The sequence below is a fragment of the Dipodomys spectabilis genome, unplaced genomic scaffold (assembly GCF_019054845.1).
Source record: "Dipodomys spectabilis isolate Male_0828 unplaced genomic scaffold, ASM1905484v1 ptg000219l, whole genome shotgun sequence".
Classification (NCBI taxonomy): domain Eukaryota; kingdom Metazoa; phylum Chordata; class Mammalia; order Rodentia; family Heteromyidae; genus Dipodomys; species Dipodomys spectabilis.
Window position 1 is genome coordinate 3,388,253 of NW_024870896.1, and position 72,089 is coordinate 3,460,341.

The window sequence follows — 72,089 nt, forward strand, 5'->3', positions numbered from 1 at the left end:
GAGAAAGTTCAAGAATGAATTGATAAAAAGCAGATAGTTCTTGGTAGTACCAATCTTAAAAAGAATCATTTCAAGGACTAAAAATTGATAGATAACCAGAACTGGGGTATTAGCTCAGTGGTAGATTGCTCCTCTAGCACACATGAGGTCGAGTGCATCCGTAGCACTGAAAAACCAAATTAACAAAAGTTAACAAAGTTAATTTGAGTTTTCAGGGTTAATTTGATTCTTATGGGACAGCTTAAATTTATGTAAGTGTCAGCCATTCGTATTACTAAGAATCCAAGGCACTCTTATGTGAGTGAGTTCAAATGGAGCAGTGATGTATTGGTGGGAAGTGATCTGCTCAGCTGGGTAGGATTGACTGAATGTATTCATACCTGGGCCTAGTGCAGGTCTAGAATGAAGCAAGAACTCATAAATGATTACCTGAAAGAGCGTGCTATGTGAGTAGACATCACTAGACACACACTGCTCATTAGAACATTGCTCAATCTATTCCACTTTGTTTTCCTCTGTGTCTCTATTTTCTGGGACCTCCACCTCTCACTCACTGTGCATGAGTATGAGATGTGGGAGGGGAAGTTGGGAGAGGGAGAACTTGTTTGTTGAGGTTATCCACAAGTCCTTTTTGTTATGAAAGCTCATTTACCATCTTTATTAGGTCCATTAAAATATATCTGGGGCTCAAATTGGAAAAGCAAGCACTGAAAGCCCACAATATTTTTCTTCCATTGAATTTCATCTTGAAGGACAACAGACGGAAGGCATGAAATGTAACATTATTTTTAAAGATAAGACCCTGAAAAAAGTTACGTGCAGTGAATATCTGATTTTATTTGAGTTATAATAGTCCATTAGAGCTGTTTGCCCTGAACTTATACAAACCTCAGTTCTTTTTTGTTTGTTGGTGGTGGTGATAGACGTGGGGCTTGACCTCGGGGACTAGGAACTGTCCCTGCACTCTTTTACTCATGACTAGCACTCTACCACTTTGAGTCACAGCTCCACTTCCGGTTTTCTGGTGATTAATCGAAAATACAGAGTCTCACAGAGTTGCCTGCCTGGGCTGGCTTTGAACCATGATCCTCAGATCTCAGCCTTCCGAGTAGTTAGGATTATAGGTGTGAGCCACGGACACCTGACCAAAAGCTGAATTCTTACTGAGGATGGTCACGTATACCTATAGTCCCAGCAACACTGCAGGCTGGGGCAGGAGGATCACTTTAGTTTAGGACTTCACACCCCGTCTGGCTACATAGCTTGACCCTCAGCTAAAAAAAACCCCAAAAAACTCAGAGAAGCTTTTATTTGACTGGGTGCTCTGGACTCACACACCTGTAATCCTCGCTTCCCAGGAGGCTTAGATGTGAAGATCAAAGCTAGTCAGGGCAGAAAAGTCCCTGAGATTCTTGTTTCTGGTTAGTGAAAAAGCCAGGAGAGATGTGGGCCAGTTGGTAGAGTGCCAGCCTTGTGTGGAAAAAGCCAAGTAAATTCAATCCCCAATATACTCTCTCTCTCTCTCTTTCTCTCTCTCTCTCTCTCTCTCTCTGTCTCTGTCTCTCTCTCTCTCTCTCACACACACACACACACACACAAGCTCTTGTTTCTATAATAGTATTATAGATTATAAGGTAATAGATCATAGTTCCTATAGGAGAGAGATTTGCTTATAGGTCCAATTACTATGAATTCTTGCTACTGTAACCGAAACTTGAGGACCTGTTGTGGCCGCAATTCCTCCTCCTCTTCCTTTTCTGTTGGCACATGGCCTCGGACACCCTGCGTTTGATATTCTCATCTGACAGAGGCTCTGACAGTGGCTGCTTAGAGACCTGAGGCTTTGGAGAGACCCCTGTAACATGCTTTTGCTAAGAACTCTGCTTAGTTTCCTAAAGAAGAATTAAGCTTAGATAAGTCAATGCTGTCAATTTTTTTTTTTTCCTGTTTGACTGTCTTTCTTTTCTTCCCTTCCAAATCACTAGCTGAGCCAAAGGTCATTTGAAGAGCTGCTTTTGAGAAAAGCCTTTGTTTTGAAAAACAGTCACAGCTAAAACCCTGCAGCCTCTTTGAGTCTCTTGGCCTTTGATGGTCAAATGGGCTGGCAGGCAGGTGGTGTTTGGCAGCTGGCTGTGTAGGTTTTGATCTGCTGTTAGAAGTGCAGCCGGCTTTTTGTTGCGCAAGGGTGGAACAGTTTGATTGCTGTTTGGTGAGGTGGTTTCATGGCCGTCTTGCCCTGTTACTTTCCTTTGATATACTGTTAGAAATTAAGAGAAGGAGGGCTCTTTCTCAAGGGAAACAGGAGCTGTGTGTGTGGATGAGGCAGAGCTGTCTGCATGTCTTGTTCTTTTCTTCCCCTGTCCCTGGTACAAATGCATCTTCTTGGGTGACTTGTTCTATAGGAGAAGCAGATTTAACTAAGGAAATGCAAATCACTCTGCAGGTGCTACTTACTGCAAGGGTCCATGCCTTTATCTCTGCTGTGTGCCTTCTAGTGTCTCCATCATTAAATGTGCAGAATAGCAATGGTAACCACCTCCCAGACAGTGTAACTGTAAGGGAAAACATAAAAAGCATTTATGCAGAGCCCTGTAAGGTGAATAAATAGGTGCTATTCTCTACTTCAGTCCTTTGCAATCACCTTGGGGTCCAGGAAGAAAGAAAAGAGTCACTAATAAGTATCTTTTGTTGTTAAGACAAGAAAAGGAGTAAATGTCTTTTATTGTAGGAGTCTATCCAGAGGAACTTAGAAGGGTTGAGGAGAATGGAGTGTTCCAGCCTTCATTTGCCACCATGGAATGCTAGTCGCTCACATCATCAGCTAAGTTAGTTCATGCATTCCAGGGACGGTTTCACTTTCAACGCAGTGTGCTACAGAGATGTGCAGGTGGATCTCTGATGGAAAATCCACAGGCGTGGGGAAACTAGATTAGCTTCGAGTTTGATCATGAGGCAGTTTGCCACCCCTGACGTCCGTCTGTCCATCACTCCTGACACAATATTATACACGTGGCCTTGGGGAGGGGCGATAGTGCCAGATACTACAAGAGATTGCCAGAGAAACTATGGAGAATGTGACTGGCAGCTCAGTTCTTCCCACAAATTTAGCACGCAGGCACTCAACTCATCTGGGGATTGGTTCTTAACATTAGGAAGGCACAGATTCCCAGGTACAGCCTCAGTAACGGAGGGGGGGCGGTTGGTGTGTGTGTGGTGGCTCCTGAGATGGGTCCCAGTGCTGGTGTACTGCAGTGTGTATCAACTCTGTCATGTTTTGCAGTATCCTGTCTGTGGGTCACCCTGCCAAGATGTCCTATTCTACTTCTCCAGGAATCATTTCATGACTCAGTAATTTGTCAGAGACCCATAACAAGGTAGAGTGCATCCCACAGGTGGCCCTTTAAAGCTTGGCAGAGACATACGCTCACCTTCCTGTCCCACTGCTGATCTACACATGGACTTGCACTATGCATTCTCCTTTGCCATAACCAGTTGTCACATCTTACAAGCTTCCTTATAGTTAATAAGCTAAATCCCTTCACGTGTCCCTTCTGTGAATGTTGAGGGTCAAGATTTTGCCACTGTTACTAGATAAACACCCCCACCCCCCAACTCACAGTATCAACTCTATTCCAGGACCGCCCTGATGTAAGTGTACTTAAATCTGTCTTTTTAGTGATCAATAAAAGATGGAGAGAGGTTTCCCCTTGCTAATCAACAGCTCTGATTCTGAGTCACGCTCCAGCAGCATTCAGGCACCTGGCCACTGTCAGACTCAAGGCACACTTGTGACTTGCAAGAGGAGGAAGGAGAGGGCGATGATCAGAGTATAATTAAGATGCCCAAATAAACCCTGCTTCACAAATACTGGAGCGTGCGTGACTGGGTCTGCATTCAGTTTTGAAATACACATAATTAAAAAAAATAAGATTAAGGAAAAACAACTCATAGTTTGGATTGAGTTTCACTTAATCACGTTTCCTTTGCTTTCCAGGGCTGAATTCACCACCATGCCAAGGGGAGTGATGATAACACCTCCAAATCTTTACCAGCTCCCTGGCTGAGTCACACACACGGAGATCTTCCTAGTGAGGAGGATCCTCGGTTCCTTGTAGTTGCTGGAGCTCCTGTGGACGGTGGCCTATGAGGTAAAGCAAGGTCTCAGGGCCTGATCTTTGCATCTGAACCACCAGCATCCGTGCTCAGCCCCCTTCTTGAGAGCTGGGTACCTCCTCTCCTCCATGGATGTGTATGATGTGGAAAGTTCTGGTCTCATGGCCTTGAATACGCAGAGAAGCATGGTGTGTGCATCTGAGGGACACTGCACAAGTCCCAGTCAAGGAAGACAAGTAGAGGATCCTTGCTATGGTCTGGATGAGTGTTGTCCAAGGGTCCGTGTGAGAGCGGCATTATTTGCGGGTGGTACCTTTAAGAGATGGGAGGTTTGTAGGTCATCAGAATGTGGTTTGTTGGTTTGTTTTTGTTTTTGGTGCCTGTCTTTTTTGTTACTATATTTGTATTGTCTTAAGTACAGCACAAAGAAGTTACCATTCAGCAAATGAGTTTATAAGTACAATGAATCTTGATCAGTGTCTCCCCATTCATCATTCTCCCCCATCCCTCCCAGACCCATCCCTCCCCTCAATTTTCTTCATTCCATAGAATATACATTGGAGATTATGACTGCCTTCTTCCCCTTCTTCTTTTCTTTTTTATTATCTTTAAGTAGTTGTACAAAGAAGTTCCCATTCTACAAAAGTTTATGAGTACAAGGTGTCTGACAGCATTGTCACTCATCGCTCCTAACCCATCCCTTCTCGCTTTTCTTTTTTTTAAATTGTGATTAGGTGATTACATAAATTTCACACATTTCACAGTATTGTGGAATAGTGATACTTAGTTAAAGTCACAAACGCATTTTAACCTTCACAAGGCAAATTGTCATTATCATGGTCTATAAAGTTTGTGAATTCTATGAGCTTTGACAATACAATTACTCCTTCCACATCAGGTGATATGTACATTTCTTTCCTTTTGCTTAGGGTAAGCTGTTCCTTCTTTCCCTCTCATTCCTCCCTTCCCATTGCTGTCTTTGGGTTGTTTAGTTCATTTTCATCTATGTCCAGTTGGTGCCTGTCTTGAGTCTTGCAATCAGGGCCTGGGTGCCATCCTAAGCTTTTTAGCTCAAGACTAGCATTCTACCACTAGAGCCACAGCTCTACTTCAGTTTTTTGGTGGTTAAGTGAAGATGAAATTCTCGCAGAAGTTTCTTCCCGGGCTGCTTTGAACAACAATCCTCAAACTTCAGTCTGGATTGTACTCGTGAAGGGTCTATGGGAACCTGTTTTCTTCTGTTCTCTCTCTACTTCCTGGCTCAAGATGTGGCCATTTGTTCTGGACACATGATCTTGCCATGCTCATCTGTCACCCTCATCAGAGTTAAAACAAGAAGTTACTAAAGTTTTAACTCTCTAAAACTAGGAGTTAAAGAAACCTTTTCTCTTTAGAAGTCGGTTGCGTTAGGCATTTCGCTGCAGTAATGTGAAGCTGACTAGCAGATACCTAGGTTCTGGTCTGAACCTCAGGAGGTTGGATACGGTTTCCTTATCCAAGCATGGATAAGGAAAGCTCAGCATCAGAAGGCAGGGGGATCAACTGTGCTCAGTGACACATTCTCAAAGGTGTTGGAGGAGAGACTTCTGACCAATGGGGCTATTGGATTGACTCACTGTGCGATGTATGTTGATTAAGACATCATTCAAAGAGCACATTGAAACCAGCGCATGTTGACATATAGAGCACCCAGGAAATGAAAAACAAAATGAAAAAGAGAAGCAACTCATTTTTCTAAGTGTGAGAACCCACGAAAATGTTGCTATGCCCTATGAACTTTGATTCCACTTGCTATGGCGGGATGTGTACTGGTAGATTTTCAGGTGCCTTTCATTTCATACACAGCAGGAGCAGGTGCAGGAGGAGCAGCTGAGCATGTGTGTGTGGGGGTACTGCTGGGTTTTAGTGCAGGCCCCTTACAGCTCCTCTTGGTGAAGGTTCCAAAGAGGATGCTCCAGGATAGAGGCAGTGGGAGGCACCCCCAGAAGGTCAGGCTGAGATCCTGCCAGCCTGTAAACAGCTTCCCCTGCCCTGGGTGGAAGGAGTATACTGATCTTTATGCCTGCATTCTTCACCCTATAAACAAACATGAGCCCTGGGCCTGTCCCAGGCCTTGTGGTTGAAAGGTGCTGCATTACTGAGCTTTAGGACGCACAGTGGCTTAGAGAGGCACATCTGGAGGCTTGAAAGGCCAGGGAGAGGGCAGCACTGGTTACTCAGAGCCAAAAGATGTCCCCTTGCATTGGCCCTGAATTCCAGGAGAATAGACAGCTACCTCTCAATTCTGTGGCATGGTGGCTCTTCAGCAACTCTGTCTCAAGAGAGGTGAGAAGATGCCTAGAATTAGCAACCCAGAGCCCTAGGAAAAGCTGGAATTCCAGCCCCAATCTCCACCAATCTTAGGCCATCTGTCTGTACCAATTAAGCCATGTGTCTTCTTGGATACTGACTGCTAGGAATACACATGGTTGGAGCTGGGCACTGGTGCCTCACACCTATAATTCTAGCCAATCAGAAGGCTTCGATCTGAGGATTGCAGAAAAATCAGGAAGTTTGTGAGATTCTTACCTCCAATTAACTAGAAAAAAAAAACTGGAAATGAAACTGTGGCTCAAGTGATTGAACATCAACTTTGAGTGAAAAAGCCAAGTTAGAGTGTGAGGCTGAGTTTAAATCCTAGAAATGGACACACACACACACACACACACACACACACACACACACACACACACACACACACACACACAGATGTTTCTGCAGGTCACCTCCCCCTGGGATGCAGTGATATATGCTGAAAGTTGGTTCTGGCTTCATTACACATCCTGTTTGGTGAGTGTGTTGTACACACAGCGTTAGAATGGAAGCTTCTCAGCAAGAGTCCCACCCTTCATATTGTGACTGAGGCTGGGAACAGGCGCATCCCCTCTGCTAGCTGTCGAGGGGCCTCTCTGTGCGTCTGTGGACAGTGTCCATTCAGAAACCAGCCTCTCCCCACCCTTACCAACAGCCATGAGAATGTGGGAAGAAGTGGCCTGAGTGATGATCACAGGATCCTTGGTAAAGTGAGCTTTGCAAAGTCATTTGAGACATTTTTCTATCCCATCTCTGTTAGAGCTCTCTGCTTCAAGTGGAGTCGGGATGTATGGCAGAGATGAATTCAGTAGTTCAGTGAAGAAAGGGATCATGTAACAATGATTACTGTGTACCATGTACCATGTACCAAGTACAGGGTACCAAGAACATGGGGGCACATCCTGTTGGTGGTTTGTTTGTATCCTATATTGTTTAGTTATTTATTTTGTGCTGGTACTGGGGCTTGAACTCAGGGCTGAGTATTGTACCTTAGCTTTTTTTACTCAAGCCTGCTGTTCTACCAATTGACCTGTTTCCGGCTTCTTGGGGTTAATTGGAGATAAGAGTCTCTTGGAAACCAGGAACTCATTTGGCTTACACCTGTGATTCGAACTACTTAGAAGACAGAGATCTCTGTGGGTCGAGGTTCAAAGCCAGCCAGGGCTAGAAAGCTCGTGAAACTTTCTCTCCAATTAACCAACAAAAAAAGCCAGAATTGCTAGCTCTGTGCAAAAAAAAGGTCAGGGACAGCACCCATTCCCTCAACTTAAGTCTGTATGCTGTCACAGAGAGAGGGGAGAGAGAGAGAGAGAGAAAGAAAGAGAGAGAGAGATTCTTAGGTTTGTCTGTCGAGATTGGCTTCAAAATGGGATCCTCAGATCTCAGTCTCCTGAGTAGCTAGGATGACAGACAAGCCACCAGTGCCCAGCGTGGAGTTTTTTGCATGGTACCTATTTATACATTGTGACCAGAACTAACACCATGGTTCTGATGAGGGCTGCTGAAGCACCTCTTGTAAGCCTTCCACCCAGACGTGTGCTGGCCCCAGTAGTCATGAGAGCCATGTTCTGGTCAGTGTGGAACTCCAGATACGATGATGGTCCCCTAAGGTTGCCATGGACCTGGAAAAACCCTACGGCCTAGAGACACTGTAGTCTTCTTTAACATTGTAGCTCAATGCATTATTTCCATGTCTATTGTGCTGCCGTGTAAACAAACCACAGTGACGCCAGTCAAGTAAATGAGAGCATGTCCAGTTACGTTCATAACACTCAACACTTCCTAACCATTATCTTAGATTATATTCTTCCATTCATTATCATCATCTTAACATTAAATGATGAAGAGCCTCAGAGGACCCTTCAGAGAGTACTTCAGAAGAAGGTATCATTACGGGAAGTGACAGCTCCATTCTGTCTTCAACAGAAAAACAGGTATATAAAGATAAAAGAATGCAGCTGGGTGCCAGTGGCTCACACCTGTAATCCTAGCTACTCAGAAGGCTGAGATCTGAGGATCACAGTTCAAAGCCAGCCGGGTCAGAAAAGTCCGTGAGACTCTTATCTGCAATAAACCCCTAGAAAACCGGAAGTGGCGCTGTGGCTCAAGTGGTAGAGCGCTCGCCTTCAGCTGAAGAGCACAGGGACAGCGCCCAGGCCCAGAGTTCAAGCCCCACAACCGAACCAAAAAAAAAAAAAGATAAAAGAATAGAAAAATTCTTTAGTACAGATATAAAGGAAATGCATTCACAGTTATACGATACCTTTGTATCTTGCCCTAAGAGCTATCAGAACAGAGCTCAAACAAAAAATTAAAAGTTTGTAAAGTGAAGCTTACAGTATCAAGATGATTATTGCTTTTAGTTTTTTTCTTTTGAGCTAGGTCTTGCTCTGTAGTGCTGCCTACCTCAGATTCATGATCCTCCTACCTCTGCTTCTAGAATTATATGCCACGCCTGAAAATATTTGTAATACACTGAGCTCCCAAGTGAACAGTGTTTCTAAAGTCCATATCAGCATAGTAGTGGACAGTGAAGGCTAACTCACATACAGCAACTTCCAGAACTGTGAGCTCTAATTGTTATGCCTTATACAGACCACATTTTACTTTTATACCCTGTTTAGTTGTATATGGTGTGTTGCACACTGTTTTTTTTTCCTTCAAGGTTACTGCTCTACCACTTGAGTAACAGTTCTACTTTCTCACCTTTTGGTGGGTAATTGGAGTTGAGTCGCATGGACTTTTCTGCCCCGGCTGGCACAGAACCCTGATCCTCAAATCTTAGCCTCCGAGTAACTAGGATTACAGGCATGAGCCACTGGTACCCAGCTCGCTCTCGCTGTCTTTCACTCTCTCTCTCTCTCTCTCTCTCTCTCTCAATTTCTTTTTCTTTCTCTCTCTCCCTCCCTTTCTCCCTCCCTCCCCCCTACCCCCTCTTCCCTCCTCTCTCTCCCTCTCCCTATCTTTCTCCCTCCCTCCCACACCTCGTGTGACATACTGGTGGTATTGTAACAATGAGATGTACAAAACACTATGTTGAAAACGAACTTTCCAACTTGGGTGGGGTTGGGGGAGGTGGGTGAGGGTGGTAGTTATGGAGATGGGAGGGAAGGGATGGGATGATAGGGGAAAAACAAAGGAGGAGGCAAGAATGCTGGATAGGAAATGTACTCATTACTTTGCTCATGTAACTGTAACCCCTCTGTATAGTATTCTTGCAATAAACATACAAAATACAAAAGCATACAAAAATACAAAAAAAATACAAAAAATAAATTAGAGCTTCCCATTTGCTAAGCAAGTCCTCCACCATTCTTGGTCCGGTGCAGCCTAAACTTCGGACTGTGATCCTCCTATTTCTATTCCTGGCATAGCTGACATGCACACACCACTATGCTCAGTATTTTCTGCTGTAGATGTGGTCTCACAACCTATTTTTGTCTTTTCAGGCCTGGAAGTATAATGTTTCTAATCTTATGTATTCCTGTATACCTATCAGAACATGCACAGGACACTGTTGCAAATACTTCTTGATTCTCCCATCTGCAAGTGTGTGCATTAGCTCCAGATGACACCACACAGGGGCTTCAAGGGCAAAGTGATCTTAGGTCATAAACACCTAACAGTGCCCTAGGATAAAGATGTCAGCAAAGTGTGTAGGAAGCACATGGCAAAGTCGGAAAGGCAAAATGATTTGTGCAGGATGAGAGGAACGGTGTCAGGGAAGGCATGGACCTGACGTAAGAATGGCTCCTGGAAGCTGAGACCATGCCAGTGCCAGGCCTTGCAGATTAGGATTGGACAAACAAGGTGTGATGCTAAGTGTGTCTACATATACAAATGGAGATTACGGAAGGGATGGGATAGGGTGGGATTTTTCTTGTGTGAGGAAGCAGTAAAAGGTCATTGGGCCCTGAGAGGTGACCCTGCCTCCTTCACAATGGAATAGAACACGGAACCCTGATAGCAGGCAACTGTACCCGACAGTTGGCTCAAGCCAGCTCACTTGGCCTGCGACTTGGGAACGAGAAAGATGTACTTGTGTTGTATTCGCAGGACGCGAGACTCCGGTCTCAGGCAAGAGAGCTATGGGTGCCTCAGCCAAAGCTGTAGACACTGGATCAGTGGCAAGCCACGAAGCCAACATCTCAGGGATTTTTCCTACAGGAAATCAAGGAATACACGAGGCAACTCAGGCAAGGTATACTCATGATAGAAAACCCACTTAACCCCAACCTGGCCCACACTAGAACATTCTTATGTGCTTTTGCCTATACTGAGATAATGCTTTCTGTATAGTTTTCAATCCATTCGATCACAATTGTTCATTTTGAACTGTGTTCTCATTTCCATGGTTTTCTTTCATTCTTTTTACCACCTTAGTTTGACATTGAGTCAGCCCTGACCCTGAATGTGCCATCCAATATATGGAGCCCGGAGGCAGGCCTTCTGGACACGTTAGTGATGAACCTGGTCCCTGCCTACCAGAAAGGCGACCTCTTCTATGTTGGAACCTTCCTCCACAATTATAGACAGTGGGGGACAATGGAGCAAGTGCTGGATATTGTGTTTAAAAAGTGAGTGTTCCCTTTCCAACCCAGGGTTTCTCAGCCCCTCCTGGCCGAGTTGGGGAATACTTGACACCTCTCTGAACCTGTTCATTTCACGGGGGTCTTCTAATGGAGCTTGGCATGAGACAAAGAATTGCACACCCTGGCTAGTTTCTTAGTAGTGGCCTGCCCAGGACATTTCCCTCAGAAACTACTGGAGACTCAGAAATCAGGCCTCTGACTATGGGCAGGTGCCTGTGGCACCCAACTTCTTCCCTCCCCTAGGTGAGGTTCTAGGAAATCACATTTCCCATTAGTACATAAGGTTTCAGTAGCATTAGGAAGCCTGTGAAGTAATGTAGACAGAGGAAAGGCTGGAGGAGGCGGTGGACGGGAGCCTGGATCACTTCTGATCCCTCATGGAGGGATTATGTTGGCTATAACCCCTGAAGCATTTATGTTCTTGTGTGTGCCAGTCCTGCAACCAGAACTCAGGGCCTGATGCTGTCCCATTGGTGCTCAGGACTAGCACTCCACCATTTGAACTGCAGGGTCAATTCTGGCCTTTTGAGAATTAGTGTGTTTAGACTTTTACAGTAGAGTACTGTCTTCACACTGTGATTGTGAGATTTCATGCTCCTGATCAGCCAGGATTAGAAGCATGAGCCACTGGCACATTTACCTTGGACAGACGCATATCAGCCTGCTAGCAGAATTTTCACTGAATTGTATAGCCATGTCTCAATGATGTGTCAGACTTCCTTTCCATCTAGGGATGAGCCAGTCGCATAGAACCAAAGAGCTGACTTCCTCCTCTCCTCTCATAGGTACAGATTCCTGGGCCTTAACTATGAGGAAGAACAACAAATAAAGAGGTAAGTGGCCTGTGGCACTGTGAAAAGGCACCTTCTTTCAAAATGGATATTTTTGAGGCTTCTGATTCCAAGTGCAGTTGTCTCGTTTGCACACGAATTCAGATTTGAGCAAAGGGGCAGAGGCTTGGGACTTGAATGGAGGGCAGAGGACACAGCTGTGGTGTGTTTGTGGATTCTGTTGGAAAACAACCTTCTTGTTACCTATCATAATGAGGATTTTGGAGTGTTATCTTTCAGACTCTTCTAGAAGTGGGTTGTGAAGATCAACCTGCTCTCAGGATTCCCTCTTCCCAACATGCCAGTCTGCATAGAGGGGTCTTTGCAGAAAGGGGCTATGGAGGTTCAGGATGGGGAGGGCGGGCTCTCACTCTTCTTGTCACCAATCTGCCCACAGCACCCTTTGTTCCATCTTCACTATGTGGATGGACTGCTACCCTGCTGATTTCCGTGAGCGTCAGAACCGAGACACCGTCAAAGATCTGACCCATTATGCCATGCTCTACATGCCCTCCTCGGACCTGGCCCTCCGCCTGCACACTCTTCTTCATGAGCTGGAGAAGCCCATGAAAAATGAGAACAAGAACAAAAGGAAGAAGTCCCTGTGTAGTCAGCTCAGAGCTTGTGAGTAGGGATGGAGCCCTGGACTCTAGGGGTGGTCCTAACTGGCTGAGAGCGCTTACCACCACCCAGGTTGGCACAATGTCCTTTTCTGATATTCTCGGCCAGGCAGTGTTTGTGATACTTGTGAAAATACTTGGGCTTAGCCACTCATGGGAAACACCCTACCTTCTCATCAGTGTTCAGTCCAAAGTAAACTGCAACTTCCTCCATTAGATCCTCATGGAAGTTTACTTCCACCTTAACAGCCAGAGTCCACTCTCAAAATCCTTGACCTATTTCTGTTCTCAGGTTTTGGCCGCCATAGAGCAGCTTCTCCTGACCTCCAGAGAAAGAAGCCATCGGTGATGTCAGGGGCGGTGAGGGATGGAGACCTGAAGCCATCACTGGACTCCACAAAGCATGTGCATGTAGAGGGGTTGGATGCATTTGCAGCGACGCCCAAAGGGGTTGTGAGTCCTGTGGATATGCCACTGGGTCTGAACCCCACAGGGGACACAGATGCACCTGTAGGGACCCCAAAGGAAGTCGGCCCAGATCAGCCCCAAACCAGTCAGATCAGCACTCCTCCTGGTGGGCTGGATAGTGTATCACATGCAGGGTTAATGGAAAATGTCCCCAGCCTGTGTATAGGGGAACCAATTGGTGAGGTCCAAATGTTAGATGCAGCTCCCGAAAGTGCATCCGTCCTCACAGAATATGTGGACAAATCTGTCCTGCTGCAGGAGAACCAATCTCCAACTGAGAAACTAGAATCTGCCCCTCCCTGTACTCCAGGAGAAAATCCTGTCTTTTGGGAGGAGGTAGAACCTTTTGAGGATTTTGAGGTGGAATTTAGGCCTGAAGGCAACTTCGAGGCGGACCGAGACTTAGAGCTTCCCTCCCCTCTCCCTGGGGACATCTCTATTTTTCTTTTTGTTCTGATAGTTATAAAATGTTATTTCTATTTATTCTTCTACGTTTATTAAAATGTCTGTGTTTATGTTGTACCATTCATGAATCCTAAATACCGTGTTTTTTTCAACCTACAATCTGATACCCCAGACACATGGGTCTTGAGTGGGGGCAAAACACAGAGTGACCTGGAGCTGTCCAAGAGAACCCACTGGATATACAGGAAACTGTTCAATGCACAGGGAGTGCAAGGAACCCAGCCCATGCCTGCATGTCGTGATCGGGCCACTACTAAAGCTCTAGGACAGAGCAAACTAAATGCCCTTGGAAGATTTTCTCTCTATTGAGACAAAAGCCAGACTAAATATAATGTATGGGGGACTTTGTTCCAACAATGAGTTCAAGTCTGTATGCACACCCATTGTGCTTTGTGCACATATGTAAGAAAGTTTCACCTCAAAATGACATAAAAAATCTACTTTGAGGGAAAAGTATTTGAACAAATACATAGGAAATATGTACACTGAAAAGTAAAAGCCATCATCCATAGAAGAAATAAGACTTACCCAGATGGATAGAGACATGGCAGGTGTCATGGCCCTTCTCAATAATTCTAGCTTCTAGAGTGCACTATCATTCCTCAGGTGGAGGTTCAAAGCAGCCCTTATAGACAAATCTGAAAGACACTTACCCAATGAGCCAGGAAAAGTCAAGAACTCATGGCTCCAGTTGTGTGTTTAAGCATTGAACAAAAAATAAGCTCAAGGCTCTGAGTTAAAATTCCACTACTGGCACAAAAGATGAAGACATCTAAGACTTAAAATTTGGACGATGGTAGTTTTTTTGTTTTTGTTTTTGGTCACTGCTGGGGTTTGAACTCTTGGATTGGATGCTGTCCCTGAGCTCTTCAGCTCAAGGCAAGCACTCGACCATTGGAGGCATAGCGCCACTTCTTCCGGTTTGCTAATGGTGTATTCGAGATGAGTCTCACAGACTGTCCTTCCTGGGCTGGCTGTGAACCAAGATCCTTAGATCTCAGCCTCCTGAGTAGCTAGGATTACAGGTATGAGCCACTGCCACCTGGCATGCAATGGTAGTTTTTTTTTTCTTTTTGCTTATGTAGTGCTGAGGAATCGAACCCAGGGCCTCATGAATGCAAGGCAAGAGCTCTACCACTGAGCCACCTTCCCAGCCCGTAGTTTTAAACTAAGGAAAAGACCAGACTAAAGCTACCAGCATAACTACGTTTATTGTAGCATTATTTACCATAGCTATTATATGGAACCAACCAGATGGCCCTCAGTAGATGAACGGATTAAGAAAATGTATATGCCTCCATCAGAAAGAATGACATTGCCCCATTTGTTAGGAAATGGAACGACTTAGAAAAAATTATATTAAGTGAACTAACCCAGTCCCAGAGAAACATAGGTGCCATGGTTTCCCTTATTTTCAATAACTAGTAATGTTTGAGGCATGAAGAAACACATAAAGTGATATTAGGTGAAAGAACTCCAAGATAAGGACTGAAATGTTTTCCTTTCTTGCTATTGTTTCTAACATATTTATAAGATATTTCTTTGTTGTTTTGTAAGTCCCTTCCCCACGATACAAGCCCTGTTTTCACTGAATTTGATATTGGCATAATTTGTGGAAGGGAAGGGAAAAACAAATTGTTGAAATAGGGATATAGGTGGACCCATTGCAACAATGAGATGTACAAGACATTATGTCGAAGAACGAACTTTACAACTTTGGCGCGGGGGTCGGGGGCTAGGGGAGGACGGGTTGGGGGGGAAGATGGGAAGGTATGGTAAGGGAAAACAAAGGAGGAGGCAACAATGCTCGATAAGAAATGTGCTTATTGTTTTGATTTGCATTTCTTTTATGGCTAGGTTGAACATTTCTTCATGTGTCTATTGGCCATCCTTCTTTCCTCTTCAGAGAAGTTTCTCTTTAAGTCTTTAGCCCACTTATTTATTGGGCAGTTGTTTCTTTGAAGATTTGATATTGAGGAATTTAATTTTTTGAGTTCCAGGTATGTTTTAGATATGAGACCCTTGTCCGTTGTATGGGAAGTGAAGATCTTCTCCCAATTCCTGGGCTTTCTACTGATGTTGCTAGCTATGTCCTTTGCCATGCAGAAGCTCTGCAATTTCATGCAATCCCATTTGTCCAACCTTTGATTTGTTGTGTTTCTGGGTCTCTATTAAGAAAATTTCGGCCTGTGACAAGGAGACCTAGGGTTTCTCCTATTCTATCCTGTAATGTTTTCCAGTTGTCTGCTTTGACTCCGAGGTCTTTGATCCATTTGGAGCTGATTCTGGTGCAGGGTGATATATAAGGATCTAGCTTTAGTTTTCTACAAGTGATTAACCACTTTTGCTAGCACCATTTACTGAGGAGGCTGTCTTTCTTCCCTTCGATTTTTTTAGCTCCCTTATGGAAGATTAGATGGCTATATGTCTATAGGTTCATTTCTATGTTTTCAATTCTATTCCATTGGTCCTGAGGTCTGTTCTTGTGCCAGTACCAAGCTGTTTTGATTACTATGGCTTTGGAGTAGAGGTTGAAATTTGGTATTGATATTGCTCCAGCACTGTTCTTCCTGATGAGTATTTTTTTTTATTCAGAGTTGTTTTGTTTAAAAACGAACTTTACAACTTTGGCCAGGAGAGGGGGCATCTTGGAGGTTGGGGCAGTGGTGGGGAGATGGGAAGGGATAGGAAGGGGAAACAAAGGAGGAGGCAACAATGCTTGATAAGAAATGTACTCATTACCTTGCCCATGTAATTGTATCCCCTCTGTACGGTACTTACACAATTAAAAAAATGATATATATAGAAATGGGAATATTACATATTAGTTTAGCAATAGCCAGACTATTCCTTTAGGTACATATATCAAATAGAGAAAAGAAATGAAGTTTCCTCTCACACACTAGCTCCTGACCATTAATTTAGTCAAATAGGCAGAATGCTGGGTTTGAGTGATTCATTGCTCTTAATACTAGAAAGTCATAATACCTCTAATTAACCCTCAAGAAGCAGGAACTGGGGCCTGGCTCAAGTGGCAGAACACCAACCACCAGTAGAAACAACTGAAGTGAGAGCATGAAATTCATGACCCACTACCTGCATAAGAAAACAGCCAAGAAGCCTGCAGACACCAGCTGCATGCCAAGTCTGAGTCTTTTCTCTATGGGGAACAGGACATGTTGTTGTATTATTGTTTTTCTATCTCCACATACTTCACCCTGGATACTACAAAGAGCCACCCTGGATACTACAAAGAGCCACTGTTGACAATTTGTGAAACTCCCTTTTGTGAAACACACTGGAAAGTTAATCCCATGTATCCCAAGGAGCAGTGATGTTTGCAAAGCTCAATAGGTAGGGTGTTAGCCTTGAACACAAAAGCTCAGTGCTAGTGCTAAGGCACTGTGTTTGAAACCCAGTGCCAACATACAAAAGAAGCTATGCAGTTGACACACTTCTCAATGGCTCAATGATTTTTGAGTATGTTTAAAGGTAGGGTTTATTCCTTTTTACTTAAAAGAAATTCCTTTTAGTCATTTTAAGTTCAGGGTTTGATGGTTCCATTCTGCCTTTTTTTTTCTACAAAAATGCTCTGCAGATAAGGACCATTCAGAATCTATTTGCTAAAGCGGGGCAGAATTTTTCTTAATGAATCTAAAGGTTTTCTATTTATGCAAACGGTTTAGTTGTGGGTGTTCCATGTGTTCATTATTGAAAACATATTCAGTGATGGTTCTGAAAAGATGATACAGCTGACCATGTAGATGGTATGGAGATATTATTGGCCTAAATGTAGAATAAACAATGGGTGAGTGGGGTATGGCTGTTCAGGTTCTATGGGAGCATGTGAAATGAATTTTGAAACACCAAATGGATTCTAGCTAGCCAAGTATGGATCAGGATCATGTGGTACTATGTAGTGTATTGTGGAAGAACAGGAAAAACATCTTAAATTTCTCAATGGAGTTATCAGGGATATTTCTGTCTGTAGGTTTCTCTCTCTGTTTTTGGTAGTCTGTGGAGCTTGTACTCACGTTGTGGGCTCTGTCTTTGAGCTCTATTTGCAGGAGGGTAATGCTTTCCACTTTGAGTCACAGCTCCCCTTCTAGTTTTCTGGTGGCTAATTGGAGATAAGAGTCTCATGCACTTTGCTGCCTGACATGGCATTGAACCATGATGCTCAGATTTAGCCTCCTGGCTAGGTAGCATTACCCGCATAACCCACAAGCATCCAGTTAGGGAATAGTTTGGAAACCGATTTTCTAAGAAGTCATGTGAATGGCTCATTGCAAAGGTTTAAAGCCTAACTTAAATGTGATAAGCAAAGAATTTTGTCAGCCTGAACAATTGAAGGTCCTCGAGGGTTGCTTATTGTTGTTTGGGACCAGTACTCACTCTTGTATCAAGCTATTGAAGTACTACACAATTGTCCTATACACTCTGAGTCCAGGGATTCAAGTTTGTATAAAATGTTAGCTCTCCATCATGTCTACCTCCCAGAAATTTTACATGACTTCTACATTTCTCCTGGTGTTTCAACAACTGTTATAGTCATACAATTATTGTTTTGTAAATCTGGTGGTAGATATGCTGATACATGCTCGTTGTATTGCTTTCCATCCAAAGGTAATAACAACACTGCCTTCAACAAGACTGACAATTTCTTGTATTGGAAAATGTCGTTATAAATGCAGCTGTGAGAACTAAAGTGGGCTCCTGCTAGTGAGGCAGCAGCAAGAAAACGTGTGTGTGTATCCTAGCCCACACATGCACAAGTACATGGAAATCTATTTTCATGTCTGTATGTATATGTACCAAGTTAAACTCGAGTTTTTTCTAACGTCTTTTCCTGCACACCATAGTCTTAATCAACCACCACATCAATTGACACATTTCCAAGTGGAATGTGTCCCTGGGAAGGAAAAGGTGATTTCATTTACTTGTCAGTGAGTATAAATTACCTACATAAATGGTATACTAAGTGCTTCATATATCCCCTTAGGAGGGAAATACACTAAGTTCCAGTGCTTTACTCCAAATCATTTATCTTTCAGAGCTTGGGCCACCTACTTGGATCCTCAATTATGTAGGCCAGGCAGTGGACACACAGAAACGGACACACAACACACACACACACACACACACACACACACACACACACACACACACAACATTACAGTCACTGTTGCATCTTAAGTTCATATCCAGAGATTGGACAACAGCTCAGGATTTGTGAAATGCCCCCTTCCCATTTGTGTTCAGGAGGAGGATAGATCATAGGAAACAGAAGCCAAGATTTCAGAGGCAAATAACTGTATGAACGAATAGCTTGTAATAAGCACAGGACCGGTTTTCTATCTGTAAATACTAAATCCTTCAAAGCTATAGTACAAAGAAAGCCCAGACATCATAATAAGACAATGCAGCACCTCGTCCTTTCTCTGCTTGCCTCCATGAAATCTTTCATTCAAGTATAAAAAAATAGTCTTCTCTCTCACAAAAATGGACACCTGTCACAATGTCTGATTACATGTGTACTGTTAGTTTTCCAATATTTCTTTGATTTTCCCATTTCTAAATATTTGCATCAGCTCCAGATGACAGCTCAGGGGAGCTCCAAGGACAAAGAGATTGGGCTACAGAAAGTTAACAATGACCTAGGATGTAGATGTCAAAATATGTGCAAGAAGGCCATGGCAGGCAGAGAAGGCCCTGAGAAGCAAAATGATTTGTGCAGAAGGAGAGGACTAGTGACAGATATAGGTCATGGATCTGACCTAGGACTGGCTCCTGGATGCTGAGGCCATAGCAGGGCCTGGGCCTAGCAGATTAGGATTGGACCAACAAAGTGTGCTGTTAACTATGTCTACATGTACACATTGCTATATCAGTGGGGGGGTGGAGGGGAGAATTCATATTGGGCCCTGAGAGGTGACCCTGCCTCCTTCACAATGGAATAGAACACGGAACCCTGATAGCAGGCAACTGTGCCCGACAGTTGGCTGAAGCCAGCTCACTTGGCCTGCGACTCGGGAACGAGAAAGATGTTCTTGTGTTGTATTCGCGGAAAGCGAGACTCCGGTCTCAGGCAAGAGAGCTATGGGAGCCTCAGCCAAAGCTGTAGACACTGGATCAGTGGCAAGCCACGAAGCCAGCATCTCAAGGATTTTTCCGACAGGAAATCAAGGAAAACACAAGGCAACTCAGGCAAGGTATACACATGATAGAAAACCCTGTTAACCCCAACCTGGCCCACATTAGAACCTTCTTATGTGCTTTTGCCTATACTGAGATGATGCTTTCTGTATAGTTTTCAATCCATTCGATCACAATTATTCATTTTGGGCTATGTTCTCATTTCCATGGTTTTCTTTCATTCCTTTTACCACCTTAGTTTGACATTGAGTCAGCCCTGACCTTGAATGTGCCATCCAATATATGGAGCCCGGAGGCAGGCCTTCTGGACACATTAGTGATGAACCTGGTCCCTGCCTACCAGAAAGGCGACCTCTTCTATGTTGGAACCTTCCTCCACAATTATAGACAGTGGGGGACAATGGAGCAAGTGCTGGATATTGTGTTTAAAAAGTGAGTGTTCCCTTTCCAACCCAGGGTTTCTCAGCCCCTCCTGGCCGAGTTGGGGAATACTTGACACCTCTCTGAACCTGTTCATTTCACGGGGGTCTTCTAATGGAGCTTGGCATGAGACAAAGAAGTGCACACGCTGGCTAGTTCCTTAGTAGTGGCCTGCCCAGGACATTTCCCTCAGAAACTACTGGAGACTCAGTAATCAGGCCTCTGACTATGGGCAGGTGCCTGTGGCACCCAACTTCTTCCCTCCCCTAGGTGAGGTTCTAGGAAATCACATTTCCCATTAGTACATAAGGTTTCAGTAGCATTAGGAAGCCTGTGAAGTAATGTAGACAGAGGAAAGGCTGGAGGAGGCGGTGGACGGGAGCCTGGATCACTTCTGATCCCTCATGGAGGGATTATGTTGGCTATAACCCCTGAAGCATTTATGTTCTTGTGTGTGCCAGTCCTGCAACCAGAACTCAGGGCCTGATGCTGTCCCATTGGTGCTCAGGACTAGCACTCCACCATTTGAACTGCAGGGTCAATTCTGGCCTTTTGAGAATTAGTGTGTTTAGACTTTTACAGTAGAGTACTGTCTTCACACTGTGATTGTGAGATTTCATGCTTCTGATCAGCCAGGATTAGAAGCATGAGCCAGTGGCACATTTACCTGGGACAGATGCATATCAGCCTGCTAGCTGAATTTTCACTGAACTGTATAGCCATGTCTCAATGATGTGTCAGACTTCCTTTCCATCTAGGGATGAGCCAGTCGCATAGAACCAAAGAGCTGACTTCCTCCTCTCCTCTCATAGGTACAGATTCCTGGGCCTTAACTATGAGGAAGATCAAAAAATAAAGAGGTAAGTGGCCTGTGGCACTGTGAAAAGGCACCTTCTTTCAAAATGGAAGCTTTTGAAGCTTCTAATTCCAAGTGCAGTTGTCTCATTTGCACACGAATTCAGATTTGAACAAAGGGGCAGAGGCTTGGGACTTGAATGGAGGGCAGAGGACACAGCTGTGGTGTGTTTGTGGACTCTGTTGGAAAACAACCTTCTTGTTACCTATCATAATGAGGATTTTGGAGTGTTATCTTTCAGACTCTTCTAGAAGTGGGTTGTGAAGAACAACCTGCTCTCAGGATTCCCTCTTCCCAACATGCCAGTCTGCATATAGGGGTCTTTGCAGAAAGGGGCTATGGAGGTTCAGGATGGGGAGGGTGGGCTCTCACTCTTCTTGTCACCAATCTGCCCACAGCACCCTTTGTTCCATCTTCACTATGTGGATGGACTGCTACCCTGCTGATTTCCGTGAGCGTCAGAACCGAGACACCGTCAAAGATCTGACCCATTATGCCATGCTCTACATGCCCTCCTCGGACCTGGCCCTCCGCCTACACACTCTGCTTCATGAGCTGGAGAAGCCCATGAAGAATGAGAACAAGAACAAAAGGAAGAAGTCCCTGTGTAGTCACCTCAGAGCTTGTGAGTAGGGATGGAGCCCTGGCCTCTAGGGGTGGTCCTAACTGGCTGAAAGCGCTTACCACCACTCAGGTTGGCACAATGTCCTTTTCTGATATTCTCTGCCAGGCAGTGTTTGTGATACTTGTGAAAATACTTGGGCTTAGCCACTCATGGGAAACACCCTACCTTCTCATCAGTGTTCAGTCCAAAGTAAACTGCAGCTTCCTCCATTAGATCCTCATGGAAGTTTACTTCCACCTTAACAGCCAGAGTCCACTCTCAAAATCCTTGACCTATTTCTGTTCTCAGGTTTTGGCCGCCATAGAGCAGCTTCTCCTGACCTCCAGAGAAAGAAGCCATCGGTGATGTCAGGGGCGGTGATGGATGGAGTTCTGAAGCCATCACTGGACTCCACAAAGCATGTGCATGTGGAGGGGTTGGATGCATTTGCAGCAAGGCCCAAAGGGGTTGTGAGTCCTGTGGATATGCCACTGGGTCTGAACCCCACAGGGGACACAGATGCACCTGTAGGGACCCCAAAGGAAGTCGGCCCAGATCAGCCCCAAACCAGTCAGATCAGCACTCCTCCTGGTGGGCTGGATAGTGTATCACATGCAGGGTTAATGGAAAATGTCCCCAGCCTGTGTGTAGGGGAACCAATTGGTGAGGTCCAAATATTAGATGCAGCTCAGGAAAGTGCACCCGTCCTCACAGAATATGTGGACAAATCTGTCCTGCTGCAGGAGAACCAATCTCCAACTGAGAAACTAGAATCTGCCCCTCTCTGTACTCCAGGAGAAAATCCTGTCTTTTGGGAGGAGGTAGAAACTTTTGAGGATTTTGAGGTGGAATTTAGGCCTGAAGGCAACTTCGAAGCCGACCGAGACTTAGAGCTTCCCTCCCCTCTCCCTGGGGACATCTCTATTTTTCTTTTTGTTCTGATAATCATAAAATGTTATTTCTATTTATTCTTCTAAGTTTATTAAAATGTCTATGTTTATTTATGTTGTACCATTCATGAATCCTAAATACTGTGTTTTTTTCAACCTACAATCTGATTCCCCAGACACATGGGTCTTGAGTGGGGGCAAAACACAGAGTGACCTGGAGCTGTCCAAGAGAACCCACTGGATATACAGGAAACTGTTCAATGCACAGGGAGTTCAAGGAACCCAACCCATGCCTGCATGGGGTGATCGGGCCACTACTAAAGCTCTAGGACAGAGCAAACCAGATGCCCTTGAAAGTTTTTCTGTCTATTGAGACAAAAGCCAGACTAAATGTAGTGTGTAGGGAACTTTGTTCCAACAGTGAGTTCAAGTCTGTATGCACACCCATTGTGCTTTGTGCACATATGTAAGAAAGTTTCACCTCAAACTGCCATAAAAACTCTACTTTTAGGGAAAAGTATTTGAACAAAAACATAGGAAATATGTACACAGAAAAGTAAAAGCCATCACCTATAGCAGTAATAGGACTTACCCAGATGGACAGAGACATGGCAGGTGTCATGACCCTTCTCAATAATTCTAGCTTCAAGAGTGCCCTATCATTCCTCAAGGTGCAGGTTCAAGTTAGCCCTCCTAGACAGATCTGAAAGACACTTATGCAAAGAGCCTGCAAAAGTCAGGAACTCATAGCATGGTTCCAGTTGTATGTTGACGCATTGAGCCAAAAATGAGCTCAAGACCGTGAGTTCAAATTCCACTACTGGCACAAAGGATGAAGACATCTAAGACATAAAATTTGGGCAGTGGTAGTTTTAAACCAAGGTAAAGGAGATATATAGAAATGGGAAAAAGGCGAGACATATGCATTAGGTGAGTATATCAAATAGAGAAAAGAAATAAGTTTCCCCTCACACACTAGCTCCTGACCATTAATTTAGTCAAATAGGCAAAGTGCTGGGTTTGAGTGATTCATTACTCTTAATACTAGAAAGTCAGAATATCTCTAATTGACTCTCAATAAGAAGTAACTGGGGCCTGGCTCAAGTGGCAGAGCACCAGCCACCAGTAGAAACAACTGAAGTGAGAGCATGAAATTCATGGCCCACTACCTGCATAAGAGAACAGCAAAGAGGCCTGCAGATGCCAGCTGCTATGCCAAATCTGAGTCTTCTCTCTATGGGGATCAGGACATGTTTTTGTACTGTTGTTTTTCTATCTCTACTTACTTCATCCTGGATACTACAATGAGCCACTGTTGATACTTTGTGAAACTCCCTTTTGTGAAACATCCTGAAATATTAATCCCATGTATCCCAAGGACCAGCGATGTTTGCAAAGCTCAATGGGTAGAGTGCTAGCCTTGAGCATAAAAGATCAGCGCTAGTGCTAAGGCACTGTGTTTGAGACCCAGTGCCAACATGCAAAAGAAGCTATGCAGTTTACACACTTCTCAATGGCTCAATGAATTTTGAGTATGTTTAAAGGTAGGGTTTATTCCTTTTTACTTAAAAGAGATTCCTCTTAGTCATTTTAAGTTCAGGGTTTGATGGTTCCATTCTGCCTTTTTTTTTCTACAAAAATGCTCTGCAGATAAGGACCATTCAGAATCTATTTGCTAAAGTGGGGCAGAATTTTTCTTAATGAATCAAAAGGTTTTCTATTTATGCAAACGGTTTAGTGGTGGGTGCTCCATGTGTTCACTATTGAAAACATATTCAGTGATGGTTCTGAAAAGATGATACAGCTGGCCATGTAGATGGTATGGAGATATTATTGGCCTAAATGTAGAATAAACAATGGGTGAGTGGGGTATGGCTGTTCAGGTTCTATGGGAGCATGTGGAATGAATTATGAAACACCAAATAGAGTCTAGCTAGCCAAGTATGGATCAGCATGATGTGGTACTATGTAGTGAATTGTGGAAGAACAGGAAAAACATCTTAGATTTCTCTCAATGGAGTTATCAGGGATATTTCTGTCTGTAGGTTTCTCTCTTTGTTTTTGGTAGGTTGTGGAGCTTGTACTCACGTTGTGGGCACTGACTCTGAGCTCTATTGGCAGGAGGGTAGTGCTCTTCCAGTTTGAGTCACAGCTCCCTTTCTAGTTTTCTGATGGCTAATTGGAGATAAGTGTCTCATGCACTTTACTGCTGAACTGGTGTTGAAACATGATGCTTAGATTTTGCTGCCTCACTAGCTAGCATTACAGGCATAACCCACAAACATCCAGTCAAGAAATGTTTTGGAAACTGATTTTCTAAGAAATCAAATAAATGGTTCGCAGGAAAAGTTTGAACCCTGACTTAAACATGACAAGAAAAGAATTTTGTCAGCCTGAGACAATTCAATATCCTGGAGTGTTGTGTATTGTTGTTTGGGACTGGTACTCAGACTTGTACAAACTATCGAAGTGCTACACAATTGTCCTATATACTCTGAGTCCAGGGATTCAAGTTTGTGTAAAATGTTAGGTCTCCATCATGTCTACCTCCCAGAAATCTTTACATGACTTCTACATTTCTACTGGTGTTTCAACAACTGTTATATTTATGTAATTGTTATTTTGTAAATCTGGTGGTACAGCTTCACACTTCTAATCAATCACAGCTACTGGGAAGGCAACCTTGAGGAACTTGATATTGAATGCCAGCCAGGGCAAAAACTCAACAGCTGGTCTGAAAAATAGTTTTAAACAAAGGGCCCAGGGCAGGGCTCAAGTCCTAAAATACCGGCTTAGTAAAACATTATCGATTATAATTATATGAGCATTCATATCATTAAACTATATTCATTTAATTATATTCGTATAATGATATGAATATTGATTAGAAATAGATTAATACATATTTGTGTGTATCTATGGGTGAAGTGAACGGAAGGAAATTCAGCACACTGTGTGTGAAAAGGTGTCTCTGAGCTTCCACCTGAGGCAAAGGTCTTTGTTACTTAGGAATCTGGGTTCTGAGTTTCAGGTATCCTTAACCCCAGAGCCTTAGACTGTGAGAGGAGAAAATGGACATGCGCAGTGGCTGCATGGCTGGTGCGCATGCTCAGACTGGAGATCCAGACCGTCCAGCACCGCCATTGCCCCATGATGGAGAGCTGCGTCCGGAGCGGAGCGAAGGCCGCGCTGAGGCGGCGTCACGGGGAAGCGATGCGGAGGGGCAGCCGTGGGGAAGGGAGGCCTCCCGGGAACCCCCGGCCGTCCCTGTGTGCCGCGGGAGCCTGGGGCGTCCTTTCTGGGGCTCAGGCCTGGCTGTCGGCCCGTGCGGCCTCGGCGGCCTCGTGGCGCCGCCATGTTTCCCATCAGGCCGCGCGGTGATCCTCCTGGGCCCGGCGGGGCCCCGAGGCCGGGGGGGCCCGGAGGCCGGCGCGGCCCGGAGGCTGGCGCGGCCCGGAGGCCGGCAGAGGCCAGGACAGGAGGCCGGCGGGTTCCTCCGAGGTGAGCTCGTTAGGTGTCAGGCGGGGTCTGCAGGGGAGAACGGTGGTTTGGGGGAATGGCTTCCCTGGGGTACGGGATCGGGATCGTTTCGGGGTGATAGTGGGCTACCCGCCCATTAGGGTAGTGGAATGCCTTAGCTTCCTCCTCTTCATCACCCCTGTAATGTGTGTGTGTGCCAGTCCTGGGACTTGAACTCAAGGCCTTGGTGTCAGCCCTGACTCCCCCCCCCTCCCCACCCCTTTCCCTCCCCAGGGCTGCCACTCTCCCACTTGGATCGCAGTTCTGCCTCCAGATTTCTGTTGGTTTTCTGGAGCTAGAAGCCTCACAGACCTTCCTGCCCAAGCCGGCTCTTTGGCCCGACTGTGCGGTTGTGGATATCAGTGAACTGGAAGGAAGGGAGACGCCACCATTGAGCTGGTGGGAAGATGTTCGTTCAGTGGCGGTTCATCGCTGTTTGAGAACAGGACCTGGGGTGAGCCATGTAAGGTAGGTGCATCACATGTACAGCTGGCTTTGGTGGTTGGTGTGCTGATAATGGCTTCGCAGAGGTTCAGGGTTGATACTGGGGTGACTGGGCTGGGTGCCAGAGTGAGTTGAATAAAGAAAACCTAATGCCCGGATTGAGTTGTTAGTAAAATGGTCAAATAAAACTAAAAAGAAGAGTTACAACAACGACAACAACAAAAAGATGATGCTAGACAAAATGAACCCCAAGATATGGACACAAGAGTTTTTTCTTTGTGGTTTTTTTTTTTTTTATCATTTTTTCAACAATATTTTTCCATTGAGTTTATTTCATATATTTGTTATATTTCTATTGTCTGTACTTTGTGTGAGTAAGCCATGTCTTAAGGATGCTTCAAATTTTTATCTATTCTATTAAAACACTTTCTGTTTTAAAGTTGTATAGAATTTCTAATGTACATTTTATACATAATATATTCTCTTTCCCAAAGAAGTAACCTGTACTTAAGAATTTGACCACCTCTCTTCTCAATCCTCTAAGATGCACTAATTGATCAATGGTCACTTTTGTTTTACTTTTTCTAGAGTGTAATATATATGTGTATATATGTATATTTATATAGAGAGAGTTGTCATTGACACACACACAGACACACACGCTGCTCTTGAATGGCAGTCCTCTTGATCTCTGCCTCCTAAGGCATGATCCACTATCTTGGCCTTGAACTCTATTTTTTTTTACTTTTTCTCTATTTAGACCTGTTTAGATACACAAGTCCTCCCATTGTGTGTGACACAGTTCAGGCATTGTTTTCAATACAGTAACATGATGTTTAGGTTAATAGGCTAGCAGTAGACCATATAGCCTGCAGTGTAGCAATGTAAAACATTTAGGCTTATGTAATTACGCCTTGTGATGTTTGCATAATGATGAAATCGGTCTTTAGTTAATGGGATTTCAATGTGAAATTATTATTATTATTATTATTATTTTGTCAGTCATGGGACTTAAACTCTGGGGCTGGGCGCTATCCCTCAGCTCTTCAGCTCAAGGCAAGCGCTCTACCACTTGAGCCACAGCACCACTTCTGGTTTTCTGAGTGGTTTATTGGAGGTAAGAGTCTCGTGGACTTTCCTTCCCGGGTTGGCTTTGAACCACAATCCTTAGATCTCAGCCTCCTGAGCATCTAGGATTACAGGTGTGAGCCACTGGCGCTCAGCTCAATGTGAAATTATTTAAGCATTAAAAATACACACACACACACACACACACACACACATACACATCTGCAAAGCATTCTTGATGAATCTGAGTAGTGTATTTATTCATATGATGGCCCAGGCACTGTGTGAAGCTTTGATGACTCCATGTAGAAGGAAGTACACAGCACTCACTTTTACAGAATACAGACTGCAATGAGGGGCACATCTTTTGTCATAAAGTTGAGCAAATTATAAGGGACAGTGAGAGGGCACCAAGTGATGGGGATCACAGGCAGCATGGCCGCCATGGTGGTGGAGAGCGATGGGGCAGTACCTGTCCCACTTGCTCCCTCCTTCCCCTCCCTGTCCCCATTTCCTCCCAGTGCCCTTCCCCCATGCACTCCCAGGTGGCTCTGCTGCCCTCCATGGCCTCTTCACAACCATCCCAGGGGACAGGTGGAAGCAAGCAGGCACAGAACGATTGTGATAAGGCTTACTAGAAGTGCCATATCTCCCCTGGGAGAGGGAGCATATGGCATCTGCCCCTATTTAAGTGGCGGGTAGGTCTGGACTAGAGGCATGTGCAGGACGGGGGAGAGAGTGGCCAGCTATACGGCTGGAACTCTAAGGCTCTAAGGAGCTCAGGTCTGGGTGGAGCTGAGGACCAGAGGTGGGGATAATGCTAATGGCCTCAGCCTCCACCATACTGGGGCTGAGCCTGCAGGGCTGGGTTCTGGGGACGGAGTAGGGCGAGGGCTATGTGGCTCATTGCTAAGCCCATGGATGCTCTAGTGCTCAACCATAGGGCAGTGGACAAGCCATGCCTGTTCTTCAGTTATGTTGAGGACCTCTTCCTGGAGGGCTCAGCACCACCATCCTCCACCATTGCACAGCCAGCATCCCTGGCCAGCAGCACCTCCTTGACCCTGACACTGTGCCCAGAAGGACTACTGAGCTGAGCCCCTTAACCAGTGATGATGCCTTCCTCAGAATCTCCTCTGCATAAACACAGACTAATTTCAACATACAAAAGAGGACTGCGTTCTATATCTGAAAGACCATACATCCAGTGGGCCCTTTCATTAGCAGGAACTCAAACTCATCTCCTGTATGACCCCCAAACTTCAGCAAGGCTGAATGAAAAACCTACATGTGTGGAATAGGACAAACTGGCAAAGGAGACAATTAACCAGCAAAGGGCCAAAGGTGGAGGTGTGGCTCATGGGATAAACTGCCAGCCTTGAGCTGAAAAAAAGCCAAGCAAGACCTCAAGGCCCTGACTTCAAGCCCCAATACGTGCGCGCGTGTGAGCGCACGCACACACACACACACAAATAATAATAATTGGGACAATAGTGGACAAACCCTAGATGACTCCAGCACTTAGCATTAAATGTGCCACATCATAACCCCTCAGCTGCATTAGACGTTGTAAAATATCTTGAGCTTTGAGAAGCTACAGGGAAATAAAAATCTCAGAGTTATATGCCACAGGTTAAGGAGTCACACAGTTGGATTTGAATGTTCTGTCTGCCTTTGGGAAATAGCTTCCTCATTAAGGATTTAACACTTTTGTCTAAAAACAAAAACAAAAAAAAACAGGGATAGATATACCTACACCATATGGTGTTTTGAAAGCCTTCTTGTATTGAAATAATTTTAGACTCAGAGAAGAGTTGCGAAGAGTAGTGAGAGTTTTAGCATACTTCTTTTCTGCTTGCTTTACTATTAACATCTTACATAATCACACACATTTACCCAAACTAAGACATTCACATTTGCACAATATTATCAAGCTCCAGATGTTATTTGAATTTTATTATTTCCCTCTCTGATGTCTTTGTGTATGTATTCTTGTATTAAAGTAGTGATAGCCACCAAAAATTGTCTGGAAATAAATTCTTCCTTTCCTGCTTCCTGGAAATGAATTATGTAATGTTGGTATGATTTTTCCTATGAATTTTGAGTACAACTCAGCATGAATTCTGCTGGTCCTAGAGATGTCTTTGGTAAACTATTTTTTTTTAATTTGGTTTAAATTTTACTTTTAAAAGTTGCAAAAGCAGTTTCTGAACTCCTGTGCTGTTGTGCTGTTTTGGGAGTCTTATAAGTACCATGCGCTAACCGATTGCACCACTGGAGCTCCGTGTTTTGGGAGTCTTTGAAAGCAGAAGTAAGGGCAATAGCAATACTAATCACAATATGTAATTCATTAGCCATCTCTTTAGTGTCTGGAATATAGAGAACCTCTAGATAGGAAGAAATTATATGCTTACTGCTATAGTTTGGGTTTGGAATGTCTTGGAGATGGTGGAATTCTTAGAGGGTGAAGTCTGATTAGAGAAAGTTAGGACACTGGGGTCATGCCCTTGCAAGAGATTGTGAGACCAGCTTCCCCCTTCCGCGGCCCCCCCCCCCCCCCCGCTTCCTAGTCACCATGAGAACAGGACTCCTCCCATCACCGTTTCCCACTAGAGTACATGATGCCCTGTGTGTTACAGATCTAAAGCAACAGGGCAAAGTGAAAAGCTTTTAGAGAACTGTGTGTCCAAATCTTTCTTCCTTTTCAGTTGATTACCTCAGGCATTTTGTGATAGTCATTGAAGATGACTGTTTCACCCACATACGCACAGATAAAGAATTTGCTTTGTTTAAAATATTGCTACCTTATAATAGGTGAGTCTATGATTTGATGAAGTCATTTGATATTGACCTTGATGTGCATTTAGGCAGCAATATCTTGGGATCTATGAAAGGGAAGCTGGGTTAAAGTCACCTTATTTGTTAAAATAGAGCATGCCATTATTACTATTACTTGTGACAATACTAGGGCTTGAACTTAGGGCCTAGGTGATATCCTTGAACTTTTTTGCTCAAGTCTGGGCCTCTACCACTGGAGCCACAGCTCAGCTTCCAACTTTTTGCTGGTTAATTGGAGATAAGTCTAACAGACTGTCTTGCCTGGACTGGCTTTTGAACCTCACTTCTCAGATTTCAACCTCCTGGGTAGCTAGTGTTACAGGACTGGGGCACTGGCACCTGCCAAGTATGTCTTTATATGATAAATAATGTGGCTCCTGGGACTAAGTAATAATGCCTCATAGCATGAGGGTGGGATGGGAAGGCACACAAGACATTATTTTTCCTCATGCTTCCTGCAAAAAATGACACTGAACAAACCTGCTACAGCTCAGAGCAAAAACATGCCATCCACAAATAAAGAGCAGGTGTGTGCAACCAGTGACTCATTTGTGCTTACATTTTTCACTTTTTACAAAAAGGAATTTATTCATTCTTCTGAATAAACAGCCTCATTAACAAAATGGATGACCTAACATCTGGTCTCCACATTGTTGCACTATTTAGTAACCTGTAATTGGTGAAGGCTTTGCTAAAGCCTTTGTTGTATTTCCTATAAAAGAACCAGGTTTAAACCTAAATAATTTGTTTAAAATATTCCTTTGGTCATGTATTGCCCTATAATTTAGCTTTTCATCACTCTGTAAGTTCCTGTTTATGACGACCTCTAACATTTGAACTCCTCATACCTATTGTAGTCAGTCTCAGCTTTGGCAGAGTGGTGGGGTGGATTTGGGGAGGCAAGAAGGTAGGCCTTTGACACAAAATAGGAACAAAAGGAAGGAATTAAGAAGGATGACTAAAATGATGGCATTCAGGTACCTACGTTTTCTCCTTTATTGAAAAGATGTAGGACTCTTTAAGACCTCTGTCTTAGTTTCTATTATTTTTCAGAATAGCTGAGGCCAGGTACTTTATAAAGTAAAGAAATTTAGTTTGGAAAAGCTTTGCAACAGCAACTATCTCAGACTTTCTCTGTAGATGGAATTACAAGAGTATAATGGTGCAACCATGTAAAAGAGATAAAAGAGAGTCAGAGAGAGAAGAGAGAGAAAGATAGTGAAAAGCAGAGCCAGTAGGAAGGGAAGTAAGAAAATAGGAAATGATCAGACTAGCTAACTGTATTATAACAACCTTTTGCTCGTCTTCTTTTGTAAGACAGTCCACTTCAGGATTCAGTATTGATTTCACAAGATCCAGCCAACATCTCTCAGTTAGAAAGATAGAGGAAGGGCCCTACCACATATGTATGCATTTGAGCATTTACACTGAACATGTATTTATAAAGAGCTGCCTTTGTGTGTGAGAGAGAGAAGGAGCAGAAAAAGAGCCGAAAAGGTAATCAGGGTAATCAGGGCAAAGGCTCCCCTCTCAGAGGTTCTGCAGCTCTCACTACGATCTTGAGCAGTCCTGTATGCCAGCTCTAGACATCACATCACCATGGCCTTGAGCAAGTGCTTTGTGTAGGACCCTAGAGATCATGTCATGGCCTGTTACCCCTGGAAGACTTACATGTTAACAATGAGATGATTGGACCCCAGCTGTGTGTGATGGATGGAATACCCAATCAGAGAGCTAAGTGATGCCTAGAGAGCTCCTGCTGTCTGTATGGGGCCTCTGATTGGGTGTGAGGAGTGATATCACCTGAAGGCTATGCAATGATCTTGAGATTCACACAGCTGTCTCCTAGAGATACCTTATTAACTCCTACACAACACACCCCTGGTGATGCCCTCCTTTGGAACTCCTTCCATCTAATGGGAGTTCTGCTTTTTTCTCAATAAAGCTTTGTCATTTTACTTCTCCCTGTGCATCCATGGACTCCTTCCTCACACTGTAGAGACAAGGGACCTGCTCCAGATGTAGCGGGTTTCCAGTCTCGTTGACCTGGGGTATGATGGAATGGTGGGTGGTAAGAGCTGATGAAAAGGAACCTGGGGAAGAAGGCTTGTATAGAAAATTCCAGTTATCCTAGACAAGAACCAGAAGTTAGGGTACCCCAGGAGAGAGGACCCAAGTGTTTCTGACCAGATTTTGCTGGCAGAGAAGTAGTTCAGGACCTGGAGGAAATCTTGTCAGGAGAGATTGATAATGTGGTCTCAGCAGCTAGGAGGAACACTCAGAGAGCTTAAAGGTTTCAGGTGAGTCCCAGTTGGGGCACAGCATATCTGTGGCCGGATGCCTCTTTAGACCTGGCAAAGCAGCAATACATTTCTAGTTGAAAATCTGGTTCTCTCAGAGCTGGACTGGTGGCCTGCAATCCAAATCTGCACGTGTCAGCTGGGCTATGAAGTCCAAGCTTCAGCAGACAGGGTGGTGAAGCAATGGCAGTGGCAAGCTTTAAGTTTATGTGAATTTCCATTCTCTCTGCCTGCCTCCAGCTAGGTGGATTACTGGATTTCCCAGTGGATGGAGTTTATGGCCAAGGGTCATGGAGGCCTTGAGCTGGGGACACGGGGGAAAATGAGGAATTGAGAAAGTAGATGACAAACTCCTCACTCGTGTACAAGGTTTCCTAGTGGTTAGACAGTGGAGGTCACACTCAAGACATCAAATGCCTACTGGAAGAGGCATTTTCTCAGCAAAGGGAACTAGGAAGGCATTCATTAGGCATACATCCTGCCAGGAACCACTGTTGCTTGGTGATTTGGTGGAAAGGATGAGCAGTATCTGGAGCTGAAGCTGGCAGCTCAGCTTTAAGGACCCTTGTAAAAGTGGAGGCCCAAGTGCACTCCAGTCTCAGTTACCCATCAGGGAAGAGTTGTTATTGGTACCACTGCCAGAGATTCTTGGTGAGCTTGTTAAATTTTATTTGGAGCTGTAAGTTGTTTTAGAGCCTACTCTAACTTAATGTTTAGCCAGGCCTGTTGCTCAAGCCTGTAATAGTAGCTACTCAGGAGGCTGAGATCTGAGGATTGTGGTTCAATGCTGGCCTGGACAGGAACTTCTATTCGATTCTTATATCCAAATAAGTAGCAAAAAAAGGAAGTAGCACTGTGGCTCAAGTGGTAGAACACCAGGCTTGAGCAAAATAATAAGGGACAGTCTCTAGGCTTAGAGTTCAAGCCCTAATAGTGACACAAAATAAATCAAAACAAAACAACAAAAAATGACATCTTTAGTTCCTTGCCCTGGCTGATCTGGAAGGGTCCTGTGTGCTTGGAAATAAAGGATCTTCTTTCTGTGCATGCCTGTCTCGATAGGATGAATCTGATGAGTAAAATGTCAGTTAAACCCCTCTTCCCCTTAGGTGGATGTCTAATAAAGAAAAGGCTAGCTAATGATCATTGTGAGGGCCTCTGGAACACAGTCTCTGCTAAGGTTGGAATGTTTATTGCTTCCCGCTGCTTCCTAAGATAAAAAAATCAATTATCACTTGTATGCAAACTATATCTCCTGTTAATGATTGTAACCCTAACCTTTGCTTGTATCTACACTCCCCTCTGTACTAAACTCAGTAAAAATGCATGTTAATGGGATCTCAGGATCCCACGGTAGGAATCACATCCACTCCCCTGCTACCCCCAGATCTCAGTTCTTTGGCCATATCTCCCATTATTGTATTGGCCCAGTCATGGCGGATTGTGACAATCATCATTAATGATCATCAGTCACAACCATGGTTTGTAAGATATAAGTGCAGTTTCCTTTAATATCCGAAGTAGGACTTTTTAAATTGATAGTAGAAAAATAATGCACCTGTAATGCTTGTCTTGGATTAGCTAACCAAATGCTCCCACACTAGTAGAATCTATTGAGAGGAGTTGAGGTGTGCTTCATAAATCCTTTGAGACCCCTGAGCCCCCATGAAAAATCACTTTTAGTGGCCTTCCTCACACCTACTCCATTGTGAATCCGTTAACATTCTGGTTGGCCTTTGGCATGCATATTTTTATTAGTGAGTCAGATTTATGTGATCATAATGTCACTGATTTTAGAAAATTGCTGGGTTATAAGCTAATAAATGACATTATCTGAATTCTTGCCCTCAGAAGATTTCTTTGTGCTTGGTGTGAGAGATGACTGAACCCAGTGCAAGCAATACAAATGCCTAGAGCTTCCCTAGCAGGTATAATGCACAGAGACAGATTGGAGTTCTGTCTGATGCATGGAGACTGGGTGGAAGTGGGTCATTTACATTAGCCATGTTTTGTCAAAGCAGTAAGAGGACTGAGTAGTTATGACTGTGAAGTGTTGCCAGCAGCAGAGCCAGTGGTGCCCCATGGTTCCATGGCTTTCCCTGTGAACCCATGGTTTTGACCTTGGAGTTGTACTGGAGACGAGTTTTTTTTTTTTTATTGTTTCCCAGCAAGAGTTCACACTGGAACTTATGGCCTGAAATCCCAGCACTAGAGGATTGCAAGATCAATTCTTATCTGGACTCTATAGCAAAAATCAATGGAAAAGTCAGGCCTGTAATCTTAGCACCGAGTAGACTGAGATCTGAGGATTGCTCATCAAAGCCAGCCTGGGCACGAAAGTCTATGAGATTTAGCTCAGAGATAGTGCTCAGGCCCTGAGTTCAAGCCTAGGACTGGCAACAACAACAAAAAAAAAATCAAATGAACTTACAGCCACAACATATGTTTATCCATTTGCATTTTGTGTTTTATGGCTCTCCTCTGCCAGATTCACTTTCCGGCATGCTTTTATTGTTTATATTTATAGTCAGACACTCTGAGTAATCTGATTGCTAGTATTCATGGCACATTTATTCATATGTAAGTTTTCAATTTTGAAGGAACCAGATAGATTTTCTCTAAAACTTATTGGACTTGAGATTGCTGGTATTCATGGCACATTTATTCAAATGTAAGTTTTCAATTTTGAAGGAACCAGATTGATTTTCTCTAAAACTTATTGGACTTGAATAGAAAGGTTTTGCCTTCCCAAATGTCTGACAGTCTCCTAGATTTTTTTTCCAAATCATTGTGATTTTAGTGTGGAGTCTAGAATGTGGGGTTTGCTCTTTTAAAGGATGAGCTAGAATTTCAACACATTTCCTTTTCAGGGGATAGGCAGTTTAGCCAACTCGGCTGCATCTCTCTCTTCTTCAGAATTTCAAATGACATCTTTATCATACTTTCTATCAAATTCCTAAATGAATCTTTATTCAATTTGGGGCTGTCCTATTACATGGATCTCCACAGTCTATATCGATACTGTACTGTTTAATTCCAAAGGCTCTTGATTTTCATGTCAGGAAGTTAAGTCCTCCCTCATTTTAATTTTTAATTTTCTTTAGCTCTTCAAGCCCATCTCCTTTCTAGACATGTTTTAGAACTGGTTTATCAATTTCCACTAAAGAATCTATAGGGATTTTAATAGCATTGCATTGAGTTTGCAAACTACTTTAGGAAAGGATCTTCTCCGTTATTGCTTCCTCCTGTCCATGGATACGATACAGTCACATGTACTATTTACTCAGTTATTCCTGGATATATTTTAGTAAAATCTTACCATTTTCCCCCGTGAAATTCTTAACATAATTTATAAACCTTTTGGGAGCAAAAAAGAAATACTTCAGTCATTAATAAGATACGTTTTTAGGGGCTGGGATGGTGGCTCAGTACTAGAGTGCTTGCCTCACCTGCATGAGGCCCTGGGTTCCATTCCTCAGCACCACATAAGCAGAAAAAGCTGGAAGTGGTGCTGTGGCTCAAGTGGTAGAGCACTGGCCTTGAGCTGAAGAGCTGAGGGACAGTGCTCAGGCCCAGAGTTCAGGCCCTATGACCGGCAAAGAAAAAAGAAAGAAAATCTGACAAAGATATGTTTTTCATATGAAAGAATACAACTTTTTTATCTAAACTTTTTAAAATAATATTTTATTTTGTGTTATCATGGGATCCCCGTCCCCTCTTCAAAGGAAAATACATTAGAGAATAGATCAACTGGAAAAGAATTCAAAGGTCTATTCACATGTAAATTTCCCAGAATGCACCTCTTGCACAAAGCAGGCATATGATTACTCAGAGAGGGAAGTTTTGCAATTTAATGACCATGCTGAAATCACCAATAATCTGCTAATTTATGTAACAGAGTGTTTATTTGGTCTTTGAAATTACAGGCACCCTTAGAAGATATCTCTTAGACTTTTAATAGGCTTTAGCTTCAAGAATAAAGCACCCAAGTCTATTTTCACGGAAGAAAAGATTTCTTTGTGGGGGGGGTCCGGTCGGGAGGCCTGAACTCTGGGCCTGGGCGCTGTCCCTCAGCTCTTCAGCTCAAGGCTAGCGCTCTACCACTTGAGCCACAGCGCCATTTCTGGCTTTTTTCTTTTGCTTATGTGGTGCTGAGGAATCGAACCCAGGGCCTCAGACATGCAAGGCAAGCACTCTACCACTGAGCCACCTTCCCAGCCCCAGAAAAAAAGATTTCTATATAAGTTTTTTTTTTTTTTTTTGTCAGTCGTGGAAGCTGAACTCTGGGCCTGGGCACTGTCCCTCAACTCTTCAGCTCAAGGCTAGTGTCCTACCACATGAGCCACAGAGCCACTTCTGGATTTTTTCTGCTAATGTGGTGCTGAGGAATTGAATCCAGGGCCTCATGCATGCAAGGCAAGCACTCTACCACTGAGCCAACTTCCCAGCCCAACTAATTTTTTTTTGTGCCACTCCTGGGTCTTGAACCCAGGGCCTGGGCACTCTACCACAGCAGTACTTCTGGATTTCTCTGAGTAGTTTTACTGGAAGTAAGAGTCACATGGACTTTACTGCCTAGGCTGGCCTTGCACGACAATCCTCAGCTCTCAGCCTCGTGAGCAGCTAGCATTTCCTAGGCATTAGCCATGGGCCTTGCTACAGCTAAACATTTCTATCTCTTTAGCTTTGATAATTTAAGGAAACAATGTTTTAGCCTAGATGCTGTCTCTGAGCTTTGTAGTTTTGCTCAAGGCTAACACTTCAGCCACAGCTACACTTTCAGCTTTTATTGATGTTTAATTAAAGATAAGAATCTCATGGACTTTCTTGCCTGGGCTAGCCTTGAACTACAACCCTCAGATCTCCGTTCTCCAAGTAGCTAGGATTATAGGTGTATCATTGGTGCCTGCCTTTGTGTACATTCCTTTTTTTTTAAATAGATGCAGGTTTCCAAATAATTTTTATTACAGAAGCTGAATAATCAAAGAAACCATCCCAGAAAAAAAGTAGAAAGATTGGATGCCAAATAACTGAAACTAGCCCAACCAGAGCAAAAGTTTTGTGCTCTAATAGTGACCCAGTAGAAGTGACTATACAATGTTTACCTGAGGTAGAAAGTATTTTGGGTATAGGTGTCATACCAGTAATACATAACAATTGGTGGCCAGTAAACCTTGTAAAAATTATGCAATGCAGATAAGCAAATGTAATTTATGCAATTACTTAGTATACCATTCTTTCTTTCTTTCTTTCTTTCTTTCTTTCTTTCTTTCTTTCTTTCTTTCTTTCTTTCTTTCTTTCTTTCTTTCTTTTTTGGTTGGTCATGGTGTCTGAACTCTGGGCCTAGGCGCTGTCCCTCAGCTCTTCAGCTCAAGGCTGGTGCTCTACCACTTGAGCCACAGCACCATTTTTGGCTTTTTCTGCTTATGTGGTTCTGAGGAATCAAACCCAGGGCCTCATGCATGCAAGGCAGGCACTCTACCACTGAGCCACCTTCCCAGCCCTGAGTATATATTTCTTGAAAGATTCTTTGTTGTTGATTACTGAAGTGAGTCATTTATGTATTTACATGTTCCTAAGAGAACTTCTCAAGTGATGTCGAGCCTGTCTTAGCTGCAGGTATTCCCCTTCAAATGGAATCTAACCAGGATTACAGGCATCAGCTGCACGCACATAGATTCTTAGCACAATGATTCAAACAGCATTGGGCATCAGTTTGGCAGAGGGTCAGTGGCATGGTTTCCATCCAAGTTTAAGGATTGCCTCCCACTTTCTTCCATTGAGTGGTAATGGAAGCTTTAAGAGGTGGCATTGTAGCAAGACTTCTGTTGAAGTCTACACTCTCAAGAGGGACAGTAGGACTCTAGCCCTTTTCTATCCCTCTCTTTCCATTCCTGGCCATGAAATGAGGTGCAGCTTTACCATATATCACCTGCTATAACTTGTTAGTTTGGCAATGTGCCAAAGCAGTGGGCCACTTCACCATGAGACAAAGCCTCTGAAACCAGAGGCAAAGTAAACCTTACGTCTTTGTAATTTTGTTTATCTCAGGTGTTTGTCATAGTGAGGGAAAGCTGACTGCTGCAAAGGTGGGCTAAAGCAGAGTCTTACTTTACCCAGAGGCATTGTGGAAGGCTGGGCAGTGGCTGCTTCAAGGACTTTAGATCTGTCTCTTCTGTTTATCTCTACACGGCAAAAGCCGGTCACACACTGCTCTTTTACTGCATTCTCTTTTAAAACCAATCTGAATGGGCTTGGGAATTCACAGGTTTTATGTGGACTTGCGTGCTGAGAGCAGAGATAGCTCCTGGTCCTGCAATCATAGCATCAATAATAGAGCAGATAGATTTGTTTTTTTTTTTTTAAGTCAGCTCAAAATATGGCTAATGAAATTCTGAAAAGTCCTACATTTCAGATTTGTGAAAGTTTCTTTCTTGTCTATTTTTCCATCCGAGGCTTTTTAAAGAGATAGTCATAAATTCCTGAGTAGTTTTTAAATGTTTGGCAATAATTACTTGAGCTGGATGGGTTATTATATTCCCAGTCAGTGAATTATCAAACACAAAGGCTGAAAAATCACAAAAGAAGCAAATCAAAGATATGTGTCTTATTCTATGGGCTAGTGCTGGTTTATGATTTGCAAAAGAAAAGCACCAAAAATAAACAGAAATGCCATGGCTGACACACTCTGTGTTCTTGAAATGACTATCAGAAATGTCCTGCTGATTTCCAGAAGACAGTAACTGCTGTGGGTGGGGAGGTCCCATTCTACCTTTCTCATTCCCCAGGGAGTGAATTTTGTGTCTTGTTCCCCACAGGACAATTCTTGCACACTGAGCTGCACAGCCACAGGGGTCAGACATCTTTCTTACTACATGTTCTATTGTGTGTGTGTGTGTGTATGTGTGTGTGTGTGTGTGTGTGTGTGTGTGTGTGTGTGTGTGTGAGAGAGAGAGAGAGAGAGAGAGAGTATGAGAGAGAGAGAGAAAATATATTACTTTTTTTTTTTTACAGTATTCAAAAGGGTTTCATTTCCACAAGTCAGATAAGGTATAATACAGCTTGATTAATCTTACCCCTTCCATCTTTCTCCCCCATCTTTCCTACATCCCATCCCTACTCTCAAGTTAAATTTTTAGAAGTTTTTATATTTTGGTGTCTATTCTGGGGTTTGAACTCAGAACCTGGGTGCTGTCCCTGAGCTTGTTTTTGCTTAAGGCTAGCACCCTACCACTTGAGCTGCAGCTGCACTTTCAACTTGTTTGGTGTTAAACTGGAGGCATGAATTAAGTGGTAGAGTGCCAGCTGTGAGTAATTAAGTCAACTGAGCAGGACCTCAAGACTGAGTTAAAGCTCCAGTACAATAAGACAAAAGGTAGGGGAAGGTAAAAAAAAAAAAAGGTATACTTTTGTTTTGGTTAATCAAAAGTGCATTTTTCAATACCTAAAATATCCCATGGTCAGTGTTTCTATTAGGCACCTTTTTTTTTGCCTGTTCTGGGGCTTGAACTCAGGGCTTGTGTGTTGTCCCTGAGTCTCTTTGTGCTTAAGGTTGCGCTCTACCACTTGAACCACAGCACTACTTCTGGCTTTTTCTAAATAGTTTGTTGGAGATTAGAATCTCATAGACTTTTCTCAAGCTGGCTTTGAACCAGGATCCTCAGATCTCAGCCTCCTGAGCTAGGATTACCGGTGTGGGAACTTTTTTTTTTAAAGAGTCCTCATCTTAAAAGCCATTCCACACAGGTAGCTCACATCTTCAGGTACAAGTTCACACTGCCTAGGCTTGCCATGCAAATTCTTATTGTGGCCTTGGCCTAGAATACAGCCATCATATTCCATTTACTTACACGAAAATGGAACCACGTGATTTGAGGGGATGGATGAGATTGGGAGAGATGGGGTGGGGTGGGGGAAGACAATGGATGAGTGTCACTGACCGAGATGCGTTGTACTCATAAACTGACATGTTGAATTGAAACCTCTTAATACAGCTACTTAAAGATAACTTTAAAAAATGGAAAAGAGGAGAATGAAGTAAAAATAAGAGATCTCTTGTTAAAGCAGAAGTCTCACTGCAAAAGCAAAGCCAATTAAATTTATATGCCTCCAAAAATCCATTTGTGTCTGTAGCTTTCAAAGATAATTATACAGACCTCAAATACTTTAAAGACAAATACCTTAAATGACAGTAAGAATTTTATCGTATTTGGAACAAGTTACACACAATAGTAAGTTTCAAACAGCATATTTGTCATGTTCTTGGCACAAAGGAACCCCCATTACACTCACACTTATCTCTTGTTCATCCATCTAATTCTTGAGACTTAAAATTCCACCTTGCTTTTGGCTCCACACACACACAGTCCCATCTCCACAAACTTTGCAGTTGTCTCCAGTATGTTTTCCTTTCAAGTTATAGGACAATGCTGAAAAATTCTGCAAATTCTAAGGATTTTAATACACTTGAATGTGAGGGGTAACAGTTGAAATTATTAGATTCTCAGATAAGCAAACTAAAACAGATTTGCTACTGAAAACACAAAGTGTTAGCTGGAACCAAAGATGGAGAAGTCATTTAATCTAGGTCCTGGTTTACACGAAATCACTCCCCTTTCTATCCCCTCCCCCAAATGGATTTGCTTGTTTATTTTTTGTTGGTGGTCCTGGAGCTTGAACTCAAGGCCTTGGTGCTGTTCTTGAACTCTTTTGCTCAAAGCAAGTGTCCTACCATTGAGCCATGACTCCACTCCCAGCTTTTTCCTTTTTGGGCATTTAATCAGAGATAAGAGTTTCCTGTCCTGGTTGCCTTTGAACCACTATCCTCTTGTGTAGCTAGGAAATACAGGGGTGAGCCACTGGCATTTAGCTAAAATGGACATTTTTAAAACTTGAAGATAAGATAAAGCCAGACACTCAAGACAGAGGGAATTAAGGAGTTGCGCTGGAAGACAGTGTTAGAAGAGTAGAAGGTGACCTCAGAGCTGGCACTAATGGCTCACACCTGCAGTCCTAGCTCCTCAAGAGCCCAGATGTAAGGATCATGGTTTGAAGCCAACCCTGCAGAAAAGTGCATGATCCTCTCATCTCCAATTATCCAGCAAAAACCCAGAAGTGGAACTGTGGCTCAAATGATAGAGTGCCAGCCTTGAATGAAAAAGCTGATTGACAGTGCCTAGGCTTCAGTTCTGGCACAATAAAATAAAGTAACCTCTTGTCACAGAAAAATACGGGAATTTTGAAGTAGAGAGGAAAGGTTTTTCTTTATGTCAGCTTATTTTAAGGTTGAATCAACCTTAAAACATCCAAGTAAATATATTAATATATGCTGCATCATAGTATACAGATGACCAAGGAGTAAACTGAGAAATGTATCTTCTAGGATAGATTCCTGAAAACACTTCTCAATTGGCTTCACTAGTTAGTTGTGGAATTGAGTGCTGAATAGAAAGTCAGAAAAACTTGTATTTTAATGTTTCTTTCAAAATGTTAATCTGGCCTCTAATTAAAGCAAGAAAATGTGTCTATTTTGATTATTTAACTATCAGCAAGGTAATTCTGTTCGGTATTGTTAATTGTAATCTGTTTATTGTGGTCAATTTACTTCATTTCATTTTTAATTGATAATCACTGTAAAAATTTATGGGGCATGGTAAAATGATACATGTGTAAATTATGTAATGAACAAATAAGGATAATTAGTATATCTATCATCTTGGACATAAATCATTTCATTGAGGGTGAAGTTTTTCAATTTTCCCTTCTAGCCAGTTAGAACCATACAATCCTTGTCATTAACTACAGTCACCTTCCTGTGCAGCGGACAAGCAGAACTTATTCCTTCTGTCTAACTGTGGCCTTTTCTAATGAAACACAATCGCTTTATTGATTCCTTACAAGCAAATACTGCCAATTAGCATTATTCTTTTCATGCATCATTATAAAACAGGATATTCAAATGATTGTTTTTACAACTGCAGCTAGAATTTAAAAGGCACTCCTGGGTAGAAGTGGAGCTGTGGCTCAAAGTAGTAGAGGAGAAGAGCTCAGAGACATCACCCAGGCCCTGAGTTCAAGCCCCACAACAGATAAAAAAAGAAATCTGATCAAAGACATCTGTATGAACCTTTCATCAAAGCAGATACACACATGGTGAACAAGGAGATGAAAGCCACTCAAGATCACTTCTCATTGGAGAATTGCAAATTAAAAACACAGTGGGTGGTAGTAGAAAAAAATCCTGAAGTAAAATCAGTCAGGCTCAGAGAGACAACACATATGTTCTCTCCTAGGTGGGAGTGACACCTAAATGGGAACATGCATGGTAACATACACAGGACTGTATGCATATATACACAGACTGACTAATGGAGAGTCTTCCTAGGGAAGGAATCTGAAGGCATAATTCCTCTAACAACTAAAGTACTGATTATCAAAGTGAATACCAGGAAGTACAGACATGTTTTTGGGGGGAGGCCAAATAGGGAGTCACATAAAAGGAAGGAGAAAGCATAAGCAAATGAAGTCATTATACTCAATGTGCATGATGTGAAAATGAACTACATAATTTGAGGCTAGGGATTAGAGTGGGAAAATGAAGGAGAATAATGGAAGTAGCGACATTGACGATTCACTAGCCTCATAATCTGACATAGGGAGTTGTAACCCTTTTGTACAACTACTTAATAACAATAGTACAGTGGGTCCCACCTACATATCCTTAATAATAGCTACACCATTAAAAGGCTGACATACATAAGCACAATAGGGCTGATTCGTGATGGCTCATTCATTACTGGTGGGACCACAGTCTCTTCTGAAGTACCTCGATGGTTTCTTACTAAATGTATCCATTCCTTCTTGCTGACAGAATGTCTGACAGAAACAAATTAAGTTCCAGAGATTTTAGTCCATTGATTCTGGTCTCTGTGAGGCAGAGCATCATGGCAGAGCAGATGACTCCCCTCATGGTGGACAGTGAGCAAGAAAGGAGTGAGCCAGGAGACAAGAGTAAACTTCGAAGGCAAATCCTTAATTATTCAGTCTAGGCTCTGCCTCCCTTAGTTCCCAGAAGCCCCAAAATGTCACCATTGAGAACAAAAAAAAGGGCTTGACCAAGTAATTAGGACAATGATCCACTTTTAGAGAGAGGTTCAGCATCCCTCACCACGGCCTTGAAGTCTTGTGTGCAAACCCCTAAACATCACATCACCAGGGACTTAAAAAGTCTTGCATTCAGGTCTCTGGACATCATGTCATGGTTCATTGGCCCTGAAAGACTCACATGTGAACAATGGGCTGATTGGAACACAGAAGCGTGCCCTGGATGGGACATCCAGTCAAATGGGCTAAAGGGCGCATGCAGGCTTTGTAGAGCCTCTGATTGGAGGTGGTGACTAATATGGCCCTAGGCTGTCCAATAATTGAAAGTAATATAGCTCTGTGCTCATGGTTATGTTATTTGTTTGTTTATGCCTTGACTGGGGCTTGAACTCAGGGCCTGAATGCTATTCCAAAGCTTTTTCACTCAAGGTCGATGCTCTACCACCCAAGCCACAGCTCCACTTCTGGCTTTTGGGTGGTTAATTGGAGATAAGAGTCTCCTGGACTTTCCTGATGGCACTAACTTGGAATCATAATTGTCAGATCTCAGCTTCCTGGGTAGCTAGATTATAGGCGTAAGCCACTCTTGCCTGGCACAAAGTACTCTTTTTATTGAGTTCAAACATTTACACCATTGATCCTATGATGGATGAGATCCATCCAATTTCTAACATGCCTTCAAGGTATGTTTTCTATTATCTTAGTACAAAGTAATTGATTTCTATTTAGTGGCACTAAGCTCTTTAACAGCTGTATCCTCCTTGCCCACAGCTTTAAATGTGCTTCTTTTCTGGCCAGATTGCACATATTTTTTTCAAATGTTTCCACTGTGCTTTTTGCCCCCAATTCTCTGTCTCTCTGTCTCTCTGTCTGTCTCTCTGTCTCTCTCTGTCTCTGTCTCTCTCTCTCTTTCTCTCGCACACAATTGCTCAAAGCCTAAATGTGATGTCTTGAAAAACTCCTCCACCAAATTAATTAGAATTAATTAGGACTAATTACTTTAGAATTCTGCTACACTTCAAAGTCTCAGCACATGGGTAGAAATCTAGACACATTCTTTGCCAGTAATCAACATGAATGGACTCCAGTCCAATTCACAATAAAGTCCTCATTTCCACATGACATCTTACATGTGAGGTGGGTCTGTTAGCATTCCAGTCTTCTGAGTTACATCCAGAACTGCCTTCTGAGCTTTGCTTGCAGCATCCCAGGCTTTTCTAGCTTGAGCCTCCAAATGTTTCCAAGTTGTTCCCACTAACTAGTTCCAACAGCTTTAGGCCCACATGGTCACCTTTAATTGTAGTAATGACCCTCACTTCTCTGGTTCCAATTTTCTGTATCAGTTACTTTGCTCATCACTGTGACAGGATGCTTGACAAAAACAACTTAAAGCAGGAAAGATTCATTTTGGTGCACAACTTCAAAGCCTTCAGTTTAGGGTCCCTGACTCCATTCATTCTGGGCTCTTGGTGGGGCAGAACATGAAAGAGGGAGTGTGTGGAGAAGAAGGCTGCTCACATCATGATTGGCAAGAAGCAATGAGTGTGGGAGGGACTAGAGGCTAGGTAGCACTTTCAAAGCTCCACCCACAGTGACCTACTTCCTCCAGCCATAGTTTCTACACCTTCCCAGAACAGGACCAGTAGCTGGGGACCCAGGTTTCAACACAATATTTCATTTCAAACCATAATACCAGGATAAAACTTCATTTCATATAGTAATGTCTGCACTAATATTTTTAGCCATTAGTGGTACAGTACTCAAATATGAAATTTAACCAAAATGTTTCACAGTTGAAAAATGGTATAGTACATATACATGGAAATTTGTATGTGAGCCCAGCATTGGTGGCTCATGCATGTAATCCTAGCTACTCAGGAGGCTGAGATTTGAAGATTGTGGTTCAGGGCCAGTTCAGGAAAGTCTGGGGGACTGTCTCCAATTAGATTATGATCATTTCCCAAAGCTAGAAGTGGAACTGAGTGTAGCCTTGAGCAAAAATGCTCATGGACTGTGTCCAGGCCCTGAGTGTAAGCTGCACAAGAAGGAAAGGAAGGGAGGAAGGAAGGAAGGGAAGGGGGGAATGGAGGGAAGAAAAGAAAAAGGAAGGAAAAAAGTGTGTGTGTGTGTGTGTGTGTGTGTGTGTGTGGCATGCATATACAGTGGACAAAATGGTGATTTTAAAAAAACACAATAGTCTTTGTAGCCTTAACTTCAAAGCCTGTGGCCAATTTGGTTTACTTGAATTATCCAAGTAGGGATGCACAAAAGATTAAACTTGTATTTTGGACCAACCTTCCCTCTATACTTCTTAAATATTGGAAGTATGCATTTTTATTTTATAGAATAGTTTATATTGTGAATGAGTGTGTGCCACATTTATTAGCACCGGTTAAATTAATTTGAAGGTGCCAATTACTAAAATAATTGTTCTCTCTTCCCCCTCCTCTCTCCTCTCTTCTCTTTCTTCCCTTCATTTAATTTTATAAATTAAGATGAAGAGCTTTGTTTTCTATTGTAATCTTTAGTTTGCATTTTCAGGGTAAAATGAACTTATTCTGCAATTGCAAACTTTTCGATTCCTATTGAGCACACCCAATTTTGGCTTAGAGTTAGATGTGGCTCCTAATAAACCAGATGCTGCCCCTGGAATGCTGCAAACCAGCCCCATCCCTGGAAACAGCAGAGAGACTAGGAAATAAACACCACACACACAATAGCAGTACATAAAGACTGTACAGTCTTCATTAGCACAAGGATCGGGACTCATTACTCTCTCTGCACTGTTGAAAAGAAGCTACAATGTCTGGTATTACTAGAAAAGTTACATCATTATCCTGTTATGACAAAAGAGATGGCTGTTATTTAATTTAAGCAAAACACTTTCACATCCACTCATTCATCATTTCATTAAAAATACATTTATTACAAACTTTACTCAAGTGTGGCTTAAGTAGTAGAGTACAGACCTTGAGCGTAAAAGCCAAGCAAGAGCTTAAGGTCCTAAGCTCAAGTCCCAGTAATGGCACAATGCTTTTCCCTTTATGCTACACACTATTGAGTATATGGAAAAATAATTACAACATAGTTTCTTGCCTTCAATAATTCATAGCACTGAATGGAAGAAAGACACAGACAGAGAAGGCTGACATAAAACCTAATATGACCTGCCTACTATTGCTTCTTTCATAAGTCCTAATTAAAATTTATTTCTTTCAACAAAAATTGTAAGTCTCTGAAAACTTCGCAGATGATTCAAGGTATGTTCAGAGAGTAAGATCGGGCTAGATGCTAGTGGCTTATACCTATAATCCTAGCTGCTCAGGAAGCTGAGATCTGAGGATCATGGTTTAAAGCCATCCCAAGCAGGAATGTCCATGAGACACTTATCTCCAATTAACTACTCAAAAAGCCATAAGTGCAACTGTGGCTAAGTAGTAGAGTGCTAGTGTTGAGCAAAAATGCTCAGGGACAGGTCCCAGGCACTGAGTTTAAGCCTCACAACCATCCTCTCCTCCCAAAGAAAAAAGTGTAAGATTGACAATTCAGGAAACCTCCTTTTTGTTAAATAACAGTTGCACCCAGAGCAAACTACCTCAAGGAAAAAAAAATAACTGATTAGTAGCTAATCTTGCTTTCTGTTTCCATTAATAGGATAGTAATTGAGTTCTAAATAATCAAATTAAAAGCTAAAAAATTCAGCCAGCAATTATACATGATAATTATTGTTTCATAATGACTCCTTTAAGGCTGGAGTGTTGTGCTTACCCAGAATATGCAAGGCCCTAGATTTGAATCTCAGCACTGAAAAGTGTCAACAGACAAAGTGACCCAATTTATGATTTTGAACTTGCTATAGATTGAATCTGGTTGTGCCCCAAAGATCCACATGCTAACAGCTTGGCCCCCAGCTTAGCACTTTGGGGAGGTAGTGGTGGCTCACACTTGTAATTCTAGCTACCCAGGAGGCTGAGAACTGAGGATCAAGGTGTGAAGCTAACCCCAGGCCGAAAAGTCCACGAGACTCTTACCTTTAACCAGCAAAAAGCCAGAGGTGTAGGTATGGCTCAAGTGGTAGACTGCCAGCCTTCAGAGGTAAAGCCAAGTGAGACTGGGAGTTCTGAGTTCAAGTCCTAGTGCCAGAACAAACAACAGGGAAAAAAGTAGGTTCAGGTGGGCACCAGTGGCGCACACCTGTAACCTAGCGACTCAGGAGGCTGAACTCTGAGGCTCACAGTTCAAAGCCAGCCCAGGCAGGAAAGTCTCTGAGACTCTTATCTCCAATTAATCACCCAAGAGCCAGAATTGGAGCTATGACTCAAGTGGTAGAGTGCCAACCTTGAGCAAAAAAGCTCAGGGACAGTGCTCAGACCCTTAGATCAGGCTTTAAGACTGACAGACACACAAAGCAGGTTCTAGTGGGAAGTTTTGAAAGGCCATGGGCTTGAAGGAATACTGAGATCCTAGTTCCCTTCCACTCCTCTGCCTGCGTCCAACGCGCCAGGAGGGGAGGAACTCCTCCTCCCACTTCACCATGGAGAAGTTGTTTCACCGTAGTCTTAAAACAACAGAACAGCCAGGCTGAAAAGCTCCAAAATTTGAATTTGGAGCTCAGATAAACCTTTCTTGCTTTCTAAGGTAATTGTTTCAGGTCTTTGATGTAGTCATGGAAAGCTAGCTGACACATTCCTCAAATCATCATCTTGGATTCTTTCATTGTATTCCCTCTCTCCTGTCTACTCTGTTGCTTTGGTGGCCAGGTAAAATGAGCCCATGGGCATTACCTGATATTTTCAAAATACAGCTCAGGAATCTCTCCTTTCCACGATGCCTCCTCCTTCTGGTGGGATGTGAGGAGCCATGAGGAGACAGAGCGGCCATATTTCACACAACACTGTGAAAACCTCAGTATCTCCACTGCCTTCGCCACGGACTGCGTCTGCTTTGACCAAGCTGACATGTGTCCCACCATGCACTTGGCTCATGCATTTGGCTATGATAAAGAATCACTGGAATCAGTGATTCCTCATTCTCTCTTTGAAAATTTTTCAACAGAGGCACTCTTTCTTTTTACCTATTCCTTCAGAAGCAAAAGCCCAGCAATTTTTATACCAGCCAAAGTGAGGCAAAAGGGGGAAAAAACCCAATAGTCAGATTTATAAACAAACCACCCTCAGGATCTTGATGGTAGTGAGCACTAAATTGCTATTGAATGACTCAAAAGATTGAAATAAAAACACATGGCCATCTTTTATAAACGCTACGGAAGAGCCTTCGTCATGGCACAATTCACTGGTGCATTAGAAAATTGTGGAAAGAAGTATGCTGAATTCATCATGAAGGTGATAAAAATAGACTTCAGTCTAGCTCCAAGTGGTGAATTATTGAACTCATCACTGAGACAAGCATGGAGTTTTACCTGAGGTCCATAAACATGTTATCCTGTTTGTCTTCCTTCCTATGCCTTTATTTGCTTCTTGCAAATCCATGAAGAAAATCCTCTTCTTTTTCCAATGTCTATGCAGAATCCCTTTTGCACAAATTGAAATAAGAATAGAAATAGATGTTTCCGCTTTGATGTAGATAGAATTACGTGTACACAGACAGCCTCAATTTACAGAAACAGTAGTCTTCTGGTTTCTGAAATGAAGCAAAATATAGTTGTAATTTTTTTCTTAAATGTAGCAAAACCAAACCTGGAAAATAGCTTATCAAGATCCATGAGCAGTGAAGTTAGGAAGACTTGTCCTTACCGGAGGGAGAAGAAGAGAGGAATCAGCAGGAAAAAAATTTAATTGCAGATGTGTTTCAGAATCCATTTAATTGCAGTTCTGTTTAGGAAACTGTTTTGAGTTCAGTCAAAAAAACCAATTGTTTCCTCTTCTCTGCCCCTCCCTGTGCAAGCAGCACAGCCCATAATCGGACTTTTTCATAAGAACAGAAACTAGAAATTCCATCTGCCAAAAGAATAAAATACCAATGGAACTTTTCCTTTCCTTCTGGCTTCAGATAACGATCAGCAGCAGTAAATTTAATTCTAAACCTGTGAGGGATACTGAGCTCAGATTGGTGATACTTACAGAGCACAAGAACTGCAAGTCAAGAAATCGGCCTAAGATCTGGGGTTTAACCAGTTGCTCATTGAGAATTCTAACAAAATCAAATCTAAACCACTCAATAGGAAATTATCCACAATTCTGGAAAAAAAAATGACTCCTTCCTTACCTCAAACAAGGCAGCCTTAGACCTCTCAAGGAAGATGACAGAAGAATTAACCCCCAGGAAATAGAAGGAAGAATAATACACAGAAAATAGTCAATGAGTTAGCATAAAATAGTTGAATATTTCAGATCAAAGACAACAGAATAAAGCAGTTTTCATTTTTTTTCTTTCATTTTCTGGAAATTCTGTAAAAGCAATAAGCCAGGCACAAGCAACTCATGCTTATAATCCCAGCTATTCAGAAGGCTGAGATCTGAAGTTTGTGGTTCAAAGCTAGCTAGAACAAGAAAAACTGAGAGACTCTTATCTCTATTTAACCACCAAAAAGCTGGAAGTGGAAGTGTTGCTCAAGTGGTAGAGCACCAGTCTCAAGACAAAAAGCTAAGCAAGGGTGCGAGGCCCTGAGTTCAAGCCCAAGCACTTGCAACACACACACTCACACACACACACACACACACACACACACATACACACAGTAAAAGGAGGAAGAAAAGTAAAAGGAAGGAGAGAAATAACAATCCTTGCCAGACTAGAACACTGTCTTACAGTCTGATTTCCCCAGGCACATAGTTTTTTTCTGGAGTATCCAGATCTACAAACATGGTCTTTCCTGAAACATAGGCAAGCAAAGAGAACCGATAAAATAATCTCCACTGACATTCTACAATAGACGAGTGTGGAGGAGTTCAAAGGAGACAACCTGGGCTCATAAATGCAAAAATGTGGAAGGATGACACAGATAAGCATGCATCATATACATAAACTGCTTTGTTAAATGGCAGAAACGTAATTCAGTACATATCCTAAAAATTTAGAAAAGTGAGGGAAGGGATGGGTTAGAGGGATGGGTAAGAATGTTGAAAGGGGTGACATTGACCCAAACTCTCTATAAACTGCTTAGTTGAATAGCAACTCCTTTGTACAACTACTTAACAAGAATAAAAATGTTTTTTAACAAAAATGTTAATTGAAATATTTCATTGGGAAAACCTTTCACACAACTGAGAGCATGATGGCTTTATGAATGCATGTATTAGCTTTCTGTAAAACGTAAGATTAGCAATTTATACAAAGGAAATGAACTGTACATTGTAAAAGCAGGATGAATGAATCACCATGAAGTTGCAAGGAAACACATTTTTTTCAAGTGGATTCTGCTCCCTTTCTCCTTGTTTCTTTGGCTTTAACTCATAAAGTAGGGGTAAAATGAGTCTGTCCTCTGCCATGTGTCTTTGCTGTAAAATATAGCCTCATCAGTGGTCTGAAAACAATGTCTTCTTGGTCGTTGACTGAATCCTAAAAAAGCCATGAGCCCAAATAATCTTTTACTCTGTATAAATTCATTGTCTTGGATACTGGTTACAGTAATGAAAAGTTAGATAATATATGTATGCACAAAGCTTAAGATATTTGATGTACTTAGAGAAAAGATTACAAATCTTGTAGAAAAAAAGATGAGAAAAGCACATCAATGGAAAGTAAGTGAATGACTTTACAAGTCAAAGACAGATTTAATGTTAAATATATTTATAGTCCTACCCTAGAAGAAACTATGAGGCAGAACCAATAGGAAATACAATCGAAATCTATAAACAAAAAGGGATACTTTGTTCAGGAAAATTGATAATCTAGATAAGTCTACTTCAGCAATGATACAATTAGGTCTACTAGACTTCAAAAATGACGATCCCGGTCTGGGTGCAGTAGCTCATGCCTGTAGTCCCAGGTAAAAGGGAAGCTGAGCAGGAGGATTGCTTGAGTCCAGGAGTTGAGGTGAACCCAAGCACGTGCATGTGTACACACGTTTACACCCCTCCCACACACACCCTCAGTCTCCATGGCATCATTAGAAGAGAGTAGAGAAACCCATGAAGTATTTCCATTATCTCCTTGAGTTTTTTTTTGGGTGGGGGGGAGTTCCAGTCATGGGGCCTGAACTCTGGGCCTGGGCGCTGTCCCTCAGCTCTTCAGCTCAAGGCTAACACTCTACCATTTGAGCCACAGCACCACTTCCGGCTTTTTTCTTTTTGCTTATGTGGTGCTGAGGAATTGAACCCAGGGCCTCATGCATGCAAGGCAAGCGCTCTACCACTGAGCCACCTTCCCTGCCCCTCCTTGAGTTTTTTTTAATGTTATAACTTCAATCAGAAGTCTTTCTAAAGGAGTATTTCTCAACCAAGAAGAGTCCTGCCTGCTTAAAGGACATCTGATCACATAATGAGATGTTTTGATCATCACAAAAAGGAATTTCATTATTGGCATTTACTAAGTAGAGCCAGAAATGCAAACTAGCCTGCAGTGCATTGTGTCATGCACAAAAACAATTTTTCCTTCCACAAAAGCCGAGGGGATTCCAGTTTAAGAATACTAAATGCAATCAGGCACTAGTGGCTCACACTTACACTCCTACCTACTCAGGAGACAGAGATAGGAGGATCATGGTTGGAAGCCAGTGTAGGTAGGGAAAAAGAATTTCAGGGACAGCATCCAGGCTGAGTTCAAGCCCCAGGACCAGCAAAACTAAATAAATAAGATAAAGGAAGAACTTAATAACAGTATATAAAGTAAGTATTATTCAGTTGGTTACCACAAGCATCCATATTATGACAAGTAGGTCACATACAACATAGCAAAACTCTATTTGTCTTGATATAAGAAAACAAAGCAAACAAACTATGAAAGAATATCATTTGTACACTCTGTAGGAATGCATTTACATCAAGTTCAAAAACAAGTGAGAGGGCTTTGTGGCATTTGAAGAAGTAACATAGGGACTGGGAGAAGGCCCCACGGGGCTTTGTGGTAGTATTTGGGAGTTGAAATGTCAACTCTGACATTTTCCCCGTTCAGGAGAGTACAAGTGCTTCAAGGCAGCCTGGTTCTGGAGTTTTGTTTTGCTAGTCCTGGAGCTTGAACTCAGGGTTTGGGCACTGTCCCTGAGCTTTTTTTGTTTAAGGCTAGCACTCTACCACTTTAGTCACAGTGCCATTACTGGTTTTTTCTGTTTATGTGGTACTGAGGAATTGAACCCAGGGCTTCATGCATGCAAAGCAAGCACTCTACCACGAAGCCACATCCCTAGTCCCCTGGTTCTGATTTATAACTGATTTAAAAAAGCAGAGTAGAAGGTTTTTCTGTTTAACTCTGTGATTGAGAAGAGCCAAAATAATAAAGGTGCGGCTAGATTCAGAAGAGAAAGCAAGAGCATTGGGTACCATGAAGGAAGGACAAGACAGAGGAAATACATGGAGAGACAGAGAGAGTCTACAGCCTCAGCCATCCTGGGGCAGGGGAGGCCAGGGGCTCCATCAGAATGCATAAGTGGATTTCACTTTCAAGTTTTAATACTGTTGATTTATTAAGTGCCATAGTGATCATAATGGGACCAAGAAAGATCATGTGTCTCTATTCTTTTGGTTCTTAAACAGTGACAGAAGCAAAGAATAACTTTCTTGAGGATAGAACTGTGAATTCTTTGAGGCTGCTTTTTGACCATGGAAAAAATATCGTAAGAGGTATTGAAGGTTATTTTCTTATTTCTCATGGCACCTTAATAGAATTCTGGAATTAAGGTTAATAAACTTTCTATATTTTATGATTTTTATCATTTACATCAGTATTCCTCTTGCTCCTCAAAGTGCTAAAATGAAAGCTGCTTAAAATAACTAAAGATCTTTTCAGAGATCTTCAGTTAAAGCATTTCTTGAAGGTTATTTGGGGGCTGATTGTGCTCCATAGGCCAAAATGCAGTGTGAGTAGGGAATTCAGCAGTCATGTGACTTGGAGAAATGATGCATGAAACAAATTAAGAGCCTCCAGTGATTTCGAGGGATTGTGTGTGTTTAATGGTCACCATCACTGCAAATGTCCAAGAGGGAACATATTTAGGAGTGTTTCCCAAACTTGGTCACCCAGGCCCTCCTCAGGTTTTAGAAACCATTGAAGTTTTGTCTTCCCTGTTCTAGAAAAACCCCTTGGGAAATATTACTGAATGATGTGTATTAAGTATCTCAGAGCCAACTTTGTAAACAGGTTGCTGAAGATGGATCCAGGTCAGTGTCTTAGGTCTCAGACTTGACATCAGATGCCATTTTGGAGCAGGGATATCTTGCGGTGAGTGTTGTGGAATACAGTCTAGGATGTTCGGCTGCATCTTGGATCTTTATCCCAGATGCTAATAGCGTGCTCCAACCTTGACAATGAAAAAAATGTCTCTAGACATCCCAAATTGTTCTCAGTTGAAACCACTGATGCACCTGGACATCTGGGAAGGAAGCTGGTCCAATTTTCAATTTGGATCTCTCTCCACATCAGAGGGAGCTAATTGTAGTTGGAAAGCCTTCCAACAGCCAGTGGTTGGAGGGAGCAGGTAGACACAGGTTCCCATGACGTGACAGTAATGCTTATCTGACTGAGCTGGGTGCCAGGATGAGGTCACCTTAGATGTGAAACTCTTTAAACCATAGAGTCAGACTTAAGAGATAGGAATTATTATTAAACAAGAGTCACCCTGAAAGTATGCATTTGCTTAAATACTAAAGAAATGATATTACACCGTCTCTTCTCTGACTTGACATTTGCAGCCCAAGAATGATCTCTTCTTGAATTTATATTCTCTGCTTAGGGGTCAGCAAGATAAAGATGATTCATGCTCATTCAAATTAATACAGACTTGAATATTGAAAGGAGCAGAAACCTTTAAAATGAGGTTTTTTAAGGGTGGAAAAGAAGTATATCTGCCCGATACTTCCAAAGACATATAGGTATTTCCAGGAATGTGTACAGCATGTGAAACTCACCATCAATTATATTAAGATGTATTTGGGTTCAGCAGAAAGTAAAAGATCTACTGCTTTTCTGACACAAAACTAAAACCAGCTGGGCACTAGTGAGTTCCTCAGGCCTATAATTCTAGCTACTTAAGAGGCTGAGATCTGACAATCATGGTTCAAAGCCAGCTCAGGCAGGAAAGTCTCTGAGACTATATATCTCCAATTAATCTACCAAAAATTGCCAGAAATAGAGCTATGGCTACATGGTAGAGCACTAGCCTTGAGCAAAAAAGCTCAAGGACAGTGTCCAGGCCCAAGGTCAAGCCCCAGGATATTCTCTCTCCCTCCCTCTCTCCCCCCCAACCCCTCTCTCTTTTTTCTCTCTCTCCCTCTCTCCCTTTTTCTTTCCCTCTCTCCCTCTCCCTCTTCCTCTTTCTCTCCCTCTCTCCCTCCCCTTCTCTCTCTCTCTCTCTCTCTCTCTCTCTCACACACACACACACATACACACACACACACAAACTCTAAAACCATAAGGAGTTCTTGGTAGAAGGCAACAGCACTCAAAAGGAATTGGAGAAGGCAAAAAAGATATTTGTAATGTTATAATAGGGGATCTGAATATTTTTAAAGTATTTTAGTTCCACTTCCAGAAAAAGGAGCAGACATCCATTTCTCTGTTTGTTCTGCTAAATATAGTAAATAAAGGAAAATCCTGACCATTAAAAAGAGAAAGATAGACTAGCTGTGGAATCAAAGAACAATGTGGATAAATTGATTGGGTTTCCTTTTTTACTTCTTATATCCCAGACTGGATCCCAGAGAAGATAGGACTAGGAAACTCATTGAACATAGATGACAAAAACCTACCAAACACACACACACACACACACACACACACACACACACACACACACACACACACACACACACACACACACACACACACACACACTATTGCTCATTCCTGAGTTGACAGGAACTCTGGTAGGTCATCTAGGAGGTACACATAAGGTCATCATGTACCATGTACCCTGAGCTATCTCAAATCCCTTGATTTCCAAGACACATAAAAGGGTATCTCTGGCCCATTGGTGGCTCCTGGAAATAAGTGCCCATTATTAACCAGCCTACCTTACCTATTCAGAAATACTTCTGTAGAATGGACTCTTGCTTCAACCATCAAGATGAATCTCTAACAAAATATATCATAAAGCAGAATCCCCATAGTGCTTAATCTTCATCTGGAATTCCTGAAAACAATTGAAGCCACTTCATTGTGCATTTTATTGAACTCATCTTATTTATACTTATATCGGCATTCTTGGCATGCTGAATTTAAAATGTGTATGTGTGTGTGTATGTGTGTGTGTGTGTGTGTGTGTGTATGTGTGTGTGTGTGTGTAAACATCTTTAGGATGGTTTTAGGTTGTAGAGTTAATGTAGAGGATCTGTTTATTTTCTCTTTCCCCCTTTTATCTGATTCCCTCTTTGATGGAGTGTGGTGTGTGTGTGTGTGTGTGTGTGTGTGTGTGTGTGTGTGTGTGTGTGTGTGTGTGTGTGTGTGTGTGTGTGTGTGTGTGTGTGTGTGTACTGGGGCTTGAACTCAGGGCTTTGGGCTCTGCATAGCTTTTTTGCTCAAGGTTGACACTCTGCCACTTAAGCCACATCTCTACTTCCAGTATTTCCTCCCTCTCCCTCTCCCTTTCTCTCTTCCTCTCCTTGTCCCTCACCCTCAATCTCTCCCTCTGTCTCTCTCAGAGAGTGGTGGTAGTGAGATTTGAACTTAGTGCCTCATGCTTGAGAAGCAGGTCTGCTACCTTGTGTAAGCAAACCCTTTATTCCAGGTTCATTTTTCAGTCATTCCTAAAATGTAGAGTTCAAGAGTTAATCTTCAAGCTCAAAGCTGAAGAAATCAAAGAAAAATTTTAAAGCAGGCTAATGCTGTGGAAGACTGCCTGATTAAAAGCTAGCAAAAAGATCTTAAAACCTAGCCAGATGGACAAGTGATCTTAATCTGTTTCATTCTTTCACAAATATATATCGAGTAACTTTTATAATTTACACTTGGGTCTATTAATGAATATGCTTTCCTGAATTGTTAAACTATAGTCAAACAGTCTTAGGATTGCTTTATTCTTGGGCCTTTATTAAGATATAGAATTACCAAGACTTAAGATCGTAACTATTGTGTACAATTCTATACACAGAAAATACATAATGAATTTGAGCTGTATTTAGATGTGGAAACTATGGAATAAATGTATTTTATTTGTAAAAGAAATAATTTTGTTGAAATTAAAATATTTCATAAAAAGTTGTTTCAAAAGGCAAAATAGGAAAAAAGGACATAGGAAAGAACACACCCAGAAGAAAGATATTAGAAGACATAGAAACAATTAACCAGAAAAGGCTAAAGGGGAAAGAAAATGTTTTGGAGTGAGGAAAGTAAAGTAAGCTTTTGCCTTAAAGGATTATTCCAAAGTGGAAAAAGAAGGATAGGGAGAAATGAACATGAAATATGGAAGTTTCAAAAGTATCCGTTTTAATCTTAACAATTATTGCTAACCAGGTGTTTATGGCTCATGCCTGTAATTCTAGCTACTCAGGAGGTGAAGATCTAAAGATCTTGGTTCAAAGCCAGCCCAGGCAAGAAGATCTCTGAGACTCTTATCTCCAGTGAAGCACCAAAATGCTCCTGGAAGTGGTAGCGATCTAGTCTTAATAAGCTCTAGGACAGTGTCCAAGCCCTGGGTTTCAGCACAAGAAAAAGGAGGGAGGGGTTGGAGGGGGGATTCAGTTGGTAGAGTGCTAGCCAATGAGTGAAAATGAGCAAAAGCATCAAGTATGAACTTGAGTCCTGGTCTCAGACCTTACATATATATCTATATATAATGTATATGTATATATAGTGTATGTATATATACATATACACACAATATATATGTGTATATGTGTATACATGTATATACACATACACATATGCTATATATACATATACATACAATATATATGTGTATATGTGTATACATGTGTATTTGTACACATGATTTGAAAGTGCTTTGAAAGTCCATGAGACTCTTATTGTCATTTAACCACCAACTGGTAGAGAGCTAGTCTTGAGCACAAAAGCTTAGGGACAGCATTCAGGCCTTGAGTTGAAGCCCCAGGACCAACACATACATACAAAAATGTATATTGGAAAGTGCTTTTTAAAAGTGTATGTATGTAGGGCTGGGAAGGTGGCTCAGTGGTAGAGTGCTTGCCTTGCATGCATGAGGCCCTGGGTTCAATTCCTCAGCACCACATAAACAGAAAAAGCCAGAAGTGGCGCTGTGGCTCAAGTGGTAGAGCGCTCGCCTTGAGCTGAAGAGCTGAGGGACAGTGCCCAGGCCCAGAGTTCAGGTCCACGACCGGCAAAAAAAAAAAAAAAAAAAAAAAAGTGTATGTATGTAGCCAGGTGCCAGTGGCTCACACCTGTAATCCTAGCTATTTAGAAGGCAGAGATCTGAGGATTGTGGTTCAAAGCCAGCCTGAGCAGGAAGGGCCATGAGACTTATCTCAGAAAACCAGAAGCAGCAATGTGGCTCAAGTGGTAGAGCACTAGCCTTGAGTTGAAGAGCTGAGGGACAGCATAGCATCCAGGCCCAGAGTACAAGCCCCATGACCACCACCAACAAAAAACAGTGTATGTATGTGATTAAGTTGACTATAATTAAAAAGTCATCTAAATGGTTTTATAAGGTAAATGTTTAATGTTCTGATGTAAAACTAGAACTTAATTCCCCATTCTAAAACAGTAAGATTGTCTCTAAAATAATGCTGTTCATATGAACATTATCCCCTGCCATTTTGAGATCTAAGGACAATCAATCTGTAGCCATACCTTCTGTGCTCTCAGCTTCTGTACTCTATCAGAGGTAGGTGATGTTTAGAGGTAGTCTGTATAATGGATTGGTGTTCTGGGTCTGAGCCTCTTTAAGGCCTATCTCAGTCAGGTGAGTCTGGATGCACAGACCCTCTGCTTATCCAGGCTCAGGTGACCAAATGTGTGGGAATGTCCAGTTAGTGATTATCTCATTGATTCCTCATGTTCAGCCTTACAAAGAACAAGAGGCACATTTTCTTCCGCAGGCCAACACAGTGTTCATGAAATGTGGACATTTTGCCAGGATATTGGTTTAAATACATGTTAACAACAAAGATAGTTGGTTTTCTTCTCAAATCTAGAGGGCCTCAACTTGAATTTTATATTACCTATTTCAAATACACTCCTTTGTACACACAGCTAAATCTATAGTTAAAGCCTGAAGCACAAACATGCAGCCTAAGGTGTAAAATGAGCATTATGTGCTGCTTTGCCATCTGGTAAAGTGGAAGGGGGCTTGGATGGCCTCAAGCTTTCCTGCTATCCCTGCTCCCACCAATATGGTCCTATGGCCAAACACCTCTTCCTGCTAAACTAGCCAGAGTCTTACTCATTGCAGCACAGTGGCCACCATTGCTCTGCCAGCCCTTGGAGTTAATAAGCTAATCCCCTTCTTCCCTAGAAACTCACCTCAAGCGAACCTGCCTCTCCCAAACCCTGTTGTTCATTCTGTTGCCTTAGGAGTTAGAGATGCCAAAGTAGGTTCCAGAGGTGATAAGGAATTAGATCTGACTGCCCACTCATTGAGACAGAACGTACAACAAGTAAGAGAAGCACTTTGTCCTTTGATAATGAAAGTAAGTAAAAGACTTTCTGATGATTGAATACAGTTGGAATCTCAAAACACAGGTCAGTTTTTCAGGCTCATTTCCCAACAGACTCCTAAAGTGGAAAATTGTACACACTAGCTAGTGCCTTCACTTGTCTTATTTAGAAGCCAGGTGCTGGGCTGGGAAGTTGGCTCAGTGGTAGAGCGCTTGCCTTGCATGCCTGAGGCCCTGGGTTCGATTCCTCAGCAACACATAAGCAAAAAAAAAAAAAAAAAGCTGGAAGTGGCTCAAGTGGTAGAGTGCTAGCCTTGAGCTGAAGAGCTGAGGGACAGCGCCCAAGCCCAGAGTTCAGACCCCACGACTGGACCCCCCCCCAAAAAAAAATAGAAGCCAGGTGCTGGGGGCTCATGCCTGTAATCCTAGTTCCTCAGAAGGCTGAGATCTGAGGATGTAGATTTGAAGTAGAAGATTATGTGAGGCTCATCTCTCCAAAGAACTAGCAAAAAGCTGGAAATGAAGGTATGCCTCAAGTGGTAGAGGGCCAGCCTTAAGTGAAAAAGCCAAGCAAGAACATGAAACCCGGAGGTCAAGCTCCAATATAGCTGTGTGCACACACGCGTGTGTGTGCGCATACACACACACAAAGGTTGCCTTGTTCCTTTGAACTTTTTAACTGGTTTGCTGATGTAACCAGCACCAATGACAAATTCAAATGCAGTGGCCCTTAGTTTACCTGACTACAGCCTAATCTGGTTTTCCTCATCTGAAAATCACTTTCCCGAGCAAGTCAGACAACTTCAAGCTTCAAATGGTGGATGTGATGTTTATTGTTGGAGTCATTGATTTTATTTATAAGACTGCCTGTTCTGTGAATTCCTCTGACTCAATTTGGAGGTGGTCGGCCAGACCCACCCTCCCCTGGGAAGCTGCTTGCTAATTCAGTGTTAGGTATTAGAAGCATGCCAGCACATGCGAGTCCCAGCAGGGCTTATTTTGAGTTTCCTGAGTGAATCCAGTGAAAACTCCTAGTCCCTCAGGGTGGAAAGAAGTTGAAAAAACAAAAAAAAACAAAACTGTGGTGAGCTACAAAAGTTGTTCCAGACCCACAAAGTCTCTAGAGAAAAGTTGTCTACAATGTTGAATTCAGTCCATCACCTTCAGTGAATCCTTGGAGAAGGGTTTTATTGCACCTATTCCAGACTTCCTGGAATATTCTCCAGGATTTCAATAGGTACCCATTGAATGGGAATCTGTAAAGGGGGGAGGAACAATGCTGCTTTTTGGAGATGGCCTTTGAAAAGGAAAACACGACACCATCTAAGGAGAACGTCTAGGAGAACAGATTTGTTTTCTCTACCCACCAAAGAATTGAATTGAAGAGCAAGAAGTGTTTAAGGTAAACACAATGAATTTATTTGAAAGTGAAAGGCAAGCAGTGAAAGAAAGGAGCAGAAAATCTCCAGCTGGGAGCAAAGAGGAGTCCCAATGGAGTGCTTTTGGGGGCTGTGTTCCTCCCATATCTCCTACCCTGGGGTTTGCACTGATTCCCTCATGACTTGTTCGTAAGTTGTCCTGGCTCTTTTCATTGGTCAATCTGTGTACCCAGGGGATTAGGGGAAGAAGATGCATTTGAGCAGGAGTCCTAGGCACCATGAGAACAAGGAGCATCATGATGGTTATATGGCCACTTGTTGCTTTTATCTCTATATACCTAACAGTTCCCCTTTCTCTCTCATTCAAACTGTGGTGCTTGACTCATGTCTACAGTTACTTGTCAAGGCCACACCTGTCTAGTTCATGAAAAGCAAAGTTAGGAAATTGCCATTAGGACCCACATAGTGTTTTGTTCTAATTTGGATGCATGAGTTTGGTGTTTAGTAATGGAGTAGGAGAGACAGGTGAGGAGACAGGGAAATTATATTGTTTTTTAATAAATATAAAAGGACTAAGCCCAGGTGCCGTGGCCCACATTTGTAAATCCTAGCTCCTCAGAAGGCTGAGATCTGAGGATTGTGGTTCCAAGCCAACTCAGGAAGGAAAGTCCGTGAAACTCTTCTTTCCAGTTAAGCACCAACCACCCCCCCGCCCACACACACACACAAATAGAGCTTTGGCTCAAGTGGTAAAGAATTAGCCTTGAGTCAAAAGGGTCAGGGCCAAGACCTAGGTCCAGAGTTCAAGCCCAAGGATTGGCACCCTGTCCCTCAAAAAAGCCAGACTCAAGTTGGAACTAGAAAGAAACCAAACTAGTAAAGTGGTTAAATTTTCCTCCATTACAAAAAGCCTGGGAACTCATGCCTCACAGCTATAATCCTAGCTACTCAGTTCAAAGCCAGCCAATGCAGGAAAGCCTATGAGTTTCTTAACTCCCAACTAAACACCAGAAAAACAGAAGTGGAGCTGTGGTTCAAGTGGTTAGAATGCTATCCCTGAGCAAAAGAAGTTCAGGGACAGTGATCAGGCTCTGAGTTCAAGACCCAGGACTAGCACAAACATAAAAAGATTCCTGAACTACAGCATAGTGGCCACTTCTGGGATGCTGAAATTCTCCAAGAGGGTATTATGTCCCAACTCCATGAGGACAGAGATGTCTAGCCTGGAGATCACTTGGAACCTTTCATGTATCATTTATAGGCATTGTAATAATAGCCTTCATAACAGAAGGAAGTTGTGCTTCCTTGGCTTCAAATGAGCCATCATAGCACATTATTGTGAGAGGATTTCAATGTGTTGCCAAGAAAGACAGAAATTGTGGGTCCTGCTTGCAATTGACATCTGAAGTGGCAGCCGTTTAGTTGGGCTGAACTCTATAATCTGTAGATTCATAGGCCAGGTAGATAGGATGAGAAATTGACTTAGACTGCAAGGAAAGTCAGCTGATGCCCCCTAGAGCTCCATGTGGGAAATTCCGACCCATATTGTTGCCAAGTGACGTTCTAAGTGTTGAGGATACAGAAGGTGGAGCAAGAGGCTGGCTTTACCTGCTGTGAGCCGGCTGCTCCTGAATGCCTGGCGTGTGCTGATGCCACCTTTTCCTCAGTGGCATTCACGAGTCACAGCACACCTGGAGATAGAGGATTCTTGTCCACCCTTATTTTTAGAAAGACTTCTCTTCCCTCCCTTTTACTTGTGTTGTCTTGCTCATTTCATCCTTCCTCTTGGCTCTCACCTCTCTCTCTGCTTCATGATTTCTTCCTTTTGGGCTCCCCCTTTGACTCTGTTCTCTTTCTTCCTCTTCCTGTGACCCTTGGCCCTCACTACTCATCTTCTGTGGAACCAGATATGAATCTTAGAGTTCTTCAGTCAGCCTCACCTGGCCTAACTAAGACTATTTCTGGTCATTTTTTCCTAAAGCAATGACTACAGAAACAACTACAGAAAGTGACTCTGAAATGCAGTTCCCCACCCCCAGTCTTAGGTTAAGTTTGCTTTCACTCCTCCTCTCATGGAGCTTACCATTATACCATAGTTTAATACCCAAAGCTGCAGCAACCTGAGGATCAGGCTGAGTGCCCTCTAAGGTTAGAGGAGCATTTGTGCCATTTTTGGAAGTGTCCATCCTACTGCTGTGGACTGAGAGAGCCCTCAGAGAGAATCACGGGACCATGCCATCAATTGTTTGGGACTTTGGGGATTTCCCAGCATGCCTTGGTTCTTCAGGGTTCAAACCACCTCACTGATGTCATAAGTTTCTTTTCTTTTTGTTCTTCCTGATGGTGACAGGGCTTGAACTCAGGCCCTGGAATTGTCCCTGAGCCTTTTGCTCAAACCTAGCATTCTACCACTTTGAGCCACAGTACCACTTCTGGTTTTCAGGTGGTTAGTTGGAGGTAAGAATCTTAGGGGCTTTCCTGTCCAGGCTGGCTTTGAACCACTATCCTCAGATCTCAGCATCTTGAGTAGCTAAGATTATAGGCTTGAGCCACCATCCCTGGCACAAATCTCTTAATCTTAAAATGGCCTGAAGTGATTACATTTTCTTGTCGTAGTCAGCATAGCCACTGATATGGTTTGATTTTCTTTGGGTACTTCACTAGACATATGTGAGAGGGTGGATGATGTCTGTGATTCTGCTTGACATTCAAAAGTCTGGCATTGAGTCACTTCCATTTTGACATGCACTTAACATTCTAACTCTGACATCACAGAAAGAAGGAGACGGGGAGGAGAAGGTGGGGGGGGGGGGCGGGGAAGCAAAGGCCATGCCTAGTGAGATGGAGCTGTCCAAGTTGTCTGGTCCTGTTCTTCTGGGAGATAATGGTGGAGTTGGGAGCTGATGTCAGCCCACACAACTTCTCTCCTGCACTCTCAGACATCAACAATTGCTTTACAAGCTTCTCAAGGGATTTGTCTTTTTTTTGTTGTTGTGGATTCATGTATACTCTAAGGATTTAGCTCTGCTCTTTATTCTCAAGCTTAAGGGCTCTCTTGTTGAATGCACATTTGACTTTGTGTGGGGGTAGGCCCATGTTTTTTCCACTGTGGCAATTCACAAGGCTTGATTGCATGTTGGTGTCATTTTGTCAGCCGGGCATGCCTGTGCCGTGCTAAGAAGGAAGAAGGGTTATGCTGCCAGACTTTTGCCTGCCTTGAGATGAGCAGTAAGCACAAAGAATATCACAAGAGAGTTCCCTTTTTCCTTTTCCACCCCTATCTCGGATGCCTTCTATGGGTATGGATTGGATTTCTCCAGCCATTAAATAATTAAAAGGCAGGGAAGTGTTTAAATAGAATGAATTTATTGTAAAATGAAAGGAAAACCATAAGAGACTCTCCATCCATCGAGAGGGGCCCAAAGAGGAGTCCAGGAGAATCGTCTCACAGGGTAGTTTTATAGTATGGGACTCTTCCCATATCTCCACCCTTGGGCATTGTGCTGATTGCTTGGTGGCTTGTACATACACTCTCCTCAACTTTTTTTTATTGTTGAGCAGGTTCCCAGGGCATTATGGGAAGAGTAAGTGTTTGAGCAGAAATATAGCATTATGGGAAGAAGAAGCATTTGGGGGTGGAGGCACTATAGGAACAATGTGTTATCTTCTACATGTTATGTCCACTGCTTTTTAATCACTCTCTGCCCAACAGTTCCCCTTTTTCTCTGTCTTCCTCCTTCTTTCTCTCTCACTTGATGGATAACAGTTTTCAGGATATTGTATATCTGTAGCAAAGACTTAATGTCTGGTCTCTAGAGTCTCTGTAGCTAGGCACACAGCAGATCTTCCATTGAGAAAATGTGGCTCATGGGATGTAGGTCAAAGGATGTGCATTAAAACCAGAAAGAACACCCTGTGAGACCTCCCCAGGATTTTACATTCCGTCTCCTAATATAGAGGTAGATTGTTCTCTATTCTTTATTTGCTCCTTAGGTCCCTCCTCTGCTCTTCTACTTGCTGTTCTGTGTGCCAGGTGGCTGACCATTAGATTGCATTACCAGGCTTCTTTGTGTAATAGCTCAGCCACTGTGGATACCAGCAGGAAATGGGGTTGCCAGACAGGAATATTAGAAAGATCTCATTTGCTCTTGCCTGACATTTGGTCTAGCAATGACTGCACTCCTCTGTAGACATGGCTGCTACTGGAATATTCTCCTCTATGGCTGCATCTTTCACCAGCCCAGGGTAGCAATAATCTTTCCTCTTGGCTCTTCAAGCCACAGATTGCTCATATCTCCAACTGCTGCTCTCTTTGAACCTCTTCTCAACATTATCATTCTTGTTGTTACATTAACTCGGCTTGTTGCTGTACCAACTGCTCATCCACTCCGCTGTTTGTGCCTGGGTACTTTGTGAGTGCCATCTGGTTCTTGCCAAGATTTTGACTGGTACACTAATTTGGAATCCTGAGTAGGCCTAGGAACAGACCATTAAAGGAGACTTCAGAGTTAAGTGATCACCTGTCTCTTTGCTGATGAAAAGGTGGAACTAGCAATCCAATGTGCAATAGGACCCACTGGAGGGGGGTGAGCTGGGGCAGCTAAAGGGGCATATGGTAGCTGTTGTAATTGTGTGTGCATGTGTGTGTGTTTGTACTTAAGGGTACAGGCTAGAAAGAATATCATGAAACAGCAAACCTAGCTCCATGGGTTTTGAGAATGAACTTTATTCAGGTTCTTATAATTATTTTAGCAGTAATATTTTGCAAGTGAGGTTGCAATATCTTTATAGACATTATTAAAGTTATTTTGCTTCTGAAAGTACACAGAAGAAATCCGTGTTCTCTGTGTGACTCCCATTGCCCTTGCCACTGGGCCTTGTATTGCTAATAGGTAGTACAGAAAGTAAGGAGCCAAGAATATAGATGAATCTGAATGTTATGGAAAGACTAAAGAAAAATAAAGGGCCAGGAGCTGGTGGCTCACTCTGGTAATCCTAGCTATTCAGGAGGCTGAGATCTGACAGTCTGTGAGATTCTTATCTCAACAGCCAAAAACAAAGCCAGAAGCAGAACTGTGGCTGCTGTGGTAGAGTGTTAGTCTTGAGAAAAAAAAAAAAAAAACGCTCAGGGTAGTCCCTAAGTCCTGGCTTAATCACAGGCAGCCTGGGTGCGATTTTCCATTGTCGGGGTGCAAGGGCTTTAGCGGGGTGATGGTAGTAGGGCCTGTGGAGTAGGAGAGCTTATCTGGAGCTGGTTTACTCTGCCAGGCTTCGGTGGTAGGGGTGTTGTGGTAAGAGAGGAGTTCCAGGTATGTTTAGTAGTTATGGCAGTGTGCAGGGTTTGTGAACACAGCCACTGAGTCAGAGTACTCTGCTACTTCTGGATGCCCTGCTCAGAAGGTTCAGTGCTTGCTCTGGCTTTTCTGTAATGAGTTATTCCCTTTTCCATCAAAGCTAGCAGTTGTTTTTTGTTTGTTTGTTTGTTTGGGTGCCAATTCTGGGACTTGAACTCAGGGCCTAGGCGTTTTCTCTGAGCTTTTGTTTTGCTCAAGGTTAGTTCTCTACCACTTGAGCCATAGCTCCACTTCTGACTTGTTTGCATACTTATCTTGGAAATACGAGTCTCAGCAACTTTCCCGCCAGGGATGGCTTCAAACAGTGATCCTCAGATCTCAGCCTCCTGAGTAGCTAGGATGACAGGCGTGAGCCATCGATGCCTGGCAAGGCCACCAGTTTAATTTTTCCCTTAGTGCATATAGGACAGATGGGTAGCAGATTCTGGGAGGCTTCTTGATTTGGGGGAAGGGATAGAAATCTAGATCCCAAGAGTCTCCACTGTAGCCAGAAGCTTCCTTCCTGCCTCCTTTGGTAGCACTTAGGGATACAGGTGTCCCAGAGTGGTTTCACTGACCCTCAGGTATGTGGCCACTCATTGAAAAGTTTTCTGTGAAATCGCGTGGTTTGTGTCTTGCCCTAGGCAGCCCTCAAGGGGAACAGTTAACTACCTGAATTTGCTGGGCTAGGGCTGGGTGTAGAGGTCTTGAATCCTCCTGTTTAGCTGAAAGATTGGTTAGACTACACATACTTGCTTCTCCATGCTGGGCAGGCCTGTGCAACAGCTCTCAAAGATGAAAGTGTTTTGGCCCATTATCTTACTTAGGGAAAGAAGTATTTTCTCCAGGCTGTGGAACTCAGAAGCTGATTAGAATTCAGACAAGACTTGCTAACTTGTACCCAGAATTCCTTGCTGATATTGTGTTCATGAGGTGATTTGCATGTCTCACTCTTCAGTTAAACTTCTGGCTTGTGGCTACACTGGAGCACGATGTCTGTCAATAATCTCTTGTCTTGACCTTCTAGAAAAGTAGAATTTTTGTTTGTTTTTTTTGTGTCTGTCCTGGTGCTTGAACTCTGGGCCTGGGCGCCATCCCTGAGCTTCTTAAGGCTAGCTCTCTACCACTTGAGCCACACCTCCGCTTTCAGCTTGTTTGACAGTTTTGTTGGAGAGAAGAGTCTCACAGACTTTCCTGCTTTGGTTGGCTTTGAACTGTAATCCTCAGATGTCAGCCTATAGAATAGCTAGGATTACAGGCGTGAGCCACTAGCACCTGGCTGTTTTTTTTGTTATTGTTGTTTTGTTTTGTTTTTGAACACACTTCCTCATGTGAAGAATGAAAGCTTTCTTTTGAACATGGAAATTCTGTGTGTGCTTAATTTATAGAAGTTAAAGTATCTGCACTTCTTTTTTTCTCTTGACTTTACAAAATCTTGTCTTTGTTTTACTTTTTCTTTCATCTTAAGCCTCTGCTCTGGAGGTAACAGCAATAAAACAACATTGCTCCTTAGGGAAAAAGAAATAGTCCAGACTCCAGCAAGCAATGATCACACAGGAATTCAATAACACATATGTCTTGTCCTAGCTGGAAACAAGTTTATTTACCATGTAAGTTTATATACTGTGTAAGATTGTAATACATCATATATGTACTACATATATGATAGGTTTTCTGTGGTCTTACATTTTCACTATGTTTATAAATATTTAAAATCTTTTTCAGATTGGCTGGCTTTGCTTTATAGGGAGTAGCTATGGATGACATACTGGTTCTATATGGAGCAAGTGAAAGTTGATGTATTCCTAACTAAATGTAAATAATGTCAGCAATAAATTTGAGACTGAATCCTGATGAATTTCAATGAATAAAATGAAAAAGTTATACATTTATTTTCTTCTGGTTTTGTTTATGTTTGTGTGCTGGTACTGCAGCTTGAACTCAGGGCCTGAGCTCTGTCACATAGCTTTTTGTTGTTCAAGGGTGGCACTCTATCTACTTTTGGCTCTTGGGTAGTTAATTGGAGTCTCATGGGCGATTTTTTGTTTGAGATGGCTTTGAATCTCTATCCTTAGGCCTCAGCTTCCTAAGTAGGTAGGATTAAAAGCATGAGCCACTGCTGCCAGGTGAAAGAGTTATTCCAAAAAATAGAATGAGCTATGTCACCTCCAATATTTTCTGGAGGATACCATCAAAAATAGGAGACTCTTTCATTCTCCCAATTAACATCCAAACCCATACCTTCAGGTGTAAAGATTTAAAACAGTAAATGTATCATCAATTGTGTACTCTGATGGGATTTAAAACCTCAGCGACCATCATGTTTATAGCTCTGCCTTTTAAAGATTGGCTTGTATTGACGTTTTGTAATTTGTTATATGCTTCACTAACTCTCTTTGAAGTAAGAAAGTGAAATTTTTGTCTCACAGACAAGAAAGGCATGAGGCTAATTCAAATGATGATGAGACTGCTGCAAATCAGCAAAATGGAAGAAGAATTAATCTTACCACTCGAGTTTGCAGGTCTATTTGTATTTTTTAAACTGTAGGATAGAGGCATAGCATTAATTATTCAAAAGTAAAGTAACCCGTTAGCAGAGGATTACAGAAAGAGAAAAGGAAGAAGGTTTCAGGAACTGAGTAGACTCTATGCCTTGTTGATTTGTGTGTGTGTGTGTGTGTGTGTGTGTGTTTACTGGGGGTTGAACTCAGTACCCAGATTCTGGCCTTGAGCTCTTTTGCTCAAGGTTAGTGCTCTACCACTTGAGTTGTATCTTTATTTCCAACTTTTTAATGGTTAACTAGAGATAAGAGTCTCATAACTTTCCTACTGGGGCTAGCTTCAAACCTTGATCTTCAAATCTCAGCTTCCGGAGAAGCTAGCCTTAGAGGCATGAGTCACTGGTGCCAGTAAGGAATGAGTCACTTTAGGCTTATGTTGTTGTGTATGCATGTGTGCATGTGTGTGTATATATGTATCATGTTACACATGGAAGTTCTATCCCTCTGAAGTGACATCTTTATATCTAGAGAGCCATGTGAGTATTTGTAATTAATGTAACTGGTCTGATTATTTATGAGAACATCTGTTAAGATTTAACTATGCTTTATTATCATTACTATTGCTATTATTTTGGTCAGTCATGATGCTTGAATTCAGGGCCTGGACACTGTCCATGAGTTCTTCTCTTCGAGGCTGGTGCCCTACCACTTTGAGCCATAGCACCATTTTTGATTTTCTGGTGGTTAACTGGAGATAAGAGTCTCACGAACTTTCCTGCCTGGGCTGACTTTGAACTCTGATCCTCAGATCTCAGCCTCCTGAATAGCTAGGATCATATAAGCCACCAGCACCCTGCTATTTTTTTAAACAAATATGCTTGTCTTTTCTTCTTTTTGGGCCAGCTATTTCTTGGGGCTCATTTCAGTCTCTGCTGAATAAAATGCCAGGAGATACTGAGAGATCTACTTGATGGTGGTATAGGGCTTTTGTTCATGGGTGCACAGGCCCCAGGCCTGCTGGGGTCTAGCTCTGAGTGTCTTTGTCTTCTCCTCAGACTGCTGAGCCTGGGTCTCCCCACACATGAGGATTAGGCCTGCCAGAGGCATGACTGGTGACTTTTTATATCAAAGTCAAAGCAGTAACTGTGCTTCCTTATTATACTCAAAATAACCCTTTGTACATCTGTTCCTGACACTTCTTTCTCTCTTTCTCTTTGCTCAAAGTAACATATTGTTTTTCCTTCTTGAATAGTGAGAAATCTGAGCCAGCATTTTTGTTGTGATTTTTGCCTATACAGATAAGGAAAAGAGGGACTGAGAAGATGGGAGAAAATTTTTTTTCTCTAGCTGAAAATAACCGTAGAATGTCAATTTTCCCATGTAGTCAGCAAAAGGGAGTTGCTGAAATACGTGAAACTCTCAGTCAGAATAGTAGTTGGGGGCCAATAATAAGCATATGGATCTTCACAGTTTGAGACACTAATTAGTCATTTCTTGTCCTATAACCAATGGCTAGTCTTTGCTTAAGTTCCAATCAGGAAGTCATTAGCCCCAAGAATCAGGGTAGAAAGACTTTTGGAGTTTAAGCTGAAGGTCCATGAGTTGAGTGAAAGCAAAAGTTAACTAAAATTTATACGCATATTTGTACATATAGTATAATTTACCTTTGTAGTAATGACAAAATAATCACCTTACAAAAGGGAGGAGTTAGTTGTTGTTGTTGTGTTGTTTTTCAAAAGAGTCTAGGTGGGCATTGGTGGCTCATGTCTACAATCCTAGCCACTTAGGATGCTGAAATCTGAGCATGGTGGTTCAAAGATAGCCTGGGAAGGAAAAGTCTGTGAGACTCTTACCTCCAGTTAACCACCAGAAAACCAGAAGTGGCACCGTGGTTCAAAGTGGTAGAGCCCTAGTCTTGAGGAAAAGAGCTCAGGGACAGGTACCCGGTCCTGAGTTCAAGCTCATGATAAAAGAAAAAGTCCATAGGGATGTGATAATTTTTTTGTATCAACTTAATTAGACTATTGGCAGCCCAGATAGCTGGTGAAACAGAATTTCTGGTGTGTTTAGATGGATGTTTATGGAAGAAATTTGCATTAGAGATGATTAGAAATAAAGAATAAATAAAACCATCCAATCCACTGAGGGCTCAAATAGAACAAAAAGACAGAGGAAGGGTAAATTGGTTTTTTTCTTTTTGAGTAATCTCTTGTTTTTGGACATTGATTCTCTGGATTTTCAGGACTTCTGACTTACACTGAGCTATTACCAGCTTTCTGCATTCCCCAAATTACAGAGAGCATATCACAGGGCTTTTTAGTTTCCATTCTAAGCATATAATAGGTTCAATAAGGTGACAAAAATTTATGTCACATTTGAATAAAATGCATAACTAAAGGATTTCTTAGTGTCTACTGAACAGTAATTACAAGAACAGGCTTACAAAACTCAAGTCTAAATGGAAAACTGGAGTTATTCTTTCTAGTGTTTTGATTGCTTTTTATTTGACTTCCTGAGAAATTTAAATTTATGTCTTTACACACTACATTATGTTTTTAGGATACCGAAACATCTAAGGGTTGGATATGTTAAACCAAAAGAATTTTAACTGAGGTGACTAGACTATAAATACCATGTTAGTGTTGCTTGGTTGCTTCTGAAAGATACTCGCATTCTTTCATCATATTGATTTGTAGATCAGCATAAAATCAAGGCAAATTCTATTTGCAGAATAAAATACAGAGTAAATGACTTTTTATCCCTATGATAATCTCTTCAACAATGTCAGATAAAGTAAATTTCAGAGCAAAGAAAATTACCAGGGAGAAAGGTGCTCATTGCATAATGGTAAAATGATAAATTCACCAGGAAGACATAACAATTCTAAATGTGTATTCAACAGAAGTTCAAAAGATATAAAACTACAACAGCAAGAAAAAAAAAACAGACAGATCTGCCTTTATAATTTAGAGACTTCAATACTTCTCACTGAGTAATCCAAAGAGAAATTTGGAAGTGAATAGTTTATAGAAAAGCCAAATGATACCATCAATCAACAAGATCTCATTAACAGTTATAGAAAATTCTACTCCACAATAACAGTACACATCTTCATTTTACAAGTTTATAGAAAACTCCAAGATATTATAGATCCTGGGGCATAAAACAAACAAATACAACTGAAATCAGTCAGAGTATGAGACCTGATTGAAATGGAGCTAAATAGAAATGAATAATGGAATGACATCTGGAAAAGTTTTCTTTAACACTTTTATAATTGAAAAAATATTTCCTCAAAAGACAATACTGTAAACAAAATGAACATAAAATTCAGCTAATGCAGTGTTTAGAGGGAAATTTATAGCATTAAAAATGCTAACTGGCATGATGTTTTCCAGATGCATCCTTTTCCCTGCAAATGACATAGTTTTATCCTTCCTGATTCATGCATAAAATTCCATGAGGAATGTAATCACGTTTTTCTACCTTTGATCCATTCATCTGTTGTAGTACATTTAGGATAGTTTTATAACTTGGCTATTGTGAACTATGCTG